The sequence below is a fragment of the Sinohyriopsis cumingii genome, chromosome 18, assembly GCF_028554795.1.
Source record: "Sinohyriopsis cumingii isolate HCF-2022 chromosome 18, ASM2855479v2, whole genome shotgun sequence".
Taxonomy (NCBI): Eukaryota; Metazoa; Mollusca; class Bivalvia; order Unionida; family Unionidae; genus Sinohyriopsis; species Sinohyriopsis cumingii.
Window position 1 is genome coordinate 12,589,532 of NC_142978.1, and position 72,089 is coordinate 12,661,620.

Genomic DNA, 72,089 nt, shown 5'->3' on the forward strand with positions numbered 1-72,089 from the left:
GGAACAAAAGACCCAAGAACATGAATATTTCATGCAATAATCGAAAATAAAGAGATGTTTTCGGAGTAGATATAGAGCTATTTAGCAACGTAAATGATGCTATTAGTGAGAAGGAATGAAATAGTGTGGTACTACTCACTGTAATAAAGTATATAATGTCACCTGCCCGAAAAGATGCAACCTGTGGTACATCTCTTTCATTCGTTTCCCTAAGTGATATAACCAGTCCTATGACGCACGAGAAGAACAATGAAAAGGTAAAGACTGTGTAAACAATATCATTTATCCACTCTACTACGATGTTTGTCGTGTAGAAGGTTGTAAGCATAATAACACCAAAAGGAATACTAACAACAAGTCCAACAAAAAATGAACACCTGCATTTACACATTCGTCTGCTAATAGTGTCCTGTGTACAAGGACTTGTTTTTAATCCGACATTCTCAATCAGCGGAGTCATCTCGTAGCACCGACGCTTTGGTAATGTATCCTGTTCAGACAATTCCATGCGTTTGTCTGAGGATAAAGCTAGAATTGAAAACAGGTTTTGTATCGCCATTACAGAGTATTCAATGACTACTGGATATAGATTCGGTGAAGAACTTCCGATGACTTTAGCTACTAGATTGTCTGATGAACTTCGACTGAAACACGAGCTGTTGGGTGGATTGAGACCATGTTCAGTTTGGTTGGATTTGATTCCATTTTCGTTAGTTCCAGTTGTTGCTTCCTTCCATGTATCGAATGTCTCACGTACTAAAACACTGAGACACATATTGATATTAACTTCGAGCATAAATGTAACGGAGCAACGGGATAAAAAGCTATTACATTCCAGTCCCTTGAATTTCATGAAGAAATACTGTTGTAAAATAAAAAACAAAATAACTACAAAATATGAGAAAAGATCAGTAGAAGAATCGCTCGTACTACAGTAGTAACCATGAATTAGATTTAGAATTTGATAACACAGAGTTCCGATCATAAAGACTAGGGATACGACGTTTTTGAAATGTATTGTCGTGGTTCGTTTCGTTAATGGCCTTCTGTAGCAACGATCTGGTTTTGATGTAAAATGGTCCATTCTGTTTTTAAGACAAAACATACCCACTATTGATATCAGACCGAATAAAGTTACAAGTAGAACCACCACATTACTGGCTGTATCCGAAAGAGGATATGACCTTCCCTCCGTCAAAGACTCGGAAATGAAAAAAGACAGCATGACTGAAGTAATAACTATCAGCTTAAGAACTATTACGTCTTTCCATTGTGTAGACAGCTGGATCCGTCCCTGAAACATGGGAGGGTCATCTATAATGTAATCGATCTCCTTATTAGATAATAGATTCATCGTTAGATCAATGTTTGTTATAGACTGAAATTCACGGGAATCAAAGGAAAAGTACAAGGGCAATCACACACAGCGCCAAATCTCTGCACTGCTTCGAATACAATGTCTTTTAATACTGTCTTTACATCTGATGGAAGAGAGAACTTGTACATACAGTATAATCTTCACATCCTACACAAGCTTTGTAGCAACTCCACAAATACTATTTAACGGGTTTCCTCTTCTTTTATCCCGTTAGTAACTGGAATAAATTCTCCTATAAATAGCAACCGGTACTGAAACTTTAGTAGACAAGCTACTAAGGATTCAAGCTAATGACAGAATTGATATATTGTGCTCTGTTTATAGAAGCTTTTCCGATACTATTTTTAGTTGGTTATATCTATCCCACTGCTACATTCGGTACCATGATGCGTATTTGACATAGGGCAACTCGATTGACCTGCACGTTTTACAATAATAGAGAATTTGTCTCTATAGATCGCCGCTGATAGTAGTATACAGTAATATGCAAGCCCATTGTTACTTTGTAGATTGAAATAGCAGACAACAAAAAAGACAAAATTCGTCAGAATTCCAAAAGAGGAATTGTTCAAGAATAAGATAATGGCTGCCATCCGCAGAAAAAACTAGACGCCCACCGATCACAACATAATTTTCAGAAAAGATTTCATTTTGTAGTAACTCGCTATGAAATATTTTTTTCTTCAGAATTATAGAACAGATGAAATGAAATGTTTTCTACATAATTAAATCATCTTCGTGATATTTTTACAAATCTTTTACAGGAAGCATTCTAACACCATTTTAATATTGATCATTTGTCACTTTTTCCAAAATATTGACATAATATTTATTTGAAGCAGACATTTGCATATTTCTTACATATGGTTATATAGCAACGTTTCATGAATATTACTCTTTAAGAATAAATACACTTTTTCATTGTTATGGATACTTCTGCAGCCTTTTGTATCTCTTCTTAAGCACCCCTTCCCAACATTTTTGCATGCAATACGATAATGCTGAGTGATACAAAGTTGAAATTATATTTTGCTCTTAAGGCTATTAGTGCAAAGTCATTACAGTGCTCTGATACATATATACATTGATTCGAAATCACAATTTAGTAATCAATAGCTACCATTATCGAATTTAATATAAATATATAGTTATTGTCAGTTTTTATGTTTTTTTAATAATAAAACAAACAATAACAAACAAAATAAACTTGAAAATAAATGACTTTCAATACTTCATCAGAGGATGTCATATCAATAATAATTCCTGACAAATTTCTGAATCACTTTTCCACAGTGTACAAGATCTCCACTAATTGTTTATTTGTTACATCAAATCTGCATTTACATTATGTAAATTGTGTACAGAACAACATTGAATTTCGATGTCATTTATTATATATTCACTCATGATTAGCCATTGTCAGAAACCTTCTTCAAAGAAACGATACTTTTAGTAACATACATTCTATTATTATATTGTATTATATTATATTGTCTACAAATACGTGCAATAGCATGAAACAAGCCCCATCTGGGAAATGAGAACAAAAGGCGATCATTGCTGGTAATAATTATGTTTTAAGAACCAGGGGACTTTACATTTAGTGGGTGGTCTTAGAAAAGAATTTAGGGGCTATTAGGAGACGACTTTGTACAGATTTCATTTCATTACAAAAATGTGTACTACTTTTTTCTCAGTAATGCAAGGGCAAGTTGTTTGATATTAGGTTATACATTTTATTGCGAAATGCAAAATAAAGGTATACTAGTTGCCGTAACCAATGTCTCTGTCTGTCTGTGTTTATTAGAAAATGTTAATTGTGACCTGAGGTAAAGTGCAGGATTGTATTATCTTGTTTTTCTAGAAATTATCCATACGCGTAGTAAGATCTGAGACAAATCAGTTGTATTATTGGTGGGTCCAGTACTTCATACGGACTAGAATTTATTTATTTAAATTATATAATTCTTTCCTTCTCTGGATATTCAAATTACTCAGAAATAACATTCTTCAAAAACGAAACTTAGATTTATAGGGAAATTCAAATAAGGATAAACACACACAAACATGTATATATGTCAGGTGCATTGTCTCAGGAAATAATCACTCAAATTTTCTAAATTAAATATGTAATTGGATATGATCTGCATGTGTACCTCTCTCTCTCTCTCCTTTTATATATATATATATATATGTATATATATATATATATATATATATATATATATATATATATATATATATATATATATATATATATATATATATATATATATATATATATATATATGTGTGTGTGTGTGTGTGTGTGTGTGTGTGTGTGTGTGTGTGTGTACTGTATGTTACCCGTTTGTTTTGGGTTTCTTTTTGTTGTATGAACTGGCTCTATAATCACATTTAGAGTTGTCTTTAGTTATGAGGATTCCTATGAAAGAAAAAAAGTCATTCCAGCTAGGGAGGTCCGGTATTAGCATGTGGCGGTGGCACGTGACTCAGTTCTTTTGTTCACACGCTTCCGTGACAGAGGCCTATACCTTCGTTCCCATGCTTCGAGTCCTTTTCTAAAATGAAAGTGATGTGCGTATAATAGAAGAGGAAAGTATAAGTCTAAGAATAAAATAAAGAAGAGAAAGAAAATAGAAAATACTTTTATTCCTGAGTGCTTGTATGTTGTGCATTTTATACCTCGTAGATTTAGTAGATTGTATACGTAACCCCGTTTTTGTGTTTTCCTAATGTTATATAATTTGACCTTACCTTTTGGGAGATTCTATACGATTCGTGCTACCTCGCGTGAGCCACGTAGCTTAGGCATCGTACCATCATATGCTCCTTAATCAGTAAGACCAATCCCTTTCCCACTGTTTTTGTTATTTTTGTACCTATCGATGTTTTTGCTTGTATTAGTTTGTAGGAGGTAGTCAGTGTTTTTATTAATATGTTATTTTATTAGTATTAAATTCAGTATTTACCTTGATATCAAAATTACAATTGCAAAAACGATGCAGATAATCTCGATTAGGATAGACCTCTCGCAACGTGTCTGTTTTTGTTTGTTTATCATATTGTGTAGATTTGGTCTTACGGTGAGGCATTTATACACATATGATGTAGACATACATTGTGTGTGCGCTTGAAGTATTCAGTTCTTTCTATCGAAAGCACTTCGCACGTGAGGCATAGATTGAACCAAACTTACTGTTTCGAAATATTGTAAAATATACATAAATCACCCTTGGGTATCGCTCTACACAAAAAAGAAACCCGAGTACATGTATTTAATAAATAAAATTATTTACACAGTTCCCTGACAGTAACCATGACCGGCCAGAGACCAGAAACTCGAGTCAGCAAAGGCAACCGGTCGCGTCAATTAAAACGTTTCCGTTATCACACCAATATGTTAAAGGTTTTTTGAAGGATCAAAATGAAAATCCGCGGGGTGAATGGGGCGTGTTTTGTCCGTCCCCATGTTGACAGACAGCGAGAGGGACATTGTCCGCTAAGTTTGATTGGATGGGTCCACAACGATATCGATTTGAAAATTGAGAGAGGGCATTATTACAATTCGGACTCAAATGATACCTTCCGAAGTCGTGAGAGCAATGTAATATTCGACTGGAAGAATTGCAGATCAATAAGGTTTACTCCAATAAAGAAGCTACTCGTAATCTGAACTTAGAGATATATACTACGGAAAGACAACGCTTCGAAAAGGTCAGTAAGCTATTTGCTCGACTTTTGCAGAATATTACGGTATCATAATTGTAATTATTTGTAGTATATACACTTAATTAATGTGATCGTTTAGTATGTAGAACTACCGATGTAGTGTTTCATTTACATGAGTATCTGAGAAATTGGTTTGAGCCATTCATACAAAATTATGTAGATTGTTAGCTTGTGCTCAGAATTAATTTTTTAATTCGCTATTAGGTTACTTTGTAGTAAAACGGTGCATTTATTAATGCGTTATATTAGAATTATACATGCTTGATTTGTGAATTTGGAATATTGGTTGCAGAATGTAAGATTAGTCAATATGGACGAATGCATACATCAGAGCATGGATATATAAATATTTGTGTATTTTGTATGGGTTGTAAGGTGTAAAATATGTCTGATTATTGTGATCGTGTTTAGTATGACGGGATTAGGAATATGTACTGATGCGACGGAATGTATTGATGTATGTATAAGAAGTAATTGATACAATGCTGTAGTATGACGTTTGTTTTATCAAAAAAGAACAAATGGGAATTTCGATGTGAATGAATGTGTGACCGAAGAAATTTAATAGCCGTTGTCTGATGATAGGCTGTGTGTAGTGTGAGATGAGAGGGCTAAGGGAAAAGATTGTACTGTCCTCGTGTTTTCACAGGAGGCTTTTTAGAGAAAAGAGAACTTCCGGCTCCGCTGGGTCCCAAGTTTTCAAGTGTTGGAGAAGGAATTGAAACTGTAGCCGAGACAGTCGAAGTCGACAAAAGTGTAGTCGAGGGAGAAAGTGGAGGAGGAGGAGAAGAAGACTAGACAAAGTCGGGGGTGGGGGGAGGAGAAGGAATTAGGAGGTAGATCGAGGAGGAATAGGAGAAGGAATAGGGAGAAATAAGAGAAAGAATAGACACAACAGATGAGTAGAAATACAAGGATAGGTGGAAATCAATCTAACACTGCTAATCAAATGATGCAATAAGTTATCAGAGAGTCAAGCAGACAGAGTGTAATTGGAAATTTTAGTCATTTGATTATTGAATTGTTATTATATTGTTATTAATTGAATGTCAACCTTTTTGTATTTTTGACCATGTAACCATCGGCATTGCTGACTAGGGGCTAGGAGCTTTACATCTACCTTTTACTAAATAGAAGCCTCTGTAGGACTTATATAATAGTTTAAACCAAATGTTGGGAGCACCCTACCTAAACCATATAGTTCGTCACAGGTTGATACACCCTTCTTGAAGTATGCAACAACAACAAACATGATAATGATAAAGACATCATAATACTTAAAATTACGATTTATTTGTGATGAAGACAGCAAACACGTTTTTAAACACGACACATATAAACGTAATTATATGGGACACTGGGAAGATAGAACAAGGTAGAAATGGCGATATAAAGAGATATAAATAAAGTTTATAGATTGCTTAAAATAAAAGTAAGTAATATAAATGAGTGAAAATAATAAGACTAACACATTGTAGTAGTCTGAAGCATTTGAATATGGTGTTTCCTTTACTAAGTGAATTTTACTTTGTGTATATTAAAGAAAACAATGTATATCCAATCTCTCAGAAAGGTCTGCTGGACTGGTCAGCAAGAGATTGATAAAATATTAAAACAATGGTCATGTCGAAGTGCAATAACAAAACTTCTAGACCAGTAGCTACTGGCGATCGAATCAGGCGAACTTATTTGGCGCATTCTTGATTGATCTCAGAAGAGTATTACATATTGATCACCATTCGGTGCTTGGTCGACGTCGTATGACACTAACAGACACGTGGATGTTTGCACGAGTAAATATACTTCGAAATAAAGTCATATTTTAAGTTGTTCTTAAGTTATGCGTTTAGGCTCAAATAAACAGTAAAACATAAGAAAGAGACAAAACAACAAGCTTTGAAAAATTAAACAATGTTTGATGTTTACCTGGAAAAATACTGTAAAAAAGGAAAAATAAGAACATACGGTTTCAAGAATCAAATCCAAATATAATCCAAGAATAATCCACAAATAAAATTGTAGAAGTCCTTATAATAAAATGTTCTACTGAACTCAAGTTAGAGTCCCGACAAAGAATCAAAGATGGAAGGCGATGATGCATGCCGTACCCTGTTCAATGTTGTTGTCTACAGTTCTTTGTAAAAGTACAAGAAATAATCCTCCAGTTTTGGAAATAAAAATATTTTTTTTTAAGAAATGTCTTTGTTCAAGAATTATGTATGAGCACAAAAATATTCCCAGAGAAACGAAAAACTCTTTAGAATCCAAATAATCTGAAGAAAAAATTAACATAGAACTGTAGCACTGACTACAACAGAAGGAAACGACTTCACGTCAAGCGTTTTTAAACCCAGACTGTGACATCTCTTCCTAAGCATCACTATAAATACTACGTAATGAACAATTTTGGAACTGGCTAATTGTGAAATAGAGGATCATGTGATCATGTTTACATATATAAAAATTCACGTAACCCTTTTATGTCCTTGATAAGAACCAATAATTTTATTCCGAGAATAAAACCTGTTTACTTCTCTAAAACCTATTACAAGTCGAGGGTGACATATCTAAGAAAGCCTCGATCTCATCCTTATTATTCCCACAATAAAACTAAAATTTTTAAACAATTGTTGACGTGACTGCTAGTAAATTTGAATTAAGATCAGGAACCAGGTCAGCTTTACGTGTTTACAGAAATGAACAGTCAAGGTCAAAATAAATGCAATGGTAGTCAAAACAATAGCTCTTAAAATTGCTGTTGAAATCGATATGTACATTCCAGTTGAGATGTTGATCAATGTAGATATCAAGAAGTTTTTGAAACATGACATGTACAAGCCATTTTGAGTTTGAAGTAAATCGATGTTAGTCGAGAGGCGCTGCCTTTTTACGGTTGTCATACATTTTATTATATAGCCATTATTATGCATTCTCTTTGGTTGACACCAGACTGAAGTTTATTCACAATGGAGTTAAGAGATTTACTTGATGAATGAAATGTAGAGTCGTCAGCGATAAGATCTGTTTTAGAATCCACTGGATACAAACTAAGTCATTAATAAATAGTAGAAAGAAAAATGACTCTAATATAGATAATTGATTACCACCACTGTTATGTATATTTGATTTAATTTATAACTGATTTAATTGTTTCTAAGTTTTAAAATCTTTTTATAAAAAATATCATTATATGTCAAAATAATGTAGTTCTTTTACCTCCCTAGGTACTTGAATTTTTTGTTGTTCGGGATATATACTACCACTGCTAGATTACAGCTGTACCACATGGGGAAACACATCCAACATTGATTTATTTAGAATTGATATACTCCAGAATAAAAACACCCGAATAATTCTGAAATTTCCTATCATGACCCTTGCATAGCTCCGGTGGCCTAATGTTAGCCTCGGATGCGGGAGGTCGCGGGTTCAAATCCCGGCCGAGTCATACCAAAGACTTAGAAAAATGGTACAAGCAGCTGCCTCGCTCGGCGCTCTGCATTATGAGGTTAGTGTTAGGACTGGTCGGCCTGGTGTCAGGATAATGTGACTGGGTTGGACATCCTGCTATGTGTCAACGGCAGATGCCCCAGTGCTAGAATGCCACACTGCAGACGTCGTAGAGATATAATTGAAAATGTGTTACAGCCACGTTAAAAATCCAAAACACAAACACTCCTATTATGACCCCCTCGAATGTTTCGTTTTGTTTTCAGGTTACCCATACGAAGACGTACCCTTGATTTTAAAGGCTTCATGATATATAAGTCTTTAAACGATCTTTTTCCAGAAGAAATCTTTAGCCTAAATGAATTAAGGTCATCAAGTACTAACCACAATCTCCGATGAGCGACTAACAACGATCTCTAGATTTTGTCGTCAAAAACAAAGCATTAAAAAACATTACTGCATTAGCACCTGCCTTTTGGAATTCATTACCCTGATGATGGGTAATTCAAAGTTCATTGTTTCGTTTAAAACAGATTTTTTTAAAAAGATCTTTTTTGACAGCCTAGAATGACATATTAAACCCTCCCATTACAAATCTTTTATTATTTTATCAAGAAATTATATCTGCATCTCATATTCGATGCATGCATATGCAACTCCAGATATTCTGAAATGTGACAGTTGCCGAAACACACAACATCTAACGCCCGAATGGCCTTATGCAAGCTGAGTGAATCGACAACTGAAAGATTGTTCCACGATAAACTCAGATAAAGCAACAATAAACTCTTTTAAATCCGATTCTTTATAACTGTATTAACCCTCTCATTTTTTCAAGATATTTCCTATCAGTTTTAGAGTCTAGTTTAAGCATAATAATTCTTGTTGAGGCGTCTGCTATGTAGCTATTGCCCGAACAGGGAATCTCCATGAAAAAATAATAGATATGTCATGATCAAACATGTAATTCCACCAACAGTAGGCAATGTAATGTTCTGAATCATTCCACAGCATGGTCGCCAATTTCTTTTCGACATTAGCACGTGCTCTGAGTAGAATCTTAATAATCAAAGCAAAGGATGTGTTATTTTATTGGGCATATAAATGAATCCTAGATTGGACGCTGCCTTGTGACTTAATTATTTGCGGATTCATTATTGTCTACACTCGTGAGTAAGCAACATTCAATTCTTTAAGTGTGAATTTCGTGTTCATTAACATCTAGGCTATATATTGGGGTTACTTATAAATAAAATTAAGACTATCTGTAAATGGTTATAGTGATGGGGCTCAACAGTGAATCAAACAAAGTAAGACATCGAACCTAACACCAATGGTGGGGGAAGGGCGGAATCTATCTCGCACCCACCCCCACACTAACAACACAACTATCAGGGTCCGCGTCTTACAGTGTATTACTATAGGTCCAATTGTTATAATATTAGTCTTTGAATCCCAATCCTCCCAGTCGCTATATACATTTACCTGTTTATTTAATTTCATTTGTAACCTTCCCCTGTGACTGCAATGTTGTCGCAATTTTTTTCTTGATTGATTTTGAGTTTGCCTGTTTTGAGATATGGGTATGTTGCGTGTTTAGGCTTTCATAAACAGTAATAAAAGAAAGAGTGAAAACAACACGCTTTTTAAAATTTAACAAATAATTTATGTAAACAAAATGAAAAAAATAAGAAATTGCGGTTTTAAGAAATCAAATCCAGTTTTAATCAAAGAATAATCCACGAATTAAATTTTCGAAATCCTAGTAATGAAATGTTCTAATGAATTTAAGTTCGAGTCCCAACGAAAAATCCTAAATGGAAGACGATAACATAAGCTATAGCCTTTATAGGACAAATGTGTCTACAGTTCTTTGCTGATTCACAAACAATATTCCGGTGTTTTAATTTCCGAATAAAATATAAAGAAATATCTTTGTCCAAGAATTCTGTATGAGCACTCAAATATTTCCAGAAAAAAATTAATCTTTCAAAATCCAAAAATTTGGAATAAAAATTAAACTGTAACTCGAAAATGGTCACAGCGAAACACTTTCAGTGTCCAAGATAAAACCCCAAACTGAGAAATATCTCTTGAAACATCACTAGTACATCTAACTACTGTGCCATTTCGGAAAACCCAGAATTGCGAAATAGAGGCTGTTTACAATCTAAAGTCACATGCTCTAGGTATGACCTTAATAAAAAAAAACAATCATTTTACTCCGAGAATAAAATAAAAGTAGAAAGTTGTTTACTTGTCTCAGTGATTTCTGATCAAGGTTGGGAACTAAGACAAACATAGAAACAGTGTTTCTATTATTAGGTGTTTATGAAAAGACTCAGATCAAACTGAATTTTCTGAAATAAAAAAGCCAAATCAAGTAAACTAGATTTCGTCATGTAATGAGACTAAGATAAAATGTTTTTTAAACTTGCAAACAATTAAATTAAATCAAATATAAATTAAATAAAATATACGTAACGGGGTAAGAAATCTTTCTCTTTTGGAGATTAAATCGTTTTGGTTTCTGGTCATCTTTCATCTTTGATAGATTTAATTCCTTTCAGTTTGTGATCGTCATGCCGTTCAACTTAAGAAGTAAAGTTTGGCTAGTTCGTTCGGAATGCTTGATAGTTCAACTCGTGAAATATTGTCCATTTAAAAAGGCACGTCGGATACTGATGGGTCAGGGAGTTTAATGTCTCCATGTATGCAGTTTATCTGATATGGCAAATTTGGCATCAAGTTTTTGCCATTTTGAGCCTAACAGTTGCTTGCAGGATACTGGCGGCACTAAACACCAAGAGCTAGCTTACATGTAACTGTTTTCCAGATTTAGATTAAACCTAGTCAAATAAACAATGACTTTTTTCAGAACAAAATACATGTTATTAGATTCTTTTAAAATCAATTTATTGAAATTTCATAATAAAATATGAAGCCACCAACATTTTGTTTTCATTATAAAGGGATGCATTGCGAATGCCGTTGGTTTTAGTGTTGACATTTGTTACATTGCACGTGACTGCTTTTGGTTGGTACAAAGTAGTTCTCCGCCCGGTTTATACAGAAATAAACACACCTCTGCCAGATCACATGGTAAGGTTCTAACCAATGAAAATTTTGACTATGTTTAATACCTAATGCAATTGCAATTATATATTTGTTGACCGGTATAGTGACATATATTTATTCATTTTAAATCTGTGTGCGTACGTACTAGAGGATACTTAAGCAGTTATCACTGTTATTTTTATCGTCTATTATAGCATAGTTGATTACGAAAACTGAAGACAAAAAGGCAGATGGGTCTTTCGTGGCCAAGTGTGTTATCCTTGTTAAATAAAAATTATTATTATTATTATTATTATTATTATTATTATTATTGTTGTTGTTGTTGTTGTTGTTACTATTATCATTATACCCATCAAAGCCAAAATGGGTCCGCAGTTTGAGTGTCTATTTGTGAGACAGTTGTCTCGACTTTCTCTGTCTCATATAGTCAACAACGTATTGACTGAAATGAATCAAATTCCACATTTAGCACTTTCATGGCCAAATGTGTTATCCTCGTTAATTAAAGTTGTTTATTATTATTATTATTATTATTATTATTATTATACCCATTCAGGCCAGATTGAGTCTGTAGTCTGTGTGTCTCAATGACAAAGACAGTTATCTCAATTTTCTCTGTCGGTTATAGTCAACAATGTATTGTCTCCAATGAATAAAATTGCACATAATCAGCAATTTTCATATAATTTTGTGAATGCCCTATCGCATTCATATCAACGTTAGTTGGTTGTGTTTTCATTCCGACAAATCCAGCAACCTAGTTTCATTTTACAAATGTAATACATGATGCAATTTGTACAAGTCCAGCTACAATATTTCCCATTTCAAACTGCCACTCTCTCGCAGAAGACAGTCCGAAACACAACGGTGATTTCAAACTATATCAGCATATCCCGATATTGGGTTAATTTTAAGAATTTTTTTCTAATAAATTTTTGTGTCACCTGTAATAACAATTACCAAACGAACAAAAGTCGCTCAGTCTCACCTGGAAAATCTTTGCATAAAAACCATAATGATGAGACCGTTTTAACTCACACCCGACAGAAAAATTTCAAAACACAAAAGGACAAGCAAGCTCGATTTTGTTTGCCAGCCTATACGGGTATGTTGACTAATTATGAAGCAAAATGTCATTATGTTTCCTGTTTCAAGTTTGACATAGTGGAGACCACAAATTGATACAAAATAACACTAATCTATAGTCTCATTAACTTCATTTCAGCTTCGTGTCTCATGTAATGTAATGAAACAAGCATTTTGTATCTCATGTAATGTAATGAAACAAGCATTTTGTATCTCATGTAATGTAATGAAACAAGCATTTTGTGTCTCATGTAATGTAATGAAACAAGCATTTTGTATCTCATGTAGTGTAATGAAACAATCATTTTGTATCTCATGTAATGTAATGAAACAAGCATTTTGTGTATTTATACATATCCTAAACTTTTTTGCATACAACGTTTCTACGCTGATAATCTTAACAGAAACTGAAGCTCATTTTTGTCATTAACTACGATATCTTTTCCTTGTAGTGATTGTCCAAGCCAATAAATAAAAACTATACTTGTGTATATATCGCTTTTTTTATTTACATCGAACAAATATAGATGGGAGAGGGGTTTACCATCGCCTACTTTCCTGTCAATTGATTGCCTAATTTAGTTAAGTAGCGTCTACGACAATAATTGGTTGATATCGCACCAAGCGAGGAGTGACTTATTATGTTGTTAATAAACTTCCCTATCGCTTTGTTCATTTACTCAAAATATCGAAAGGAAGGTGGAAATAAAATCGTGTATTTTAGTTTCTCTTTCCATTGCAATAGAAGGACGTGTTTTAAGTATTCGTTTTATGCTATTTCCAGAAGTAATTGATTGTTTGTGGCCTTAGATGGGGAAGTTTTTAATCGCTTAAGGGAAAGCAGCACTCCCTGCAGCTTAAATCAGAAACACGTAAAAGAGTTAAATGACGTTTTAAGTTGGTAAATAAAACCTTCAATGTAGCTATGAATTTAATGAATTTAATTATGTGCCATCACGTTTTCCTAATTTCAAGTTGCACACGATGTGCTATGTGCAGCAATATGTCGTTCAGACAAAAGAAAAAGAACGACAACAATGAAAAAAATCGAACAAGATAAAGTTTATACACAATTCAAATCAACATGCATATCGAAGACATAAGACAATGTGATTGTCATTGATTTTTACCTTTGGTTAATGTTACGTATCTAACATGTTTCTTATTAATATGATATTAAAACTGAACGTCATATCTGCGGTGTAAAATAATTACATAAAACACTCGGTATGAGTACGATGTATTAATACCTGGATTGAATCGCAATGAAGGGCCTAGCCATAAAGACTCTAACATGAATCATGGCTGCATAGAAGATTTGTTACATAAAATTAGTGTCCTTACTAGATCAAAGGTAACATGACAGTATCGGCAATGATGCTTTCAGGAGCAAAACCATACCATCTAGAATTTGGAAGTCACCTTCTGTTATAGTTTCATCCAAATAGATATAAAAAAATGAATATTATAAATGTGCAGAAGAATTACATACAGAAGCTTGAGAGTTTATCGAAAAGAGAGCCAATATACAGCATCAATTCCAAAAATTGATTGGGATCAAAAGGTTTGCTGACAGTATTCGGAATCCCTTTGCTCTATATGCATATACCGTAGGTACCAATGCTTTGAATTATCCAGATAATCTAATAAACAGAAAATTAATAATAAACAATAAACAATTTTTTTTTAAGTCTACCGTCTGACAAGCAGGTGAAACATGGCTGCTGTTACGCACGTTTATAATGTGTGTGTACTTTTTGTCCGCGATTCGACCGCTCCGTGGTTAGAGCATCTGCCTCGGATGTTAGAGATTACAGATTCGAGCCCCGGCCGAATCATACCAAAGAGTTAAAATTGGTACTATCAGCTGTCACCCTTGTCGTGCAGCATTAAGAGTTTAGCGTTTGGACTAGTCGGCCTGGAGTCAGAGTAATGTGACTGGGTGGGACATCATGCTACATGTATGCGGCATGATGCCCAAGTGCTAGACATCACTGCAAACTGTCACACTGCCGACATTCCAGCAATACGACTGAAAATGTTGCAGACCTTCGTTAAAAATTCAAATCACACACACACACACACTCACGCACACACACACACACACTTTCCGCGATTCGGGGTATTGGTTGCATACTTGTTGTCATGACTCTAAAGAGTAAACAATAAGTTTACTTCTACTGAGCTCAATACCTGGGTTTGTTGCAGGAGATTCATTCCTGCTGTATGATTAGTCTGTGGAATTACTGAATCTTGTGTTCCAATTTGAAAGAAATTGTTCATTTAAATTATTCATTTGAATTACAAAGTCTTTATTGAGTTATGGACTCAAACACTACTTTTTGATTGTTGATAACTCATTCAAAGGTATTATTGATTATATCCTTTTGGTACACCATGAGATTCAATACTCTTGGTACATCATGACTTTCAAGACTCTTGGTAAATCATGACTTTCAATACTCTTGGTACATCATGATATTAAAGATCATTCAAATTCGTTCCGAGCATTCCATGCCCTTTTGCTTGTACATATAGGATTATTAGGGACTTAAATCCTAATACTGTAAGTTTCTTTTGAAATTTCACTCTAAGGAAATAAATTATTTGTTCATTTTACGAATCGTGTTGGTTTTGCTTCTTTCTGTTTCATAGTTTAAGACCATAGGTTCATGCCACTGTATGTTCATTACAAGTGTGGTGGGTGTTGAATGCAAAAAGCCATCCTTCCTCTGACAACGTCTACTAGTACAATAAATGAGAGTGTACGGTAACACGTAACTCATCAAAACAAGAAAACATATAGATACCCACATAATGTATATACCCTTTCCTCTGAGGCTAAGGTAACTATTCAATCGAAACAATGATTTAATTAAATAGTATAGAAGTTGTTACGTATAAATGTATTTCAGAGAGTCTCAAAAAACGATAATGTGAGGAGTGACTAATTGTGGAAAGACATATTCTGAATACAAAATAGATTTAGATACTATCTATATCATCGACCCATCTTTCTCGTTGCACAATAATTATGATAGACAGCATCTGGTTATTCTAGGATGAAATGACTATTTTATAGCTCTTGATGATAATTGTATGCAAGTGACCGCGCTCTTGACGATAATTGTATTCAAGTGACCTCTAGGGCCAAAGGCTATTGAAGAGAAGATCTAACTTTGGTAAACTGTTATCGGTTACTGCGTGTTATGTTGATTATAGTTTGGACCGCCTATTATGTAAACTGCAGTTCTTTTGATCACGCATTCAGTTTTCCTGCACAAAGTGTTTGGGTTTTTTACAGAAAAATACTGTTTCCCCACTATAGTACCAATAATGATACAACTAATCTCTACCACCACTAAAGTGCATGTAACCACGTTTCAACACTTAACAGTTCTATAGTACTAATATATTTACTCCTACCTCTAATACAACTGAGGTACTAATAACCCAATATTACTGCTGCAATTAGTACATGATTACAGCAATGCCCTACCTTTACAGCCAGCACTAGATATAGTGATATTACCGTATTACCGCTTTTATCAAAACAACTGGTCTACTGTTGAATTCGTTTTTAGTTGATGTTGTCGCTGTAGAGTTTAACGCAATTTTAGCAGAAGATAGGCGATACATGACGGCCAGTATATATGGTGGAGGAAGAACCCGGGAAATCATCGGTTAAGAACCACCAACCCACGAGAAGCTACTGGGAAGCTTTAGCAAGTGCCCACATCTGCCGGGCCCGAGACTAGAACACACGCGCACATATGTGAGACGGCCGTGATCCGTAGCGGTGGGCGGTTTAGACCACTCGGCCATCCGGGGCCCCTCGTTTTAGTACATTAGTAATGGTACAGGCGGTGCTATGGTATTTATTATTTACAGTGGTATTGGTGTTAATAATAGGGTTACCAATACTGGGGTAGCTGTATTTGTTGAGAGAGAGAGAGAGACAGACAGACAGACAGATAGACAGATAGTTTATATTTCACACACAACACTAAAAACAAGGAAGTTTTGATTTCATGTACCTAACGATTAAGTTCAAACAATCAGTCTGGTTTTAAAAAAGACATTTACATAACTACGGGGCGTTCGTTTTTCCGGTTTGATGGTTTATTGTTCATGTCAAATTTTACGTGTACAAAGTAAACTTTATATAATTTCCTTGTGGGAAGTAATGGGATTTTTCTAGAGTTTCGTTCTTACGTCAATCTTTAGCTTCTTTTATTTAGTCTGTATCAAATATCGTACAACTGAAACAGATCTTCTATAAATAAGTTTCGCATGAGAAGATAATGTCGGAAGATTAAATTAACAGCCATCTAACAATAATTTTAAGCTCTAAGGATAGCGTAGCCTAATAATAGTGGTAACTATAATATAATGTAACAAACACGCTTCCAAAAATTGGTACTAACAAAAATGTTCTGAAGTCAGCTAAATTAGGCAACATTGTTTCGAATCGGGACGTGTCGGGACTTTCAACCATATGCTAATGATAAAAGACCAAAAATCATATTGAATGTAAAAGGTTGGATTGATTTATTCAGATCTTATCCATTTGTCAAAGTTAGGCTGTTTACACGCCTAACTACGTTTCTGACATTTCCAACTTTCATACCAATAAATATGAACTTTATGATGCCTGTGCATGGGGTGTATTAATTGACCCAAGCAATTCCCATTTGGCGATCAATGAATTTCGTGGAAAGGCCAGAGTGTTGCGAGTGACCTGATCGGAGTAAGTTCTTATGTCCATTAAAATATGTACATAAAATGTACCAACTATTTAACACGTACCAATTATTCGTGTTATGAGCAAGACGTTACGGTCTACGCAGGGAAAAAGATCATGGTTTGCTTTTTCCTCCTAATATATCTTTAACATATTTACAGCTACGATGCAAAACACGTGTTTAGTACCTCCTAGTAAAACTTATGTGTAGTACCTCCTAGTAAAACACGTGTTTAGTACCTCCTAGTAAAACTCATGTTTAGTACCTCCTAGTAAAACTCATGTTTAGTACCTCCTAGTAAATATTTTTGTTTAGTACCGCCTAGTAAATCATATATTTAGTACCTCCTAGAAAAACTCATGTATAGTACCTCCTAGTAAAACTCATGTTTAGTGCCTCCTAGTAAAACTCATGTTTAACGAATGTGATTCATTTACAGATGAATTAACCAATGGGGCTTCAGTTCCTTGTAAAGTCGCCATCATTCTGACAAACTACGGTCGGAAGTAAATATTATGTAGAAAATAAAGAGTGGAACTGTGTATGGATATGTTCCGTGAGTACTTTGATCTAACATATCATGCCGTTAAGATCTGTATGTCTGAAAAAAGTTTCTGAAACAGTTAAAATAGGAGATATATCAAAATGAGGCAAAGCCATTATGTAATTGTACGATTAAGCGAGAAAATGTATATATATATATATATATATATATATATATATATATATATATATATATATATATATATATATATATATATATATATATATATATATATAATACAAATCATATGGCGAATAACAGTCCTTATAAGGGCAATGGATCCAGTAAGGTAACCCGTGTGTCCAGAATTGATTAAGATAAATGCAATATATATATATATATATATATATATATATATATATATATATATATATATATATATATATATATATATATATATATATATATATATATATATATATTCTGACCAATTTGCTACTCAAGTGCAAATCCGTTTCGCTAACAACAAAGTATATGAAACTGTTGACAGGAGCTACACTGGGAACTTCCGCTAGATTATTGTTTTTTCTGTCAAAACTTTGACATTCAGGTCCAAGTGGCTGCTGTTGTGTTAGATATTATCGTCCGTGGAAACCGGTTGAAAACTTATGGACAATATTTTGCCGTCGAAAAGTTACATTTTAAGATGGTGAGCTATTTTATAAATTCCAGGGCTTTGACAAACTGATTGCTGAATATGGCTCAAATCGTTTCGACAAGACGTTGGGCGTTAAAATAAAATTATGCAAGAATTCTCATGGTGTAGATACTCAATTCGAATGTGATGGTGCTTTTATTTCCTAATTCAGAGGATCATTTTTGAAGAAGAGTACACGTATTAGGACAGAATTTTTTAGTACAAGTAACAAGATTGAAAATTCCTCTAAATTGTGTTAAGAGTAAGTTTTGATTAAATTGTATTAGAAGTAAATTGATAAATCATACTGAAAGTAATCCTCTACTAAAATATATTGAGATTTAATCCATTTATTGGTGTTACAATTATATACTACTATTCAACAATGATTACGCTATTATGATCAAGTACGAACCGTCTTATACAAAACATTACTTGTGTCTCAGACTCAGCACAAAAAGAGTACATTCATCAGGTTGCAAAAATAGCGAACTAGACAGATTCCAAAGATTCCTATGGAGGGCAAATGTGCTGATCTTGCAGAAGTACTTACGTAACAATGTACAAAGACCTAGACAATAATCTGTAAGAGACTACGAAGCCTCACTTTGAGATTCTGGCCAACGCATGAGCTAGGAACGCGCCATATTTGGCGTTGTCTTAAGAAAGCGGGTATATTAAGCCCCAGCCACGGGCTGACATCAGTTTTGCTGGCCAGAAGCTCAAACAGGCTTTGTCTTTGCAGGTAAGATAACCGTCTATGTACAATTTTCCATAGTATAAGACTCTTTAGTGCTATAAGAATTTTTAGTGTTAAGATGTTAACCTAACATCAGTATGTTTAAACATTAGATTATTTTAATGTTTCTTTGCTACTCTTTAATATAATGTAACGGAAAGTTTAATTGTTTGAATAACTTATATTTACTTATAACTATATTATTGATTATAGTAAAAGCAACGTTCGCTACCAACTTAATACTAGTAATAGTTAATTTAGAAATAAAATACTCTTTCAATAATAGAGTTTAATATGTTGACATTTTAGAATAAATTCAGTAAAATATATTTTAATTACGGTATTAGTCTGAAATATTGAATTTTAGATTCCTTTACTATCGTGAATTTATTCGATATTCAATTATCTGTATTACATTCTAAACGGCAGTTATTATACAAGTATGATGTTGGTAAGTGAAAGAATATCGTAGTTTTATATGTATTTCTTATATCCGAAAATTGAGCTTGTTGTAGTTTGATATTGAAATGTAAGTTTATATGTTGAGTATTTCAATAAAGTTTTGCTGGCCAGAAGCTCAAACAGGCTTTGTCTTTGCAGATCGATCCCGAGTACCTTCAATTCCCCAAGAATGTAGTCACGTCTTCATCATCGAGTGACACTTACATCAAATGACTTGAACTTCCCTCCTTCCTTTTTCCTCTTCTCTCTCTCCGCCCTTCGTAAAACATGAACTCGATCTTTGAATTTTTCGAAGAGAAATACCAGCACATTCTTGAGCGAAATAAATGATTTCTACCAAGGTCACTTCCGCAAAAGATTACTGATCCAATTCTATGGCTTGACGTAATTTGGCTGTGAAACATGTCTAGCTGGGAAACACATCCATATTATTCGCACTGGGTAACGTTAAATAACATTAATTGGTTATAGTTCGAAGGTTATGGTCTCCAAATGAGCCTGAGATTCCATAAAGGGTTCCAGAAGATGACTGCTACCATGACTGGAACAGTTGTTCATAGTGGCGTAGGCGAAAACCGGTGTCCTTATTAGCGTACAGGATAAAGTTTCAAACCATCAATGTAAGTTTTGAATACCCGTAAACAATATTATCATAGTTTTTTAATTAAAACCCGCGTTTGCGTAGTAAAGCACCCATCATCTTACCTGAACACACCCACCCTTATATCATCTCAACCTAGTACAATTAAAACAGTGATGAGACAGTATTGCTCGCATAGTCATTCGTGGTCAATCGCTCTCTCCCTCTCTCTCTCTCTCTCTCTCTCTTACGATATATATATATATATATATATATATATATATATATATATATATATATATATATATATATATATATATATATGAGTGTGTGTGTGTCTTTCTGTTGCAAAATAGGTTTTTAGATCCCTAAGCTTTTCACCATTTCACACAGTTACAGATAGATAGATAGATAGATCGATAGATAGATAAAGGTTTGGCTAAACGTTTGCTGCGTTTTTTTTTTAATATAACGTAAAAATCTTATTTAAGTTGAGAACTAGTAGGTGCAACATGATTGAAATAGTGTAAGCATGTGAAATGGAAGGGAGTGGCAAGAAATAGATTATCGAGAGCTGTAGGGATTTTATGAAGACGAAATAAATCCAGACATGATGACAACATGGTTATATGTATAACAATGAAATGTACATACATTTGCTAAATATTCATGCTATTTTGCTCAATTGTCCTCTTATAAATCATCTCGTCTTAATAGATTTTTGAAAGTCACGATGAACAAATTACACAAATATGGATCGTGTCCTATCAGACTGCTACACCGTGTTGGTCATAATACGAGATTATTTATAACTTCTGGAAACAAATTAGTAACATCTACTATCAAGATAAAAATAATCATGCTTTATTTTGATGATTGAGACTTATTTAAAGCGTCTTCAATACTGGGATTTGAAAAACTTTACAATATACGTTATATTCATACATTTTGCAATTTCTATACAATACAAGTTTTTGCTTCTATAAGGGAACGACATACAGGAGTGCCCCAAAATCTGCTTAATAAATATACTTGTCTGTAGCTATCTCTGAATATTATGCCAAACAATCAATGGAAGTCTTGCGAAGCATACATGTGAACTGGTAACATTGAAAATGGAAAGTTGTCAAACTTCCAACGTAGCTTATGATTGTATGATTTGTGAATATAAACCGGTGCATTTTCGGGATGCAGTTGTAGTCCGTCCAGCAATCATCAAGTTTCTTTTCTGCATATGATCTATTGAATTCCGTGTCTCTGGATAGATTAGTTCGTTTTGCATTGCGTATTCGGTTGCTCCCTCACCGGAATCAAATCTTCGTATGGCGCCATATTCCTCAAACTATCTCTAACCTGAAGAAATATTAGAAGCCGTCTGCAATGTGTCATTTAATTATATATTATTTTTGTTGAGTTAGTTTCTTTGGTATAGAATAAGCATAGATGTGTATTTATTGGTTCCAAAGAAGTTTATAAAGCAACCAAAAGTTGTTTATCCTAAATGACAACACTTGCTGTCTACATTTGGGCTGTGGCTACGCTTTAGAGTTCTGATGTCGCAATGCTGGAGGCTGGATTATATACAACCTTACCGAAACTACTACAACTTTCTCCTGAGGGGGCCAGGAAATCTTACTAGCGTGTACGACACTAAATTGAGGTATCTCTCCCCAGGTATATCACCCGAGTGGTCTGCACTGAATCGATGCGATTCTTCCCAGAGAATGTTATTTGAGTGTTCCGTCCTAAATCAGAGCAACACTCCCATAGAATGTTACTAGAGTGTATTGTACTAAATCACGTCCACCCTCCCAGAAAATATTAGCTCAGTGTACAAAAGAATTAAAGCCCCGCCCCTGCAATCAAGATAATTTTATTTGAGTGTACTAGACTAAATCAAGGCAGCTCTCCCCTGAGTATGTTACTTGAGAGTACCTCACTAAATCCAGGGCATTCCTTATATAATGTTACTTTAGAGTACCTCACTAAATCCAAGTCATTCCTTATATATATATTGTTACTTTAGAGTACCTCACTAAATCCAAGTCATTCCTTATATATATTGTTCCTTTAGAGTACCTCACTAAATCCAAGTCATTCCTTATATATAATGTTACTTTAGAGTACCTCACTAAATCAAGACCTCTCTTTCCATTGAATGTTACTTGAATAAATTGCACTAAATAGAGGTCTCACTCCCGGAGAATGTTCATTGTGCGTATAGCGTTAAATCGAGTCCACTCTTCCTAAATAATGCTACTAGAATGTAGTACACTGAATTGATGCCACTCTCTCCAGAGTAGTATACTGAATTGATGACACTCTCTCCAGAGTAGTACACTGAATTGATGCCACTCTCTCCAGAGTAGTACACTGAATTGATGACACTCTCTCCAGAGTAGTACACTGAATTGATGACACTCTCTCTAGAGTAGTACACTGAATTGATGACACTCTCCCCAGAGAATCTTACTTGGGTGTAGTACACTGAATTGATGACACTCTCCCCAGAGAATCTTACTTGGGTGTAGTACACTGAATTGATGACACTCTCCCCAGAGAATGTTACTTGGGTGTAGTACACTGAATTTGTGACACTCTCTCCAGATTAGTACACTTAATTGATGCCACTCTCCCCAGAGAATGTTACTTGGGTGCATAGCACTAAACTGAGGTCACATTCCCCATGAAACATTTTTGAGTGTACTGCACAGAACCGAGATTAATTTCTAGAATAAATTTTACTTGAATGTACCGAAATGATTCGATGGAATCGTACTCAGGTGAGCTTTACATGTGTAACTCGAGTGAGCTTTCGCAAAACTGTCTTGACTTTAAAAGAAATCCAGCTTTCGCAAAATGTATCAACTTTGAGTAAAATGTCAGCTCATATTGTACAGAAAATTTCTACACTACAATACAACTGCCTTATGCATACATTTCACAACAAATTGATTATTTTATGGTTTAAAATTGAGATACTGATCTAAATTCAAAGGTATATAACTCTTTCAACTCTTTCAAAGGGTTACAAGTTTCAGTTGTTTGTTTTAAGAATATGGGCCACTGCTAACAAGATACGCAATAAAGTTAACCGTCTTGGAAACGTATTGCATGGCCTCCACATTGCAATTAGCTCTAGGTGTAATGACTGCATGCCAAATGCAGAAACGCAAAGCGCATAAGTTCTTAACATATCATGAACCCACTCCTCGTTTATTCCACTTTTGTCAAGAATGTGACAAGCACTGAATTTATTTCACGGGCATCAAGCGCAAGCACCAGGGCAAACAAACCCCTGAATTTTTCTATCTCTCACTCTGAATAATAAAATTACCTCCTGCAAAAATCTCATTCTCCCATTAAAGGTTTGGATTCCTCTAATCATTTTACAAAAGAGGGTATAATTGTCCTCATATATCTTAGTTTTAGAACCTTAAACATTTTCCCGTGTGCACTCTAACAACTGTCCTTCTCATACTTTCACACATACCCATTGTTGGGCTCACCTGCTCTGCCTTTGTAAAGACCCGAATGAGATTCTTTCCTGCTAACATCCGAAGCTCCTCGTCAGTCCAGCCTCTCTTGAGTAGTTCCTCAAACAGATCCGGGTAGGTGGAAACGTCTTCAAGTCCGACTGGCAGACTACCAAATAAAACAGATTTTTACCTTAAACAAGGTCTGGTTTAAAATGTATTGACACATGTATATTTTGAAAAGTCAAAAGAAGATAAACAAAATGATTAAAAAGGAAATTATACTACGTGATTGATAATAATAATAATAATAATAATAATAATAATAATAATAATAATAATAATGATAATAATAACAACAACAGCAACAATAATAATAATAATAATAATAATAATGATAATAATAATAATAATAATAATAATAATAATAACAACAACAATAATAATAATAATAATAATAATAATAATAATGATAATAATAACAACAACAATAATAATAATAATAATAATAATAATAATAATAATAACAATAATAATAATAATAATAATAATGATAACAATAATAATAATAATAATAATATTGATAATAATAATAACAACAACAACAATAATAATAATAATAATAATAATAATAATAATAATAATAATAATGATAATAATAATAATAATAATAATAATAATAACAATAATAATAATAATAATGGCGGTGACCTCAACTCAGTGAATATAAATTGTAAAATACACAAGAGCCAGCACACAAACTGTCTGGAATAAGCCAGTGAGGAACAATAATATTATATTGCAGAGAACATATACAATTTATTGGATTTCAAGCATTAAATGGAAATTTCACTGGCTCATTATCTTACATTTTGTCTGATGATATCGGTTTCAGAATAGAAGAGAGGGTGGTAATTAACAGAGTCGATTGGTCTTATATGTTATTTGACCTTGGTTCGTCTCATTACCTTTGATCTCTAATTTTGGATGACTAAGTTGAGTCATACTGTGAATATGTGAGTCTGGAATTGTTTTCATATCCAAGACTGTTATACACGAAATATATAGTTATTACGAAATATAATGAAGATAATAGATTTGGTTATTTCCTTTCCTAAAAATTGTACGTTTTCTTATTTGATCTATGTGTACCGTGTAAGTAACAGACGCAGAAATTAGCAACACTTACACAAAATATGTGTTTGTGTCGTTTAAATATTGCAGTTAGATATTAAGGCAAACAGAATGCAGAAAAAAGCACATGAACATGTATTTGAATTGGGATATGAAGGTGCGTCCCTCTCTGTTGTCTTGCTTCTAGTACTCTGAGTGCTATCTTGCATAGTGTGGTATGTTAATAATTGATTTGTGCACATAAATGGGGACATATTTGAACTTCTAGTACTCTGAGTGCTATCTTGCATAGTGTAGCATGTTCATAATTGATTTGTGCTAGAGTGTCCCGGGGGGAGGGGTCTGTAAAGCTAATTCCAATTGAGGCTAGGGTATCCCATTACACTACTCATAGTGTAGTATGTTAATAATTGATTTGTGCACATATGTGGGGACATAACGGAACTCCGTTTAGAAGGGACTCGCTAGTATCAATATCGTGAAATCAAAAAGTGTTTAAATATTGAAATACAACATCAGTTTTATAAAGTTTACATACAATTAAAATATTCTATGAAGTAGATCGTTTTCTAATAAGGAGCTGCGGATTCTCAACGGTTAATGTGCTGGAGTCGCAAAAAATGTTCGTTGTTAATTCCCATCATCGCATCAGTCGGCATCGGCTCCCATGGTGCGTCCTACGGCAAGGCATTACACTCTACTGCCTCTGCAACATATAGCCTTCAAAGTGTTGCTGTGCCGTAAAATAGCAGATCAACTCTACTCAACCCAATCAAACCCAATACATTTACCCACTTCCGGCAGGAGACAAACTTTTTATAAGTGTCACCTCTCTTCAAGAGGATTAAAAGAAAACATTCGAGCTCGGACATTTCCAACATCTAATTTCGAGAAACAATTGGCATTGGCGTAAAACTGTCTGAATATTATTCAGATAGTGCGCTTTCAGAGGAATGTAAATTCTTGCATTAATACATAAGGAAAGAAATTATACTGAATGGAACAGGTCTCTCAAAACAAAATCTTTACTAGAACCGTCATTCTCGTCACTGGTAAAATATATATGCTCATAATTCATGAGGTGGGTAATAATGTAACTTTCATTAGCAATAAATATCACAACCTTTATAATGCAAAAGCTTTTTTATTTATATCCAGCTAGTATGAACACATTTTTTCTCAAACAATCATCTTTCGTGGTTTTGCGAAATGTTCATTTCCCATTGCAACTTAAATTAGTTAGAGCGTCCGCCTCGGATGCGGGAAGTCGTGGGTTCGATTCCCGGCCGAGTTATACCAAAGACTTATAAAAATGGTACTAACAGCTGCCTCTCTTGGCGCTTAGAATTAAGAGGTTACTGTTAGGACTGGTCGGTCTGGTGTCAGGATAATGTGACTGAGTGGGACATCATGCTACATGTATGCTGCATGATGCCCCAGTGCTAGACATCACTAGAAATTGCCACACTGCAGACATCGTAGTGATATGACTGATTTTTTTTTTAAAGCTACGTTAAAAATCCAAATCACACACACACACACACACACACACACACACACACACACACATAAATTCGTGTGTCAGACAACGGCATTTATATCAGATATCTTGAGCCAAGTATTTCGACAGCTGGTACTTATATGATGACGGAATCCACGAAAATTGAAAACTTACCTGGCAACTCCGTCGTAATCAGCTCCTATGCCGACGTACTCAACACCTATTACGTGTTTGATATAGTCGATGTGATCTGAAAGAAATCAAAATACATGTTTAAGGACATTCGAAACTGAAGATATAAATAATCGATGGCATTAAACAATATTGTTTTAATCAAATCCTGACCTTAAATTCCAAACCGGATTCTTCATCCTCGTTCAAGGAAAGCATAATACAGTATGTATTACAGAGAGACGACCTGTTCCCTGTTCTTACAGACTACATAGGTTCTATACAAGCATGATCCTTGTGATATTGTAACCGTCTTATTAGTCTAATATTATAGTATACAAAAAATGGCTGCAAATGGTTCTAAAGCTATATACATATATTCAAACATCAAAATTTATGGAAGCTCAATGTTTCTTTCAATTTAAACGATTCTCTCTCGGTTAAATAATTAAACTTGATGTACTTATGCTGAGCTATTTTAGGATAGCGTTAGCCTTTTATTTGCTGGCAAATGCGTTCACATCAAACGTACATAACACTGGTCAACCAACATCAAGGACAAGTAGAATGATTGGCAAATTTGAAAATAATATATTACTAGCCATATCGAAAGTCAGAATACGCCTTAATGTATTAGGTGACATTAACTGTTTATGTCTTGAAATAAGATAAAAGAGCATATATATTTTTGTAAGTCTTTGGTTTGACCTCGACCGGGAATCGAACCTACGACCTTCCGCATCCGAGGCGGACGCTAACCACAAGGCCATATATATATATATATATAAGTTGCTCTGGATGAAAACCTTGAAATTGAACTTACACCAAGTAACCTACAAGAATATGGTTCATCATGACGGTATTTGTTCACTTTCCCTGGGATTTATCCACAGTGTTTATATAATGAATGATATAAAGTTACAACACCTGTCGACATTATTTGGTATATTTCTCAGTTACGTGGTACACATATTGGGATGTACTTAATGTTTTGCTGTTCTAGTTGTTGTTTCTTAAAACTATTATACTGTTATAAAAATCAATTATTATTAATTAAATATGAAAGTGTCCAATCGCCGCCCACTCTCACTCTCTCTTTCTGGACGATCGTAGCAAGTTACGGGCGAAACGAAAATCTATGAGAAGACGAGCGCAGAAGATTCTCGCTGGTGTCATCCCACCATGTCTCTGGACTTATGAATGATGGTTAAAGTTAAGTCAATGCGACCAAAGGATGAGAGAGAGAGAGAGAGAGAGAGAGAGAGAGAGAGAGAGAGAGTTAGAGTTTTAAAGTCAAGCGAACCAAAGGGAGAGAGAGAGAGATAGTTTTATGGTCGTTAGTACTGTTTTTATAGCAAAATAATGACTTAGATCAACTATAAATGTATTAAAATATTTTGATTACCTCTTGTTGGTTCGTCTTTTTGCTTAGATTTTATTCGACATTACCTTCAATGCGCCGGTATGTGATGGCTGAGCGTTAATGTTAATGTCGTAGTTAACCATGTGTTGTTAGTGCTCTACTTTCTTCTATAAAACCATCTTTGTGTTTAAATAATTGGTGTGTATTATATTCATTTAATCAATGAGAAGAAAAAGAGAAACACAAAATGGCAACAATCAACTTATAAATGTGCACAGGTGATTGTGAATAGCCACAAAAATGGCATAGAACTACATTTTGTAGCGGACACACTCGGCAGGGATGTAAGGATTTCATTCACTCGATCAATACACAGTTGCCTTTAGTAAATCTTAACTCCGTTCAAATAGCAAATATTTGCAATTTTATTAATGTATAGTATGTACGCATATATATATATATATATATATATATATATATATATATATATATATATATATATATATATATATATATATATATATATATTACGACTTTATGTTCTAAAATCAGTAATGAAAAAGGACGATAAGCAACATGCTTCGTAAAATTCAAGAAATAATTTATGTCCCTAGAATAACATGTAAAAATGAAAAAAAAAATGGTTCTTACGGTATTGCTAATTAAATCCCAGATAATCATTGAATTTCAGACACGTGTCCTAATAATTACAGTTCTGAATACGCTTTACTGGAAATCCAGATTAAATCCTACGCTGAAGGTGTGACTGTGGTGCACCGTATAATGGTGAAGTGCCATCAGTCTTTTGTTGGAACAAAATAATGCAATCCAAGAATTAATGCCTATTATCAATTTCACTATAAATTCAAGTCTCTTTTTCCAAGAATATTATTTTTAAGAGCATTTTTCTAGGGGAGAAGCACTTGAGTAAAATAATTTCAATAACTTAAATTCCAACCCAAATGAGCATCTGGAAACAACAATATAACAATTGATGTTGCTAATGTCTTAAAGAACGAATAAAAAAGGTTCCAGTAACAAGATTATGTTGTTCTCTACTAAGCCACCGGTCACAATTAGCATTTTCTAAATAAAAACATTACCTAATGGAAAAAAAAACATTCTGGAGGGTTGATCATGTTTACAATATTAAACCTTAGTTATTATTAGCAGTCAACTAATACAACTATAGTATAAAATGTGTAGTAATTGACAGGCAGACCCGGCATTTCATGGGAAATTTCCAAAATTCAAGACTCAGGTTGAGATAAACATGTTTACTACAAAACCAAAATCAATAATTCTGGTCATGTAGAAAATGAACTTGATTCTGCACAAGGTGAAGAAAACATGCAATATCACATTATCAATAGCATATACTGAAATGATTAAAAAATAATGCAAATTAAATATGCATAATGCATAATTAGTTAGTTCGTTAGTTGGTTAGTTGGTTTGTTAGTTAGTTAGTTAGTTAGTTAGTTAGTTAAGACTTTCACTGAATTGTATTTATGTACCTGCAACATGGGACAAAGTTGTAACACTAGTCTTATTGGGACCACAATTGATGTATTTATCGTAAAAGTTCACCATCACAACACCACCGTTCTCCCTCTGGAAGAAAGATGAAAACATTGATTGTTAGGTTCAATGAATGGTTAGCTGTATGTGTCGGAGGAAGTAAACTTAAGACTGGGATTAATAAGTTCAACTTCTGTCATGATCTCACACGTTTGCGTGAGCACGAGGAAAAACCGAGCAATATTAGTCTTCATGAATGCTCGGGCGAACGTTTGCATAAAGCAAAATGAATTATCTTATTACTGTCTGATATATTGCTAAGAGCAAATATTATGTACAAAATACAAAATGAGACTTTACCATGGAAAATCAAATGTAATTTTAAGTGCTTAAGTACAGCTGACGCCATCAAGACGATGCCGGAAACATATTCGCTTTCAATTCGATTGGAATCTTCCATTAGAATGAAGTACGTCTAGGTAAAATGCAAATGTAAATAAATAGGGACATGATAAAAAATTATTCATTCTTGTTTAAAGACCGGTCTTTGCGAATTTGGTAGGAACTATTTATTTATATTATTCCTTGGAATTACTAATTCACTTGGATTAAAACATTATTTTGAAATTATTGTGTACAAATTCAAATAGATTATATATTGAATCATTGTGGTACATCAGGACATACAAGACTATAGGAATTCATTCGGAACAATCTATGTTTAGGATATGAACATTTTGGATTATTTTGGCTTTGATTCACAATAAGGTATGTATAAATTATTCATTCTGAAACTTAGAGAAATACAGGAAACCAAAATAGTTATTAACACGGGTCTTGAAATTGGAAAATTACATGTACCTAAACATGGTTGAGTACAGATGACGTCATCGAATCGGAGTCCTAAAGCCATTTTCTAGAAATTACAGATTCATTACAAAGATTCACGTCATTTGTTATGACGCAGAAAAATTTTGAATAAAAAAAATGAGGTTGCAGAAGCAATGAAAATAGTGTCTCCTATATTGATAAGCCTAAACAGAATAACCAGAAAATTTGGCTGCCCTTCTTTTTCTAAATAACATTTCTCCTAAAAGTCATATTTGGGTCATTTATGAATTTTATCAACCCTACATTCATTTGCTTGCTGATGAAAGCAGAGACAATTACAATTTTAAATCAATTTATGAAGCTTTTTTATATCATTAAAAATACTTTAATATTCAACAAATGGATAAAGAACTCACAAGGGCTAAATATAGATTGGATACTTTCCTACGTTGTACAAAAACAATCCCTACTTTAGGTAACATTGACCAAGCAATTCTCCATCATAACGTAGGAATCAATAGAAGGAGATGTGATTAAAACCAATAAAGATCAGCACGTGAAATAAACGAGACTTAAACAATATGTGAAGCGAAATAAAGCGATTGCAAAGAGTGCATCCAGTTACACAGAAAGTGTATTTGTGTATATGTGCGTGTATGCTGAGGAATATGGGTTCTCAAGATCTCAAAAGCAAAATTAAACTTTTTGGACAATTATATACAAAAATCAAAGTAGACCCCCTCAAGTACACAATTCAGAGGAAAACGGCCGACCAATTTAATACACTTAACAAACAAATCTCAGTCAGTCTTGACAACTGTACTAACAGACTTTGCACAGAACAATTAGTGGGCAATAGTTTTAATAAAATTAAGGGTATAGCTAAACAGCTTTGAAAATCAAAACAAAGACAAAACAGTATGTAATCACAATGTAACAAATCGCAATCTGAGAAACAGTGTAATGCAAATAACATAATCGTTTGGGACATATTTACTTCTACTTCATAACTGAAAAAGTCCCAAATACTACAAAAATGCGACTGTTGCTCGGGTATATCATTAAACTGCTCGAAATCCTAACCAGGTATATCATCAAACTACTCGAAATCCAAACCAGGTATATCATCAAACTGCTCAAAATCCAAACCAGGTATATCATCAAACTGTTCGAAATCCAAACCAGGTATATCATCCAACTATTCGAAATCCAAACCAGGTATATCATCAAACTGCTCGAAATCCAAACCAGGTATATCATGAAACTGCTCGAAATCCAAACCAGGTATATCATCAAACTACTCGAAATCCAAACCAGGTATATCATCAAACTGCTCGAAATCCAAACCAGGTATATCATCAAACTGCTCGAAATCCAAACCAGGTATATCATCAAACTACTCGAAATCCAAACCAGAAAAATGCAGGAAAATTTAAAATCTTGTATATCCTGTACAAGACATGGGACACATGAACTACCTTGACAAACATAGTCATTTTAAGAAAACTAGAATGGGTTTAGAAAATGGTTTGCTTGTAATGTATTTCAGCAAAGCGTTTGAGAAAATAGAACACCAGAGATTACGGTTGAAACTACTTCGAACGGGTATCAATACTTAGGTCATCAACTAGTTCAAGGCCTTTCTCACAGGACTAAATTGAAAAGCCTTCCTTGATGACGACTTTTCTATCGAATGCGATGCCCGCTCCCCTCAGTAGCAGTATTCGACTATTTGCTGATTTTACGAATTTATAACTAACTGCTATTACTTCCATATTAGGTAAAAGCTTGTTTAGATCAAAGCCTAGCAATGAAAACAAATGTATCCCTCATTAGTAAAACTCTACAAAATTGATAAATGTTGCACAAAAGAAATTAAAATGAGAAGGTGACAAGTTGCAAACTTTAAAATTTTAACATGATATTATCTTACTGATATATCACATCTACCGCGTACAAATGTTATGCAGAAATAATATCAGGATTGAATATTATAATTATTGTACATGTTTAACCTTTCTTAAAGGATGAAACATTACTTGTTTGTTTTGTTTCCTGTTCTTAACTGTCCCATAAAACTCTACCGGAATAGGATAAATGTTTCTATATGATTATATATAATCGTTTGGTTTGTATAAATCATTGTTTTAAAGGATTGCTCTCCTTTAAATGCGTAACATTATGATACCCTAGTGATACATTCTTGAAGGCCTTGACAGTATGAACTGGAATTCTGATATATAATCCTTATTGTTCGTACAATCCTTAACTGTCATCTGAGAGTGCTGAGAGGAAATGTTGATGATAGTAAAATACTTTCAACGAATTAATTCATCTGGGCTGTTAATGTTTCTAAGTGTCATTGCCTCTAAATGTTATTGTCTCTAATTGGCATTGTCTCTAACTAGCATTGTCTCTAAGTGGCATTGTCTCTAAGTGTTATTGTCTCTAACTGGCATTGTCTCTAAGTGGCATTGTCTCTAAGTGTCATTGTCTCTAAGTGTTATTGTCAATAACTGGCATTGTCTCTAAATGGCATTGTCTCTAAGTGGCATTGTCTCTAAGTGGCATTGCCTCTAAGTGTTATTGTCTCTAACTGGCATTGTCTCTAAGTGACATTGTCTCTAATTGGCATTGTCTCTAACTGGCATTGTCTCTAATTGGCATTGTCTCTAACTGGCATTGTCTCTAAGTGGCATTGTCTCTAAGTAGCATTGTCACTAATTAGCATTATCTCTAATTGGCATTATCTCCAAGTGCCATTGTCTCCAAGTGGCATTGTCTCTAAGTGTCATTGTCTCTAAGTGGCATTATCTATAACTGGCATTGTCTCTAATTAGCATTGTCTCTAATTAACATTGTTGCTTCATAAAAGGCAATTGAAAGAGATCTATCTACTTAGTAAAGCAGTAGATAAAACGTATTTTGTCTTTCTTTCATATTTACTTATCTTCATATCTATAGATATATTAGCAAATGAAGTGTAGACGGAAAGATCCATGGATAAAAGCGCTTAGATACGACATGGATTGGCTGATGATTGGTGTCGATTATTTAGATAGATAGATAGATAGATTGGTAGAAAAGATCATACATACATACATACATACATACATACATACATACCATCATTCGAAGAGCGTCATCCTGCACGTTACGGTTATGGGGACAGATAGTGAATGCTGAAGAATGACTGCAGATGACGGGGGCCTTGGTGATGTTCAAAACGTCTATCATTGTCTTCTTAGCTACGTGAGACAGATCTACCAGCATCCCGAGTCGGTTCATCTCTAGGATTATTTTCTGCACATATAGTACGATTAAGGAATATTAGCTTTGCCTCCAATTCATCTCAAACGATATTATCATCACCGAATTCACACTCACATCGACCTTATCAGAACATCTTTATTTGTTTCTTTGGATCATAAATACTCAGTGTAAAACTGTTGTATCGTCAGTATTAAAATGTCTGTATGAACATCATAGAGAGTGATAACAATAATGCCCTACCCTCTAAGTATCTGTCGGTATTTATAAAACCAAATATTCATTAAAAATACATGATGTTTCTATGAGTTGTACTTGATTCTGCTCTAGAGAGATTATGGGTAAACATGCATGACCTTTTCTTCAAATATGAGAATGAAAATCTTGACGCCTACCTTTCCAAAGTCTGTAATACCGTTCAGCACCGTTTCATTATAACTCGGCTCATCTACACGCCAGTTGTCGGCCCTTGAGGAAGAAATTGGATGGTTTAGTTGCCTCTCAGTACAAACTGTATCACTGGTACAGGGTGACCGATTGTAGCGTCTAAAGCACTCGCCTTTACCGATCACTGCCATCTTACCTATTCCGCGTGGGTCGATGTTCGGGACTGGCCAATGTGTTTTTGTGAGAAAGCTTACCAATAAATTACTGCGGTTCTTATCGCTGTTTTATTGCTCTGTCTGTCTCTGTCTCTCTCTCTCTCTCTCTCTCTCTCTCTCTCTATATATATATATATATATATATATATATATATATATATATATATATATATAAAACGCACGCACACATGTGGCCGAGTAGCCTAAGGTACTAACCTTAACAGATCATTTACACATCACATCTTTCCGCGTAAGTTCGATTCTCGGTGACCATGTATAGCTTATTATGTGCTTAAAACACAGATCAAAACAAAGTTTCAAACGCACGCACACATACATAGACACGTACGAAATCTGGCATGTTCGCTCACATCCGTGCTTCCTTCAGTGATCAAACTTATTTATGTAATAATATAGTCAGTTCAGTCCCTATGTGTTATGTATTTTGACAGTAACTGGTCTTCGAGTGGATTCGTGACTACACATAGCTCTAGAAAAGGTTCTTGGCATTATAATTATATTATGTGTGTGTGTGTGTGTGTGTGATTTGGATTTTTAACGTAGCTTTGACAATTTTTCAGTCATATCGCTACGATGTCTGCAGTGTGACAGTCGTTGTTGTTGTTGAGTTTAATTATAGTGGCGTGCGCACAATTGTGCATGTGCCACTTTTTTCTGACTGCACCGCAGTCTGCTAGTTGTTCCTGGGGAAGGGGATGGTGCCACCTCCCCCAGGCTTTTATGGATTCAAGGAACGCTGATAGTTTGGCCTCAGTCTGTAGGTCCATAAAGGTCCCTACAGTTGAATGGTTGGCTGTCATTAGTGGGAAGGAGAGCTCGGGAACGGTCTTGCTTGCTTTACATCGCTAGTTTCTTGTTGCATTTGCCTGGTGTTTCTTGCGATTTTTTTTGATTTTTTTATTTTTTTTCGATTTTTTTTTTTCTTCTTCTTCAAAATATTCTAAAAGGAGGGGGATGTTCTATACTGTTTATAGAGGTTCTTAGTAGAAATCATGTATGAAGAGAGATTTTCAAGGTTATTATGGTATTACTAGTCGAGGTGTTTAGGGTGTGCTTCCTACGTTATGTTATTTATAAGTTTTTAGATATTACCTCTTTAAGTTATTTATTAATTAATGTTTTTAGAGACTGAATGTTATTTATACTTTATTTAGCAAGAGACCGGAGTCCTAGCCGATTACACGGTTCGTTAAGGACATCTAGGACCGGAATCCTAGCTGATTACTCGGTTCGTTAAGGACATCTAGGACATCCGATTTTGCGGTTTCCATAGTTTTTTATAGGTGCTTCGTAAGTGAATAATTTATTAATACTTTTATAAATTGAATGATATGTTATGGGTTTTTATGTGGTGGCTTCTAAATGTATTTAGCTAGTTACTGGGTCTTTTGGTTTTGTGGGGATAGTAATTATATTTTGTTCCTAAGTCCTGCTGAGTCTATGAATTGATTTATATTTATATATGCTGATTGTTTATTTTTATTAAATTCCATAAGTAACTCTGGGTATGTGTGTGGTGATCCAATCTCTTTTTGGTTTTTGATAAATATTTTCGGAGCGGGTTGATATTTTGGGCATATATTGAATACGTGGTGTAGATCTTCGGTGGTGTGGCAGGTAAAGCAGTTAATGGTTGCTGGTTAGGGTCCTATAAACCTTCCAAAACTGCTTGCTAGTTTAGTTTTTCCAGTTATTATCCTGTTTATGGTTTTCTGTTCTAAATAGGTACCCTTAGGTAGCTGTATGTTCCTATCTACGTTTTTTGGGTTTCATGGTGATTTTTACCTTTTGTGGAGGAGTTCCAAAAATCTTGCCATGTTTGGTCTATATAAGTGTGACAGTTTACAGTGATTTCAAGCATTGGGGCATCATGCCACAGACATGTAGCATGATGTCCCACCCAGTCACATTATCCTGACACCAGGCCGACCAGTCATAACACAAACCTCTTAATGCTGGGCGCCAAGCGAGGCAGCTATTAGTACCAGGTTGTAAGTCTTTGGTATGGCTCGACCGGGGATCGAACCCACGACCTCCCGCATCCGAGGCGGACGCTCTAACCACTAGGCCACCGGAGCGGTCATTATATTATGTCTAAAGCGTAGAAAGACTGCGAGACATGAAGATTACATTAGAATAACAACATGAGAAGCAAATCCTTAATTGACAAGGAAAGAAGGCGACAGAGCACGCTTTGTATTGGGAGTAAGAGAAAATGACCCAATAAAGAGAAGGTTTGAGAGAGAGTAGAAGTATGCGAGGTTTACCATGGTGTATTACAGCTATGGGTTACAGTCATGTATCGGACACCAAGGTCATAGAACATCCTGAGATTGGCCAGGCTGCTGTCGATGGAGTGACCACCTTCCAAACCAACTAGACTGCCAATCTTACCGCCTTTGAATGCATCCAGAATTCCTGTTGAAATTAAAAAGAATGAAATTGCAAACCATTAAGAATTAATGTTGACTAAAGAAAGACAAACTGACGTGTGCAAGGAAAATAGTATCACGCAGCAAAAGACTTTGACTCAAGCTGCAATTTGGCTGTTTTTAGATTGGCTGATTTTAGATTGTCTGTTTTTAGATTGGCTGATTTTAGATTGTCTGTTTTTTGATTGACTGATTTTAGATTGTCTGTTTTTAGATTGGCTGATTTTAGATTGGCTGATTTTAGATTGGCTGTTTTTTATTGGTTGTTTTTAGATTGGCTATTATATAAGATTCATCTATTGAGATGCATTGAAAACATAACAAAATACAGCACTGATATATTGCTAAGAATATACTAATTATTTAGGAAGAAGAACTAAATTCGTGAACACTATATAAAGGCGTTCGTAAAAGCGATTTGGGCGCTTCAGCTTCTCCATCTCGTAATATTTTCAAATTAATATAGCTCCCTTAATGACCATCGCAATGAACACATTTTGTTTAATAATAAATGGAAATGATTAACATGATTTCCTGGCATGAAACGTTCCTACCAGCACAACGTTCAAAACCCAAAGAAAACAAAGAAATGGCACAACTATCATGATTTGGAAAATCAAATAATTTCAAAAGAAACTCATAATATTTTATGTCGGAATTTGAGCGTGTACACATATTTTAACAAACGCATGACTAGTCCACACTGGACTAGAACTGATACTCACCAACAGCTGGTTTATGTTATACGTTCACTAGGGTTTAAGTTCCATGGGAAATATACGCTCAGGCCCTTTCCAAGCTGTATTGATGTCTTGTATTTAATAAATGCTATATAAAGCCTTCTGCAATAATTCTTCAATAACACAATAACAAATAATATTACATGGTGGCAGCGGTGGGATACGAACCCACGCCTCCGAAGAGACTGGTGGAGAACAAATAACATTACATGGAGGCAGCGGTAAAAACACAGGATTGAAATTATCAGAGTTGAAAATGGCTTCATTTCAATTTACAAATCCGGACAAATTTGACTTTTCGAGACCTGAAACATGGGAAAAAGTGGTTTCAGCGCTTTGAACGCTTTCGTCAAGCGTCTGGACTAAGTGAAAAAAAGGAAGAAATTCAAGTGAATACCTTGATTTATTCCATGGGAAGTGAGGCTGATGACATTTTGTCTTCGTTCAGCCTGACAGTGGAAGATCAAAAGAAGTGGAAGCCCGTGACAGGTAGATTCATGCGATATTTCATTCCAAAGAGGAATGTAATTTTTGAAAGGGCAAAATTTAATCAAAGAAAACAGGAAGAGGGAGAAACAGTGAACAGTTTTGTTACAGCTATCTATGTGTTAGCAGATAATTGTAATTTCGGGCCACTACATGATGAAATGATCAGAGACCGACTTGTAGTTGGACTGCGAGATTCAAAACTGTCAGAAAAATTGCAGTTAAATGCAAATCTAACTCTAGAGTCAGCCATTAGTCAAGCTCGACAAAATGAGGCTGTGAAAAAGCAACAAACAACGATACGAGCAAGTGGAGAACGAATGTCTGAAATGGATGCAGTAAAATCATCTTCACTGAAATATGGGAAACAGAAACATAAAATCCCAAATGTTCAACAAAATAATGTCAGCAGAAAAGGATGCATGAGATGTGGAAAAAAAGGTAATCATTCTCGAGGCAAATGTCCAGCAAAAGAAGCAGAATGCCATAAGTGTAAGAAAAGAGGACACTATGCAAAATGCTGTCTGTCAAAGTCAACAGTTACCACAACATAATCTAGAGCGGAATCTGGATTTCTAGGGACTATTAGCACAAAGAAGGTCATCCGTGGATAACGCGTGTGAGATTGAACAACACTTCACTTGTATTCAAGATTGATACTGGAGCTGATGTGACTGTAATTCCTGAGATGGATTTACGAAAAATCGGAGACCAAAAACTATCAAAGTCTGATCGAAAACTGTATGGACCTGGAAACTCTGAACTTAAAGTGCTGGGAAAATTTCCATGTGGACTGGAATTGAACAAAGCATTCAGTTTACAAGACATATTTATTGTAAAGGGACTGAATCAGACACTCTTGGGCTGGCCCGCAATTCAGGCTCTCAAGATTATTGAACAGGTAAATATATCCTCAGTAAATGCCTCAGATAAAAACTCACAAAATGGAAGCAAAATTCACGATAAATCCATAAACTTAGATAGGGATTATCGCGAGAAATTTCCAAATTTGTTTAAAGGTCTAGGGAAAACAAAATGGTTCTACAACATAACTCTGGACAAAAATGCCAAACCTTATGCCTTATCTACCCCAAGAAAGGTTCCTATCCCTTTATTGAATAAAGTTCAAGAGGAGTTGGATAGAATGGAAAAAAATGGTGTTATTTCAAAAGTAGATGAGCCCACTGAGTGGTGTGCGGCAATGGTTGTTGTTCCGAAACCAAATGGTACGGTAAGAATTTGCGTGGATCTAACAAAACTGAATGAATCGGTTAAAAGAGAAAACCACCCACTACCATCAGTTGAAGAATCCCTTGCAAAACTAGCAGGTGCAAAGTTTTCACCAAACTTGATGCAAACTCAGGCTTTTGGCAGATAAACCTGTCAGAAGATTCACTTTCATTACTCCTTTGGTAGGTTTTATTTTAATCGCCTTCCATTCGGAATCAGTTCTGCGACTGAATTTTTTCAGAAAAGGATGTCAGAAACTCTGGAGCGACTTGACGGAACACTCTGTCACAAGGACGATGTTCTTGTTTTGGGGGAAACGCAGAAACAGCATGACGAAAGACTAGAAATGGTCATGAAATCAGTACAAAGGGCCGGCGTCACTTTGAACGCTGAAAAGTGTGAATTTTCGAGACCATCCATAAGGTTCCTTGAGCATGTTGTTGACGAAAATGGTTGCCGACCTGATCCAGAAAAAGTCAAAGCTATAACTGAAATGGAAACACCGAAATGCGTAACAGATATGCGACGATTTCTCGGTATGACAAATCAGCTTGGCAAATTTAGTCCAAATTTGGCAGAAAAATCAAAACCATTACGTGAGCTTTTGAAAGGTAAAAACTCGTGGACTTTGGGTCCAGATCAAGAACAAGCTTTTAGAGACATCAAGCAAGAAATGACATCTTTACCAACTTTAGCACATTATGATCCAAACAGATAAATAGTTGTATCTGCAGATGCATCTTCATTTGGACTAGGTGCTGTGCCACGGCAGAAGCACGGTAGCACTCTGAGACCGATGGCGTTCGCATCACGAGGTATGTCAGAAACTGAGCAACGCTATGCTCAAATAGAAAAAGAGGCCCTTGCAATCGCTTGGGCTTGTGAACGCTTCAGCAGCTATTTAATTGGGTCACAATTCAAACTTGAAACTGACCATAAGCCATTAGTACCACTAATGAGCACAAAAATCTTGGGAGATTTACCCCCTAGAATTCAACGCTTTAGAATGCGTTTGATGAGATTCAACTTTTGTATAGTTCATGTTGCTGGCAAAAATCTATTAACTGCTGATGCTCTATCCAGAGCACCTTTAACTTATTACTCTGAGAGTGACATAGAATTTCAGGCTCAAACTAACGCCTACATTGATTTCGTAGTTAGCAATTTGCCTGCATTAAATACTCGACTTGAACAAATAAAGTCTGAATATCGAAATGATTCGATTTGCAAACAACTTGTACAATTCTGTGAAAAAGGGTGGCCAGAGAAATCCGCTATTGACGGAAAACTTCAATCGTACTGGGAAGATAGAGGTGAATTTACAATTCAAAATGATCTTTTAATGAAAGGTACACGCCTGGTCGTACCAGAATGACTTCAAAGAGAAATCCTTGAGAGAATTCACGATGGTCACCAAGGCATAGTTAAATGCCGCGAACGCGCCTAAACGTCAGTTTGGTGGAAAGGACTAAGTACTCAGCTAGAACACTTGGTAAAGTCTTGCCAAAACTGCATCGAAAACTCAAGAGATCAAGCTGAACCAATGATACCAAATGAATTTCCAAGTCGACCCTGGTAAAGAGTCGCTTCAGACTTGTTTGAACTGAATGGTCAAACATGTCTCTTGGTGATTGATTATTTCTCACGATATATCGAAATAGCAAAATTGCAAGGCAAAGGTTCAAAAGCAATTGTCAATCATCTCAAATCAATCTTTGCGCGACACTGTATACCAGAAGTATTAGTTTCAGATAACGGTCCGCAATACACATCCGCAATGCTCAAAGATTTTGCGATAAGTTATGGATTCAGACATATTACAAGTAGTCCAAAATATCCACAGAGCAATGGTCTCGCCGAAAGAGCTGTTCAAACAATTAAAAGAATACTTAAAAAAGCAAACGACCCTTACATAGCTCTTTTGACATATCGCGCAACACCATTACCAAATGGATACAGCCCTGCTGAACTACTGATGGGAAGAAAATTACAAACTACTTTGCCAATGGCACCAAACAACTTAGAGCCGAAATGGCCAGATTTACTGAAACTGAAGAAATCGGAAAACTATCAAAAGCAAACTCAAAAAAGAAATTATTATCGTCGACATCGCGCCCGAAATATGAAAAACCTTCAGGTAGGGAATAAAGTATGGATTAAAGATCAATTTTCTTCAGGGATAATTAAATCTGAGGCATATACACCTCGTTCATATGTGGGTATGTGAGAAAGCTTACCAGTAGCTTCTCGAGGGTCGGTGGTTCTTTCCGGGGTTTTCCCGGGTTCTTCCTCCACCATTAATACTGGCCGCCATGAATAGCCTATCGTGTGCTGAAAAATGGCGTTAAACCCTACAACAACAACAATAACCTCGTTCATACATGGTAGCAACTGACGAGGGAGAGATACGGCGTAATAGGAGAAATTTAATTCCCAAGCCTACCACATTATCGGAGCCTCTCAAAGTGACTGCTTCAGACCCTGATACTTTGACTGACTAAGATGAAAGCAAAGCAGTGCCAACCAGTCAAAACGGATATTTTACACGTTCGGGAAGATTGTCAAAACCCCTGAGAGACTGAACTTGTAAAAAATGAAGCTGATGTAGCTTGTTTAGAAATGCGGTCATCAGATCACGTTTCGTTTTAATGTAAACTTCTCAGGAAGGGAGATGTAGTGTAACCCTTAATCTAAATAGCTTTGAAATATCACATGACGATAAAAGTAATCAGATATTCCACACTGGATTAGAACTGATACACACCAACAGCTGGTTTATGTTATACATTCACTAGGGTTTATGTTCCATGGGAAATATACGCTCAGAGCAGACTTTACTCCCCTTCCAAGCTGTATTGATGTCTTGTATTTAATAAATACTATAGAACGCCTTCTGCAGTTATTCTTCAATAACAAATAACATTACAATGACTAATAAAAATTAAATTTAATCTGAATAAGAAAAATAAATAATTAAATAAGAAATATCAAAGATGAATGATCTGCATCAAAATGGAATATTGACACACACATACATCATCTAGTTTTTTCTCGTAAAATTTACAAATCATTCAAGTCTTTCGTTTCAACCATCTTACTCTCTCCGTGCTGCTTCGCATTAGTTTTCTTATAAACCCCATGATGCTATTATACCTTGAGCCGATGTGACAAACTGGAATACATCCGGGTATCTGTGTACAAACTTCTTGATAGTGTCGAGCTGATTCAGTGACTTGTGCACTGCGTCCTTGTACTGTGAAGAACATTCCACATAGCATGACCAGAACTGAAAATTATCATTAACATGAAAAACAAATGCAACAACTCGGTTCAGCGGGTTACACTTTGAGCATCTGCTATCTTTCCTAAAGTATATATAAGAAATATACGCCATTAGCTTTAGTTAGTAAATCTTATGAAAGTATATTGCAAAAAAAGAAATCTGTGATGTTTCGTCTTACTTATTACTGAATAATAATAATAATAATGTATTAAATGTATTAAGTCTTCTATGGTCTACATTGCGGTCCTAAATTCTTTACATATGTCTTTTCAACAATCAAGACAAAATGTATCAAACTGGGCGTAGAAAAAATTGATGGATGAAGGTGTAAGGACAGTCAAGAAAGTACTTCAACGGATTGAAAAGGTGTATATTTAATATTAAAAAAGGAATGATTTTACATCTTGAATGTTTACAAAGATTTCTGGTTTACATTGTTTTACCTGTGCACCAAGTTTCCCTTTTCTCAGCCTCGGAATATCGGTGTGTGAAACGTTCCAAATCTTTGTGAGGTCAGTGTTAAGGTCGACGGAATACACCTTGTTATCAGCATGATTTTCGTATCTCCAGGAGAGATCGTTATGGCTGGATAAAATAACATGAATAATGAAGAAAGCAGATCAAATAGTTGATGAAAATGGAATGCATATTCAATACTGTACAGATATCTATATGGTTAAATAGAACTTAGAAATGTGAATTGCGTCATTGGACACAATAAAATCCTTTGAGTTCTTAGTCCTAGGAGTCGTTTGTTATATTTCGTTTTATAATCGGTCAAGAGATTTTTACTGGACTTTCTTGTGGTCAGTACCATTGTGTCATATGCACATGATAATATGTTCAATTTTTAATCTTCGGACAGCTCGTTAGGTTTTTATTTAAGGTCCGAAATGTATCTGATCACCGTAACACGATTTTTTGTGCTTATGTATCTTCAAAATATAGCTACGTAGACTTATTTCCGTGAAGTAAGGGGACTATTGAAACACCACAATATGCAGACGTCTGCCGGAATTTGCATACTATGTTATTTAACAGGCTAAAAGAGAACTTGCACAATTAAAGTTAACATCATTCAAGTATGCAGCAACTCTTATCAAAGTTATTGGACGGAAGCGTTCATCTAAATATTTATAAATGCTATATTGATGGTACATTTTACGGGTTAGGGTTAGGGGGCATTTAGCAATTATTTGTTGACCAAATGTAAGATTTTGTAATGGACCATTTCTTGCCTTATTGCAACCGTAGCGTTTTTAAAGGGTTCAGGGATGTCATTTTGCCAACCTTACCCTTCTTCGGAAGCGAAGTTTGTCTTATTCAAAATCTCTGCACATAGACATGAAATGGTACAGTTCCATTAGACACTTAATCTGGTCCTGGAAGTTTTCCTAACCAATCAGTATTCGTTTTACTGTCAGCAGATAGTATACTGCACCGTGCCTTTTTACTACCTTATGTGGTTCCGCAATGGCGCAAAGCCACTTCATAACAGAGCATGTTCACTCTTGTTTTACATGGTTCTCATGTTGGGATTTATTTTTCATTCCACGAAAAATCGAAAGTATATTATAAAGCTTGCAATAAGTGGCTTTAATAAACAGATAATTATATGTCTCCAGTAACATTTCCATCGTCAAGCTCAGACCTTAAACAAAATTGTAAAGAATTATATGATATATTATATTCAAGTAGTTTTCAACTTTCATGACAAAGAATGCATGGTCCGCAAATTGTTGTCCATTTTCTTTGAGATAGACAATTCGGGTTTAATTCCCGTCCATGACAGCCATATTTTAAATTATCTCTAGGCATATTTATAAGTGACTGAGTTGAGTCTTGAACACTTTATTTCTCCATTGATTTCTTTTGTTGATATTTGTTGTAAAACCTTTTTCTATGTCAAGTTTCAATATTGACCTTCCTGTAAAGGTCACGATCATGAAGACGGCTTTTTTCAGGAATTCTAAGGATGTGAGAACACGAAGATACAAAAATAGTTTTAAAACAATCGGTGGACGCACTGAAAAAAGGATAAGAAATGGTCCTGAAAATATAAATTGACGCAGCGTCAGATAGACATAAGAATATAGGATAAAAAATGACACAAATATCTCACATAATTATGTTGCACGATTGAAAATGATTTCATTTGTCTACGAGGTGACGTAAGTACTAAGTCTTCACTTTCACACTTTGTCTACGAGGTGACGTAAGTACTAAGTCTTCACTACTGGGATATACTCGTAATCCAAACTGCGTGAGATTTTGCGCGCACGCGTGCTAGTATGCGTTATTGCAGGCTATTACATTTTCGAATTTATTTTAGCTGATATATAAGTGTGTACAATTGTTTATAAATTTCTCTCAACCTACTTAAGCGCGACTGGAGAGGGTAGATGAAAATTAAAATAAACGTAAAGGTCGCTAAGACGGATGCTGCACCTAAGGATTAAGGGAGTTCTGCATTTGTTCATATTTTCTCAGCATTCTATAAATATGTTTGTTCTGTCATATACATATGAACCTAGAGATTCAAACCAATTGTATGTATTATAATGATAGAAAGCATTGGCAGCCTTTCGTCATTGCATTAAAGTTAGTTTAAAACTTTGGTCGAATCAGATTGACGCAATATATTGCTTCCTTTCGATCAGCTTTTTGTCTCACCAAATTCGATTAGTTTTTCGTCTCCCAAATTCTACCAAAATTCTGTACTAAATATTCAAATATTGAAAGAAGTTTTGAATAAATTAGACTTATATTATCATTATTATCTTATATCATTCGAGTGTTTTAGTTTGCACTTTGTTGGATATTTCAGCATTCTTCTGGGTCTCAACAAAAACAAGAACCTCTAGTTGCTCCGCAGCGCCAGTTACATGAAAATGGAAGATGACTGCAAGAAATTTGTGTTGTTGCAGTCTACGTCATCTGAATTTAAGTTCCCTTGTGATTCCATCAAATTTTCGAATTCCTTTAGGAATCAGAGTATTAAATGTTCTCAGAAACATTTATAATTTAGGCTCATAAGAAAATATAATTTTTAAAATTACACTCATAAAAATTTACCAGCTTAAAACTGCTCTGAGGCGTCAGATTCATCACCCTTGTATAATCTAGTTTTGCAAATTTCATGTGACATTTAAACTAAGTTGTTTTGTTTTTAAAAATCTGCATTCGTTTGGAGCCAAACAGTAGCAGTCAAATCGAGGTGCCGTTGAATACAAGATTAAGTTCAACTGAACGTTTTTTTGAAAATATTTAGCTTTAAACAGTGTATTTTATTTCAGTAAATGATGTATTTAATCATCAATATTATTTAAAAGCATGTTTAAGGAAGTATTTGCATTAGAGAGTTACGACTTATTTTGTAATAATGCTGATAATATATTGTTTGCAAATGTCAAAATATTGTCTGGACACTGGGTGAAAGGCTTTGGTCTTTAATATTTCATAATGATTTTGCCAATATTAAAACATGCCATGCCGTGTATGGGTCTCATATTACACCAAAAACCAACAACCCTGTAAAACGGGTTTTGTGATTTGCTGTGTTCATGTTCGTACTTTTGAAGTGTCATGTGTAATGTATAACTTGGCGCACATTGTTTGTCTTGACAATTTGCCAATATTGCTTTTCGTGAACTTGTCTCTAGATAGTAAATGTACTGATAAATATTCTGTTATACATTTAGTGTCTTATAAATCCAATGTATAAATTATACCTGTTATTGAAATGTATGTTATCGTGAACATCGTAATTGTCTGTCTGTCTGAGGTAGTCGAATATAATAGCATGCACTCAATATCTATAATTTAGTAGACCTAATGAAATAGAGCATGAGTGAAGGGAAAATATTTTTCTAACAACAGAGACAAAACAAAATATTTCCACTTCCTAAGTGAAATATTTCCTTAAAGCAAACTCCAAGAAGCAAAGAATATCTATTTATTATGTACGTATAACAGCAAAATCGTCGAATACACTTAACGTGTTCTATATTCTTTGCCAGTTCGATTTAACACCTGCATTACTAGGTACATCGATACAAAGCATATCGAAATGTATACGATTATGTTAGGACAGCGACATTTTATAAATTTAATTTCCACATGAAATCTTTGAAATTGTGCATTTTATCAAATGTAATGAGTTATTTTCATTCTAAATGAAAATATGCTTATTTTAGTAAACACATTTCTTGTTCGGATTGACACAGTGAAACTTGTTAGTGTGTAGGTACTGAGCAAACATCACAGAGCAAATGCATCCGACAGACTTCAGAGCGTAACATCTTTAAAAACTACTTTATTGATTTTTAATTTACTTGTAACAATTTTTATATTGATGTCACCATTCAATTCTGAAATACATTGTATATAGCCCTGTCAAGCTTGCGGTCTTCTTCGGTGACAGACGCTGCATACAAACTTCGATTATTAAGTAATGTCGGTTCGCAGTCAACACTCATGAAAGCCCAATTTCTTTATCGTTTTCAAACATGATTATAACTGCTTAGAGTTAAGATCGCCACGTAAGCAATTTTAAGACTTTTTCTTAAAGGTGTGTACCGTTTGCTGTAGTGTCTACCGAGCACGTGTATGTGACACAGAATATTGAATAGCAACAAGCCATGTAAGTTGTCACTGACAATTTGCATTATTAATGTGGAAAAACTAATCATAAATATGTTAATGTTTAAACCTACTTTTAGTTAATAGTTTGTGTTTAGTCTTTACTTCTTGGCACCTCATCATTTAATAAATTTATACTTGAACATATGCAGTCTTCACACATTGTAAGCTTATCCTAGCGGAGAGAAACAAATGAAGAGAGTGAAAGAAAGAATAAGCAGATAAAGAAGAAATACTAAATAAACCTAAAAAATGGAAATACAGCATTGAACAGCATACGTGAGAAAGATAAATATCATAACTGGAAAGGCAGATAAAATCCTAAATGGTAAAAGATGTAGTAAAATAGTTTCAAATACGGTATGGCCTCAGTGGCGACTAAAGTCACATCGCCACTGTGACGATATATCATTTTTCGCCCACTGAAATATATCTACGCTTTTTGATTAGACATCGAAACTGGAAGCGTCACGTTTCTTAACGAGCTGGATTTTCTAAATGCTGACAACTCTGCGTAACCTAAAATATTTACGATTCTAGCTCTAAAACTATGGAACGGAAAAAAGCGAAAAAACAAAAACAAGTTATAATCAATAGATAATGTATTTCCTTATAATGCAAAGTGGAAATTTAAAATACACAGAATTACAATCCAGATAATTTTAAATATCATATCACAAGTCCAAAAGTATATAATGTTCCGAATGAATTCCAGAAGTCTTCAATCTCCTGATGTGCCACAATGATATAGCCAATAACGTCTATGAATGAGTTCTCAATAATCCAAATGAAGGTTTTAGTATTAAAAAAAAATCAATGAGCAGTTTGTAATACATATGTAACATTTAAATAAATAATTCCTCCCCAAACATAACTGAACACAAACCCTGATCATAGACTACAAAAGACTACTATGAAATAAAAATGTATTATTGTGTTCCAAATCCTTATTTACAGATTTTCCTCGACCTATTTCGTAAATCCAACCTTTGATGGCAAGTGCCATCAAATTGTAAACAGGCTTGCTTCCAGAAACAATACGATTCAAAGCCTTGAACTAAAATTTTAGTCTTCGAATGTATGACAAAAGAAAGATAGGTAAAATTTATACTCACAAAAGTTTAGCTCAAAATATAAAACAAATACACACACTTATATATATATATATATATATATATATATATATATATATATATATATATATATATATATATATATCCTTTTCATTATAGTTTTAAGGCATATCCCTTCGATTTGTATGGATTTCCTTCTCCATTATGTGATAATGGGATTAACGACTGTATTGCTACATAGAAAAAAGAAGTTCAAAAATTTTATAATATTTTTTGACAGCACCATTCACACACACACACACATAGCCTATATATATATAGAGACAGACAGGCAGACAGACAGACAGACACAGAGAGAGAGACAGAGACAGAGAGTTTGCTCCACGTTGTTTATTGTGACAAAAAATAACTGTTTTTATACGAAAATGAACGGATCGCTTGTATATGTCTTGCGCGGATTTAAACTGTATACACTGATTAGGTTGTATGGCTGTCGGAAGAGGACATAATGATTCATCGGACCTCGCCAAGCAACATAAATAGACGAGAAAATGTTGGCATGTTTGCACTCTGTTCTGGTAACTGCAATCGACACTAACCAGTGACTGAGTTTTCCATCGTTTTGAGACATGATTATGATTATGGTAGCATACAAATTCGGTGCTTGAACAGTTTTATTTCTGTCTGTAATAATGAGTTTCTCTTGAAAATGTATACCCTTCGCCATTGATTGAAACACGGAGGATTTTAGAAATTAAATAGCAAAGACAGTCGTTACTAATGCACTGAATATATGAGAGATCGTTTCCTTCCAAGATAAGTTATAAAGGATACAAGCACGATAAACGCCGGTGCAACAAGTCCGCAAAACTAGTCAAGCCTTTTGGAGATATATGAATCCCGTGTTTGAAAGGAATAACCCAATCTTCAAACACAAAAACGTAAACAAACTATATATCAACATGCTGCTTTGATAAAGACACCAATATCAAAGATTCTAAAAGTAACACAGCAACATATCTAATATAGAAGAAACCTCTATGTGTATGTGTTTCTCTCTCTCTCTCTCTCTCTCTCTCTCTCTCTCTCTCTATATATATATATATATATATATATATATATATATATATATATATATATATATATATATATATAGTATGTACGCTGTATCAATGATATACCACGAAATGTATACATTTTTCATTAAAAGGAAACGACGGCACTGAGTTTCCTCTTAATGAAACATTTATACAACGAGTGGTGTATCATTGATACAGCGTACATGCTGTACAGAGATTTTATTTATATCACATACAAATACATATACTTGCCCTTTGAACGGAGTTGTTAAGGTTTACTACAAGCAGATGTGTATTGACCGAGTGAATGGACTCCTCACATCCACTATCGTTTCCGCTACGAAATGTAGTTCTATGCATTTTGTGGCTATTCACAATCACCTTTGCATATGGATAAGTTCATTGTTTTCTTCTTTTTTTTAGTTTCAGTTTTTCTTCACATTGATTAAATCAACATAATACACATTTATGATTTAAACACGAAAAATGGTTTTAATGATAAAAGTAGAGCACTACAAAACATGGTTAAATACGCCATTCGCATGAATGCTAAACAATTCAAGTACCAGCGCATGGAAATTAATGTGGAATAGAAATGACGATCCAGCAAGGAGTAATTTATATATTTTAATATATTTGCAGTTGATCTAAGTAATTATTCTGCTTTCGCAACAGTACCACCGACCATAAACTCTCTCTCTCTCTCTCTCTCTCTCTCTCTCTCTCTCTCTCTCTCTCTCCCATCCTTTGGTCTGTTTGACTTAACTTTTACAATTATTGATACGTCCAGAGACTTTGTGGAATGACACGAACGAAAATCCTCTACTCTCATCATTTCATAGCTTTTAGAGGGGGGGGGACTTTTTGACATTTTCATATCTAATCAATATTAATCGATTTTTAGAACAGTATAGTATACTTAAGATACAACAACAACAACAAAACATTAAATACATCACGGTGTGTGTACCACGTAACCGAGAAATGTACCGTATAATGTCGACATAGTTTGCAACTTTGTATCACTGTAGATAGATCCCAAATAAAGTGCACGCATATCGTTACGAGGAACCATATTCTTGTAGGTTACTTGGTATAACTTCTATTTCAAGGTTTTAATCCAGCACAGATTCCTTTTCTCTCTCACTCCACATTTCTGCATAGTTTGTCCGTTATGCATAGGGAGGGGAAAGGGAACAGCTAAAACAGAAACGACTGTGCTGAAAATGTGTACCATAAAACATTAATTTGGAAAACGTGGATTATTAATACTTTGTATCGTTATTTTCATATGTCACTAACTACTAATGTGTGGAATATGATCATTGATCTAGAATCAACTGCAGACGTTCGCGAGAATGGTTATATTCACGTATTATTCCACCATGGGCGGATCACAATTTGAGATACCAATAGTATTGGTATCACTGCTTTATACGAACACTTTAAATACCATGTTATTTTTAATTAATATATATATATATATACACACACACACACACACACACACACACACTTATCGGTCAAGTAAAGAAGTACATGTATCTTGCACGATTTTATGTTGTGTTTATTGGTTGTCGTGTTTTTCCCTTGACAAAGACTGAATGAGAGTCGAAAGTGCTAGATTAGTTATAAATTTAATTTGGTTTTCTGTCAGTATTAACAATTATCTTGGTCGATCTCTACCACACTCACGAACTCTAATCGGACCCGTGCACTTACATGAACTGTAATTCACCATAGCATTTGTATATTTAGTCATAATAAATAATGCTTACTTGCTGCTGATGTCAAGAGAAATATTAACAGTCGGGGGGGGGGGGATTTTTATGACCAGAATGGTTAGGGTGAACATTACATAAATTTCGTTTGCGTCGGGATTTTAGATTTCTTGTCATTAGATCTAAAGCAGACCGTCCCAAACTGCACAGTGGTATGTGTCGTTGATTGGACCTATACATTTCTCCAGCATCTTTTTTGCGAACTTGATCAATTGCCCATCAATAGTCCATCATTATTTCCCCCCGCTCTCTCTCTATGTATGCATGTATGTATGTATGTATGTATGTATGTATGTATGTATGTATGTATGTATGTATGTAATTAAGATTGATGGTCATTGTGTTGTTTTCTCAACAGGTGAATCATCTTTGCATATGATGGGATATAGTAATTTTTTGTTACACTTCTATTATAAACGGCATAAAAGTATTCGTTTAACCCTTATATAAGCATAAACGTATGTCATAATTGACTTACCCATCAATCAAAGGGTACGAATCCAGAATGCAGTTAGCTCTATCCAACAGAGGGGTTGGTGATCCTTCGTGTGTTATGCACTCGGGAATATCCAAGGACTTTTGGGTGGCAGTGTTTTTCTCAACTCTTTTTAAATCGGTGTCAGAAGTCATTTTGTTTTGAACAACGACTATAAGGGCGATACTTAATCCAATAACTGCTATCAACAGAAAGGTAATAGCTCCATACAAGATTTTCTTATTCTTCAGGAAACTTGTATTGTTGAATAGCCCTTCCTTGGATGTACTTACATTCATTTCCATTGCACAAGTATATCCTTGCTTTAGTTTTATTTATAAGAAGAGTTTTATTTAAATGCCAAGAATGATTTTGGGTAAAAAGCAATTAAGCTCATTTGTTATGTATGTAATACAATACATCAGAATGTGCGAAACGTGTATGATCATAAAATTACGGCGATACCGTATTTATGTACTCTTAAGGGATGCGTTTACATTGGAATATCGGATCAGCATGAAGAAACTAATACGGAATAACAATTTAAACAATCGACACTTGTCGCATTTTTTGGCGGTGAGATGTCTTGCACGCAAACAAGAAACTACTGATACATGAAAAGTCCAAACCATTGCAGTAACAATGAAAATAGCCCACTAAATCATCTCCCAAAAGTCCAAACCATTGCAGTAACAATGAAAATAGCCCACTAAATCATCTCCCAAAAGTCCAAACCATTGCAGTAACAATGAAAATAGCCCACTAAATCATCTCCCAAACATGTAGTGATGGACGGTTAGAGTTACGGTATCACCTCGTCAAGCTCTTCATAAAATCATGCAAGTGACACAGTCATCTGTAAGCAATAAATAAGTGTACACATTAGACACTTACTGATATTTTTCCTTGCACTTTAGTTATGTTTGGTTGTAGGGGTCTATCGGCGATACGCACATAATATTTCCAGATCACATCCTATGTACTTCAACTTGACAATTCAAGTGGAATAACACAACACTACCTCTAGGCACCATTTCATATTCTATGGCTACATCGGGCTGTTCCATCACATTCAACAACCAATCAGATGCGACTTTCGTTCATAGGCTCAATTGAAAGTTTCGGTTGCTTTGGTTATGCGAATCCGCTCTAGCGTCCGTGGATTTGTCGTACGAAGTGCACTTTGAAAACAAGCATCTATACATAATAGCTGAAACTATTTTAAATTACCATTATATTAGATTTCCCATTAACTTCATGTAACAGGTGATCCGGAAGAAGAGATGCGGAAAATAAAAAGCGAGTCAAACCGGACGTAGCCATGAAATTCAAAATGTTAACATGAGTTATGTTGTGTTATTACATTCACAAGTTGTCAACCGAAATTCAAAAGCCGTGTCTAAAACACTCAACAGCCATGTCTAAAACACTCAACAGCCGTGTCTAAAACATTCAAAAACGTGCAGCAGACAGATCTATCTGCGTAAATTGCCTGATTGTATGAAGCGGTGAGATCAGACTTGAACGGTCCGCAAGTATCAGTAGAAGTTTAGGAACTGACAATGTTAACTGCAAAGACCATCAATCATCGTTAAACAATCTTGCCAGGACATAATCGTTAGCATGGATAAGAACATTCGGGCACAAAAGATGCAGATATATAGAGGTACTTGTTTTCTGTGCTACGCTGCAGACTTGAAATGTTCATGACGTATACCTACTGATATCTTGGACATGCGGTATTCTCCGAAATGTTGATTTAACTAATTTCTGTTTAATTATCGTCATTTGTCTGCCTGTTTAAATATAAGCATGGTGTACAAAACAAGTATGGCACAATGTCTGATAGAGGCTAAGTTAGAAAAGGTTTTTCCCGAATCAAGAATGGAAACGTCAGTTACGCTTCTTTCTCTCAAATTCTGTGAAGCGTTTTCTAATTTTGAAATGTCTGTCCTTATTGGTCAGTACCGTGTTGGCCAAACATTTTAAGTGTAATATTATATCTTGCTGAAATGTTCTTATTTAATTTAAATTTAGAATTCAGTGCATATAATGTAATTATTGTTTCCAAACAATTATAGTCAATAATTATACAATACAAGTTACCCTTCAATAATTTAGTGATCATACATAACTTTCCGAATCTTGCTGAAATAATAACTCTTTAGGCGGTGCTTTGAAAGAGTCAAATTTATAATTTTTGAAGGATCTATGATCGAAATGGGTTTTCACAGACAAATGGAAAACATCACACAGTCAGCCATTGTGATGGTAACAGGTCCATGGGCAACCGATCCCTGGTAACCACATATCCTATGGATGGGTTACAAGTGGATCCGTCTGCACATCCATCCGTGGTTACCACATATCCTATGGATGGGTTACAAGTGGATCCGTCTGCACATCCATCCGTCAGGTTTAGATTCCAAGAAGTGCCCCTCCCTCCGCTTAATCTTTGAAGCTCGCTGGTTCCCATTAACTACTAGTAGTGGGGAAGTGTCTGTCTTGAGCATGCTTTAAATAAGTAGTGTACACTTCCATTCCATTCTTCGGCACTTGCCTTTCTGCACCAATTATCATGCTCCGATGGACGAAGGGAAAGGGGTAGAGCGTATACAGCATCATCTTTAAAACCGAAAACCCTTGGGCGCCACGATTTCGTTTTTCAGATGTTTTGTTTTCGGTCTACTGAGGTCTGAGTTGATGTGAAAAATGTCTTTCATACGCATGCAGGTGATGCGAGAGAGAGAGAGAGAGAGAGAGAGAGAGAGAGAGAGAGAGAGAGATTATATATTATAGGGCCTGAGAATGGAATGTCTTGGTCCATGGCTAAACTATTGCTACAGTTCGGTTTATTAAATTTGCATCATTATTGTTTCCAAATTTATCCTCGCAGAATTCCATTTTCCTTTAGAATACATGGAACCGTGGAAGTTCCTATGCAGAATTTGTCCCCTCGATTCATCAGTATTTGTTTCAGCACAGATTCAAACTCACTGATCGAACAAACTGGTTCTCTTAGTATAGTTTCAATCCTACAATGCTTCCCTGGTTGTTCTGACATCTTGACGAATGAGTGACAACAAATGACATTCTTGGTTTCTGAAGTACATGTATGTGGCGGTTTTTCTTCATTGAAAATCAACTGAGTGAAAAAAGCTTTTAGAAAACTGTTTTGTCGGTCTCCGTCTGCAAATATCAAAACTTGTGATAAATAAAGTAATGCTTTTTGAGACAAGCAACATATGTTCTATTGATTATGTATAGAAATAAATAACAGCAATCACAATTAGATAATAAGCACCTGTACGTAGTCTCTCTAAAATGACTTACTTACCAGCTTTTAGTTACTAATAATTAACCTAAAGAGCTGAAATATGTATGCTACAAAGACTTCAAATTAGCTACTGTTGGTTTTAATCTGTGTCGCCACCAGTTGCCATTGTTGTTTTAACTTACCGTGCCCTTAGGGCGTTTTCTTGGTCTCTTGCTTACAGAAAAGCTGACTTCAGTACTTGCTAACTGTATTTAGTTAGTTCCTGTGTGTGTCAGGACCATAACAGCTAAAATAAATTTCCATGTTAGAGCTCGATCTTATGTGGGTTCTTTTAAACACAAAATCGAAACTTGGTATCGAAATGTTTTCAGAGTTACTAAGTTTAAGGCTTCAGTTTACTGGGTAAAATCTAATGAAAATAAGAAGGAAGATTCGGTCTTGAGTATACTCTGGTACAATAAGGTTTCGGTTGGCATGACTTTCACTCTATAACTTGTTACACATGTATCTGCCTTAAATCGTATTAAAAGTAGGTCAAACCCATTTATTTGATGCTCCCGTTGACACGACATAAATTTACGCTGAGGCAGAGACGGAGGGGTGCAGGTTTGGAATGTAACTACTATTCAAGTTCAAATGTGCGGTGGGGGTTGGGGGTACGTCAAGTTTATCAGATTTTGTTATCTTCTATCCAAATGAAGTGCATAATTTTAGTCACAGCAGTAGTAGTAATTTTAGCGATAGCAGTTTGTCACGTGAACTGAAATAGCTTTCCCTCAATCCTGGCCCTCCTTTTCTCTCTGTATTATGAATATCAAGCACGAAGAGTTTGAATCAATGTTATAATTGGCTGTGACTTGACAATTTATTGTAACTTGTATTTAAAAATGCAACGATTGTTCAAGCCAGCAACAATGCTATAAATGGAAACAACTCTGTTGAGTATTTTACCTGTCTTATATAAATTTTCCGTAAAGACGTTCCTTACTATGTTATTGTTCTATGGGTGAAATGTAAAATGGAAGTATAAATTAAATCACATGACAATGTGCAAGAAATAGGTGTGCAAAGTTTAAGCAACTCAGTTAAATGTAAAGAAACAGTAATACAACAAAACTAAATTAATTCGCATCACAAATTTAAAAATGAGCATGTATTAAGTACAATAATGTTATAAAAGTTATATTTAATCTTCCGAAATGAGTATATATTTCATACAGGCTAACTGCTAATAAACTACATTGTCGTCTATTTCGATGAGATGAGATTGTAAGTTACAGTAGATATATGCAAATTATGTCAGGTCAGTCTTCGACGGTATACTCCACCTATCAAATCAATGATTATGCATACAAATTTAATCCTAGTATATACATAACATGTCTGCTGAATTACGCTGTATAATTAACTAAAGGAAGGTTATATACAGGAGATGAAGTATACATAAGATCATATTTTGTGTTGTTCCACTAATATGAAACTTATGTGACACTCTAAGTCTAATATTTATACTGCCATATACGCAAAACATGTATTTGCATGAAACAACGAAAACCTTCACTGACATCCAGGACCACGGACAATGTAAGACATCTAGGACAAAATTCCGGGGGCCCACAACGTGCAGGTAGTAAACCGCCGTTACAGTTTGCAATTCATAGGGACCTACTAAAAAATGTTTGTTGGGGCCCACAAATCCTTTCTGATGCCACTTTACCGCGCTTCGGAAACACTGCTAGCGTAAAGTATATTTGGATTCACACATTACCAAAATGTATAAATGCTATTTATAAAAGTGTTTACTTGATTATGAAATTGCATACTGGTTTTGCCCCACTTTCTTTTCATGATGTATGTTCTAATATAACTGTATAATGCTACGTGTTTAGGCTCATATAAAACCCAACAGGAAAAGAGTGAAGACAACAAGCTTTGTAAAATTTAACAAATAATTTACATCCATCGAAAAACAAGGTTAAAATGAGAAAAAGAACTTACGGTTCCACGAATCGAATCCAAAAATAACCCACGAATACCCCAAGAATTAAAAAATAGAAGTCCTCATTATAAAAAAGTCCTAATGAAACTAAGTTCGAATCCCGATGAAATCCAAAATGGAAAGGTGATGACGTATGCTGTGGTCAGCGTCCTTCTTTTGTGTCAACAGTTCTTTGTTGAATCACAGAAAATAATATTCCAGTGTTTAAATTCTGTGTAAATTTTCATAACTGTCCTTGTCCAAGAATTAATTTAGAGCACTAGTATTTCCATGCAAAACAAACTTAAACTCCAAATAAATTGAAGAAAACAAAATAATTAGCTCCAAAACTGGTCACAAGATTGAAACACTTTAACTTCTCAAGTGTTAAGGCACTAATGTCTATTCCTTTTCAAAACATTGATGATAAATCTAGCTAAAACGCATAACCGATGCTGGATGTGGATAAATCCTCTGGAAAAACCTAATTGATACATGTTATGTGTCATGTACTACATATATGGCCTCGATTCTGCTTTGTGAATCTTACTCTAATAAAGATTTTTTTTTAAAGTTGCTTACCACAACTCTTATTGATTCTGAATCAAGGTCAGGAACTAGGTCAGCATTATATACAAATTTCTATTATCAGTTGTTTACTACTAAATTAAATTTCTGGACATTGTCAATTCTAGTAAATAAAATTACATTACAATAACATGTAACGGGATAAATAAATTAAAACAAAGAAACAAACTATTAAATTAAATCAAATATAAATTAAATCAAATATACATAACACTTCCCCCATAAAGACAAAGACATATTTATATAATAAAGCTTTCGTTTTACCATAGATTATTATTTATGAGGTTTATACAAAAAATATAAGAATATTTACGAATTATACAAAGGTACATGAAATAATACAATATACACGGGAAAGTGCATCTGATATTAAAGTATCGTTTCCCTTGATGAGCCTGGTATCAATATTATATTCATGTAACAACAAACTCCACCTTAGTAGTCTTTGATTTTTATTTTTCATCCTGCTGATGAAAGTAAGGGGCTTGCGATCACTAAACGCAATAATCGAAGAAGGAGCTGGACTAACGTAAACATCAAAATGTTCTAATTCAATACAAAAGCAAAACATTCCTTCTCGATTATTGGATAATTTCTTTAATGCTTTTTTAATTTCTTTAGCACAATGGATGATCAAAACCATTTTTGTCTTCTTGAATCATTACTCCTTCAACCCAAGCATCACTTGCATCAACAGAAAGTTTAAATGATTGGCTGAAAATTGGAGCTGTAATATGACACAGATTGTTGAAAATACGTTACAAATCCAAATCAAATAGACTCATACAACGACTATGTGATACACATTTTATGAAATATTTAAACTAATTACAAGGGTACCGTAATACCTAATGAATACTGAAGGCAGAGAATGCTTTTTAAGAATCAGGAAAACATAATTATAAGGGACGTAAGAAAGAATGTAGAAACAGTGATAAAAAAAGATACGCATAAAAATATGCAGCTCGAGGCTGCAACTGAAAAATAAAACATATAAATATCCTCTCCAATACGTCTGGTTTTAAATTAAGTCTCTTAAGACAGCTAATACTTTAGGCTAATAACAGAAGTTGTTGCAAATGTCGTTTACATTGTGGTCCTTAAAACTAAATATCCCAAGGTTGCTAGCATATCGAGCAATGTTAGCATGTGATTATATTATATATATATATATATATATATATATATATATATATATATATATATATATATATATATATATATATATATATATATATATATATATATATATACATTGTCGTGTAATAAGTAACAATGAAGTGCGATATCATACCTGTTGATGCTCAGTAAATGACCATATTTATTGATAACTTTCTCATTGATCATAAATATTGAGTACATTTATCATATCGGCTGTTAAATATATGTATTGATCATACCCACGTATACTTTTTGATTTAATTGTATCCTTAACATAACTAAGCCTTTTCGTTACAGCTGTTTTGAACTCGAGAAGGGTAGAGGTTATAATAGTTTTGTTTATGAGAGATGGAAGTAAGAGTGTGAGCTTAGGTTTCAGAAATCGAGTTATCATTAAGTTGCATATAAGAAACATCTCATTCACGTGCTTGTGCTAAGTGAGTTAGCTAGAAAAAATCCAATCCGGTTTCATCCTTTTACGCAAATGTTGACAAGGAAAAAACAAGGAAATACACATTAGCAGCAGAGGGGACGAACAGACCGAAACTATTTTCACAATAAACCCCTCCAGGAAACTATTCCTCGATAGAAGGCTTATTTCGACGAAATAACCCTTCTATTCAGAATACAGGACAAAAAAAAATGTCCTTGAAAATGCTTTGTATTTCCGCTGATATAACGCGAGTTACTTCAATAAATCCGACTCCGCCGACATAATTTCCACGGTGAGGTATCATTGAAAATCAGGTGTAGTTTGCGCCCCCTCTGCTGCTCTACGAAATGAGTTTCCGAGCGCGTTAACGCGCCAAGAAAACATTTTTATGTTAACGGAATTAAATCATTGATAAATAAATAATGGCAAATATCGGAGAAGCATTCACAACTAGATTGGCACGACAACGACTAGCCGCGATTAAAAAATTTATTCCTGTCCGTGATTCCGTTAAAGAAAAATTAAAAGCAAGACAAGAAGCGCAAGTTGAGTTTGCAACATCCGCGGAGGAATTATTTAAGCCTATTACAGCAGCTACTGGTGAAGTTAAAACTGCAATTGTAGGAAAACCTGATCCTGCTGACCCTACCAAAACAAAACGAGGGTTACTTCAAGCAATAGAAGAACTTAAACAGCAACAGGCAGATGAAGGTGCTGTAGTTGATCCAGGTGCCGCCGGAGTAGTGACAGTTGCTAAGGAAACATTTATTAATAAATTTACCGAAGATGGTATTACTGATATAAAAAATATTCCACTTACTAGCGTGGATGAGCTTAGGGAGTTTTCTGCTTGGATTGTCTTAAATTATCCTAACCGGCAAGATTTTCTAAAACCAGAAGCTGCTTCAGGTATGACCCTGAATGATTGGAGGGATTATGTTTACAAAATAAACCGAGGTATTTCTCGAATATCTAAAATTGATGATACCTATAATTTCATAAAAACTGGCGTAATTGGGGTTAGTAAGGAACTAAGAGACCAACAAATGAGGGCAAAGGAAAGGGAAAGGCAGGCAAAAATACAGGAAATGGAAATGAAAAGGCAGGAAAGGGAGGAAGAAAAGAAGAAAAAAATACAGGAAAAGGAAATGAAAAAACAGTCGAGACTACAGGAGAAGAAACCACCAGCTCTAAAAATAGACCCCGTAATGATACCGCCTGATCCAGTGCCTGAATTTTTATCGCGTGAACAAATGGGGGCTCCCGATGATGATGATACCACTCCTGTTTCGTCGCCCACCCCTCCCGATATATCAGAAAAAAGAAAAAAATTAGAGGGGGAACTAGCCAATTTAAATATTATATTAAACGAATTAAACAAGGAAATAAGAGAACAAAAAAAAATAAAAACTGCTTCTGGTAAAATGGTTTTATCACATAAAATAGATCAGAAAAATGATGTAATTTCTGATATTGAAAGGGTACAAAAGGAAATAGGGAAACTGGGAAAAGGATACACCGGTCGCGGATATAACAACCACATTTGTCCTGATAATATCATCAATGACGTATCACGGTTGGAAGTTCTCATCGGAGGAAGACGCGCCGGAAACAACTCTCCGGAAATCATAAATGAGGCCGCAAATATTTGTCAGCGACTATTTCAGAGCGGAATTATGGATATCGGCGTTTACCGGGGACTTATTGATGAACTCGCAGACGGTTACTACAGCGACTAAGTTAGAGAAACAATAATTAAATAAAATGATACTACACGATTCTTTTCGCAGACCAAGAAGTGTCAGAGTAGTAAACTCACGATTACCAGTATACGAGGTTGTTTACGGAGATGGAGTCGGTGATGTTGTTAGGGATTTAGTCACAAGAATCGCTCCGAAAGCTGGACCGTTAGTAAAACAATTCGCGATGAAAGCCGCTGATGTTGTCAAGGATAAAGCCATTGGCACTGTTGGTAGTCTTGCCGGAAAAGCATTTCAATCAATTAAGGATCGACTAGCACAGCTGATACAAAAAAAAACCCCAATTAAGAGGCCCGCGCCAGTAAAACTACCATCCACTGAAGTTATGCCGGCAAATGTTAGTAGCGTAGTAAATAAGGCCGTAAATCAGAAATTAGCTGAGATCGCAACAGCGGGAATTACCTCCAAAGCGTTGCAAGATAGTGTAACTGCTAATTTGATAGCTGGTAGTGGTTTCCGGTGACGATAACATTTTAATTAGATCATCACGAATAATAATAATGTTTGTGCGAAAATCCAATGATGCATTTGATATGTCTAAACCAATACTTAAAGATGATTCTGTACGTGATTTTCAATATTATTCTTATGAAGCACGTAATCCTAACCAACGGGGAAGAATTGAACTACAGGTCCAGGATACAAGTAGATACTTCTTGCCCGCTGAGGCCTTCATCGAAGTTGAAGGTAGGTTTTTAAAGAATGATAACACCGCCTACGGAATCGGCGACCGAGTTGGATTTGTTAACAACGGCATCATGGCGTTATTTAAATCCGCTATTTATATGATAGATGGAAAAGAAATTGAAACAATTCATGATAACGTTGATGTTGCCACAACAATTCTCGGGTTGGCGAGATACTCGGATGATTACACTAGATCAGCCGGACCATCAATGATGTTTGCAAAGGATATAACCGACCACCCCGAGAACAGGAATGTAACAATGAATGCTGGTGGTACCGAAGTTGCATCGATGAACGAAAATTTTAATTTGGGTTTTGCAACACGCAGATCGATGTTAAGTGGAGATGAAGAGTTCTCAGGTGTGATTCCATTATCTCACATTTTTGGATTCTGCAGAGATGTTCAAAAGGTTATATTCGGTGCCAAACACACAGTTATACTTGTGCGAAAACCTGATGATAATGACGCTATCTGGCGAGATGCTGCTGTTGCCGCTGGTCAGGTAATACTAACTAAACTGTGGTTGTGGATGCCAGTGTTGTCTCCGTCAATCACCGAAGAACAACGACTGTTGTCTTTTATGGACACGGGTGGTAAATCACTGCTATCCTGGAAAACAACAACCACAGACGTTATTCAAAGTGATCACGGCGGGTTGTTTACATGGCATATATCATCGCAACAAGGAGTATCAGCACCACGACATATTTTCATTGCATTTCAACTCCGTGCTAGAATAGATAATCAGGAAAGAAATCCAATGGTATTTGATACACTTGGAGTTTCTGAAGTTTCGTTGAGAATAAATGGGCATCAGGAGCCATCTGAGGATATATTAATAGATTTCGCACATCATCGTGTCGCACGCGCGTATCATCGTCTGATGTCATTTATGGGGCGCGACCTTAATGTAGACACTGGCCTGCAAATATCACAGCGAGACTTTATGAGTTTATATCCGATTTATTACTTTTCGCTGGAACATCTTGATCTGGTTAAACAATCTGTTGTCGACCTACATTTCCGAGCTCGTGTAGGTGCTCCTGCTGGTGGTTACAGAGCGATTGCTGTCATACTCTCCGATAAAGCAATGCTGCTTGAAGGTGTTGGCGGACGAATGAGAGTTATTGACGCTCCAGTAGAAAATATGTAACAATTAGATTAGTTTCTGAAATATAATGTCATACAGTCATGTTAATGTCACCTTGACTTCCGGTCAAACGAAGAAATTGCAATCGAAGAACGCAAGCACATGCGGGACATCAATAACACTAAAACGAGATCAACTTGTTGGTGGTCCAAACAAATTGTCATTGACGGCCACTCAGCTTAAACATTTTAATAAGGCACTAACAGCAAAAACCGGTGTCCGACTTGATTTCTCTGCTGCAGCTATCAAGGACATGACTAAAACCGGTGGAATATTTCCTCTTCTCGCAGCAATACCGGCGTTGATTGCCGCGGCAGCACCAGCCGTAGCAAAAGCCGCAGCACTTGGTGCAGTTGGAACTGCAGCTGGAATGGCACTAAAGAAAGCAACCGGACACGGGTATAAGAAAAAAAAGGGGAGATCCACTCGCGGATCAGGGCTAAGACTACCAGGAACTCCACCATCATGGTATCCAAAAAAATTCTAACGCCGTTGAGCAATTTTGATTTACTCGATGCTGTTAAAAAATTGCGTATAAAACATTTCAGAGGAGTATTTATGCGAGATCAATTACCGACGCGGCCGAATAATCCAGAAACTGGCATTATCAATCTCGACAACAAAGATGGTCCGGGAACTCACTGGGTTGCTTACGCGATCGATCCACGTGGAATTATCTATTTCGATTCGTACGGTTTAGCACCGCCAACTGAGTTTCTCAGGTATGTCCGCGGAGTGCCTCGCACTCTCAACAGCAGATTTTCTAATGTTCCAGTGTGGCAGTCGACGCTACCAACACAAACATTAATTGATCCGCCCATTTGTGGAAACGAGGTTTTAAATGTTCTTGATGCAATCTCAAGAAATCCAGCAACTCCTCCGCATCGAGTAGTGTATGAATATACCGCATCGAGAAATGCTTAGCATTTTCATGCTCGCATTTGAAAAACAGCAATAAGAATAATGGTGGATATTTACGGAAGACCTTTCACAAGAAAAGTCAAACCAAGCACAGATGCTGATCTCTCAAAATATGCGACCCGAGATGAAGTCGATAATCTTTTGAATATAGCTGGAGTTGACCCAGATGAAGTTGCTATTTTTCAGGACAAGCAGGGAAAACTAAGAACGAGCAACATTAAGTGGAATGATATAATTCGCAAAGTTCTTGGAGCTACCAAGGATAACTTCGTTGCATTTAGTGATGGCGGCGGGATCAAGGACTCGAACATATCAATCGCAAGCATCAAAGACAGTATTGATAGCGGCGTTGATAAATGTGTGAAAAAAGCCGGTGACACGATGACAGGCGAACTCAGCATGAATGGAAACAAAATAACCGTTCTAAAAAATCCGGAAGGTCTCGAAGATGCCGCAAACAAACAGTATGTGGACACAGCCCACAGCGTCATAGATACCAAATTATCCACGTTACGAGCTGAGTATGATGTTCATGTGACCCAGTTTGGAAGACTTCGCAGAAACGTTCTTAACACCGTAGATGAGTTCTTCGGGAAACCTAATGCCGTCAGTATGAAACTCACCGAAATTAAGGAAACATTAGATAACGTAGTAAATGGAATTCCGCAGATAATGGAAAAATTTAATTTAATTAAAATTCCTGCCGGAGTAACCCCAAAAAACCTTGTGTGTACGATAAAATCAGAAAGGAAAACATGGTCACAACAAAACAAGACTATTCCATATACTGCAGATGTTACTGGAATATACAGACTGACAGTACTCTCTGCTGTAGAATTTAAGATATCTGCCAGACATTATTTAACTAGCAAGTTTTCCCGAGTTGCGTCTGTGGTGATAAACAAAGGAACCGAAGAAATTTTTACGCTGGAAGCCGAAAATCCGGAAGGATTAGCCACAGTTAATTACTTGTATTGTTTGGAATTTCTCGCCGAAACACCTTAATTGGTCACCGGGTAAAGTAATAATGGAAGCATCCGCGTATAGATACAATCAAGTCCGTGAGTGGCAATCTGAGTTAAAAACTGTCATCGAAGTAACCAGTCAAAAAGTAAAAAAATACCGCAGACGCATAACAGTGTTAGACGTTATGGTTTATTCAGTATCCGCCGTTGTTGCATCCGCGGGAGTAATACTATCAGCGGTCACTCCAGTGACTGCAGTAGTCGCTGCCACGATCTCTGTTTCCGCTGCTACAGCAACAGCAGGAGTTTTCGGCATCATAGCAAAAAAAATATCCTCGTGTGCTAACACAAAATTACACGATTACACGACAAAATTAAATACAGCCACGACCGCATACCAGAAATTATCATCGCTGATATCATCATCGTTAGACGCGCAATCCAGCGACGCTGCGTTGATATCAGATTCTGAATTCAAACTAATGTCAGATGTGTACAATGACTATTTGAAAACTAAACAAATAAATAATGTCAACGGCAACGCCACAGGAACTGCTTCAGCAAATAGTCACAAACACAACACCGGTAAAAACAACGATGATCTCAGTGTCCTCGACGACACCAGAATTCAGCATTAATTTTCCAACTCCAATTGCCGTGAATGAAATCGCATTAGCAAAGCTCAGTGTGTATCACAGCTGGCCTAATGTCAGAGCGGCATCATTTTCCGGTTTGCAGCCAAATAATTCGTTCGTGTTCGGAAAACCAAGTACAGACCCACAACGTGAATTTGAATGGGATACAATTACGCTACCCACTGGGAGTTATCAAATCGAAGAAATCAACAATGAGATACAACGCCAAATAAAACGAACCACCGGCAGGGAATCCAAAATATCTATATCCGCACACGAACCAACACTGTCTACGGTCATTGAAATCTCAACACCGGGATACGCTGTGGATATTTATAACAGCTCAATCAGAACCGTATTAGGATGGCCACAAGACCCTCCCGTCGAGGTTAAAACGCGTCCACCACCACCATCAAAGTCGGATTTTGAGACCAACAAAGAAGCACTACACGACCTCGTCGGGGATCATTTATTATTTACAGATAAATTACAATCCGGCGAGGCCTGGCTTGCAACCCCCCCTCGCCCCTTTGATATAAAGATAGATTTCAAAACCGGGAGATCCCATTATTACATTATAGAAGATGATATTGAAGCTCAGTTTTTTAATCCGATCAAACAAGCACATAAACAACAGCTAGAACTGTTGCGAGTGTATTTTCAAAGTTATATCTTTGATATAACAAGTGGAACTACAAGCAGTTCTCGGAGTGAAAAGCATTCTCGTGATAAAATTATCACCATCATAGAAAAACTAAACAAACTTGCATCCGCGATGGAAATTATAAATCAAAAAATAATCCAGTATCAACTGAATTTCGAGGGCGATCACGGAAACAAAAGAGAATTGGAGTTTTTTGCAACCCGATTTGGTATTTCCGTGAAGGATATTCCAGATTTTAAATTTCCTGGATATAACGCACCTGCGCTACGAAAATCAGTCCAAGTTCTCATCGATGAATCCTACAGAGATATTTCCGCCGCGTACGCGCGAACAAAACCACAACCTGTTATTTTAAAATACGACAACAGTACAGCATCCGATGGCAGACACATATCTCCCGGGATCGTAAATATCACAGATGTTATTGCGGTCAATCTTGTATGTGACGTCATCGACGGTAGCTACAGCGCATCAGATAATACTACGGCGACGCAGGGGTTTATCCTGTATACGTTCACACCAAAAGACCCCCCTGGTTTTCTGATTGTGCAAGAACCAATCAATGTGGTCTATCTGCGGTGTAATAATCCGTGGTTGTCAACGATAAATTTTAAACTCACCGACCAACGGGGGGGGTTGTTGGACCTGCGTGGCGAGACTGTCTCCGTGAACTTACTGGTGAAGTCCTGAAACTCTTCGAGGACAAGGACAAGTCAACGGATCCATAATAATAGTTTTTTTTCTGCAGTGGTCCACTTTCGTCATCGCGTGCAAATACCCCATCAAAACCGGCATCGTTGGAAATGCAAAGCATTTCTGGAAGAGTTTCTCTGGAAGTCCAAAGGACTTCTCATGCGAGTGCTTAGCACGCAGGCGCGCATTTAAAAAAAACGGTTGTGTATAATGTGTGAATACATTCACGCACGAGTTCATATTCATGATAAGCAAATTCTTCACACGGCAATAAAAACCGCATTTGGAAACTCAAAGAGTCAGCCCCCAGAACAGTATTTCCCCGTTAAAATAATCGTTGACGTGTACGGCGACGAAGACTTCTTGTTAACGTCGTCACAATTAACAGAGCTACAGCAAAATAATACAATCACAGTTTGGTGTCAACGAGAACAGATTATGAACTATTCTCATTGTTGTATTGATGTTGAAACGCTTAAGCAAATCCTGAAAATCTGAAATGGAAATGCTTTGCATTTCTGGCTTTGGACTTCCGCTTGAGTTTCTGGCGATGCTAGCATCGCTAGGGCAAAAAAAATAATACACTTTTTTTTTACCCGTGAAATGTGCTTGTGAAATGCTCTGCATTTTCGCTTCCGCTTTGAGTTTCCACGCTAGCTCAGGTTCTACTTTCACTTTGTGCTGTGAGTCACACGCGGCTGTATTTATACTTCCTTGTCGGCCTCGTAGTCACAAATACTAGTATTTTCAGGCATTTCCGTGTCCTTTATATAACCTTTTAACTGCCTCACCCTGGTGCTAATTAATTTTCGAGTCTCATACTCTTGTGACAATCCAAGACGAATCTTCTCAACTGCACGGCACAGTGGAATAAATTCAGATACCTGATTTTCAGTTATCGTGGCAAGTGATCTGTAAATGCGATCTTGCAAACCCTTAATGAACCTATATCTCGCAGAGAGATTGTTCTTTCCCTGCCGTGATAGCTCATTCAAGGATTCAAAATCTGACATAATTGTTTCAGTGTCTAGTAAAATATTAAAACCTCGCTGTTGTAATTCTTTAATTTCAACAAGTATGGTATTTATATTTTCGTGATTCATATTATTATATATTTTCATATTTTTAAATGCATGAAAAATACTAGCATCGCCAAAAAACAAAACGAGACATCCTGGCTTCTAGGATCGAGTTTTCTAGCAAGCCCGGCAAACATTTATTTGACAACACAAACAACCTTTACCTCTGATTCGAGTGTCATAGCAGGCAAAGGCACAATGAACATGTAATCTTATCCTAACTTATCCTAACTTATCCTAAGACGACACAAACATGCAGGGGGGTCATTTTCTACGGTCAGCAGCAGAGCAAAACCATCCATTGAATCGACCATTGGATGGTGCACAAAAGACACCCGCCATTGGCGGATTAAATTTATGGTTTTGCTTGCGCGTGCTGACTTTCGATCGACCCAAAGGTCTTAGGGAGCGATTTCGTATATAACCCAACTGTTACTTGCGAGTTCCAAATTCGCTCTAGTAGTGGGCGGGACTTGTTTAAAATATTTTAATTGTATGTTTTCTTGAGCGCGGTCATATAACAAGCACAGAAGAGCAAAACAGTCGGATATATTCAGTAAAACGAGGATATTGTTTGTAAAAAAATATATATTCTACGGTAAATAAATGATTACATGTTATGAACTCGATAAAATATTTTATCAAGGTGGCTTTCTCAAGGGAGCAAATCCTCTGACGACGACAACTCTGCAGAGCGTTACACACTCGTGGAGGAGTTATCGTCGTTTGTGTCAGCGATAAGAGTTATATAGCAGAATGAAATCTTCTGTTTGAGCTTCTTTGAAAATGCTGTTTTGCGGATCCCATCTGCGACATACTGTACAGCAGGTGGACAAATATCGAAATACCTACTGGCGGCGTTTATTGACTGGAATACAATTTCTTCACCGGTTGCGTTTATGGATTTGATAGCTCTTCTTGCAACTGTTTTACAACGCCCTGTGTTACCCAGTAGGCAGTTCTTGCTCTGAGTGACCACGCGAAGATTGTTTATAGAGTTATCAAGTATGTTACCGTTAATGTGATCAATGACAAAACCCTTAGGGATCACTCCGTTAAAAACCTCATAGACGAAACGATGACATAAATACCTCCCTTTGGTAACAGTAAATCTTAAATAACCAGCATTATCAACTGTACCAACTGGTCGTCTTCGCGTGCAGTGTCGTACTATGCCATCTCGGTTTGCCTCATAATTTGGAATAGTTGGATGTGCAACAAATTCTTGTTCGGGAACAAATTCTTGTTCGGGGACGAATTCTTGATTCATTATACTATAAGCAAATCATTTGTCTAATTCATAATTTGTCTGAAAACTTATTTATGTAATCACGCTCCGAGAACGTGTTCGAGGCTGGATTTTTTTTATCGTAATAACGTTTTAGTTCTCGATAGCGTTTTCCCCCACACGCTGAACATAATTGCGTTTTTCCTCGTACTCCAATGCCGCATCTGATACACGGTATCGGTCCTAGACTCCCACCGCGGACCTGTTGAGCATGTTGTCCACAGTATTCGTGTCTGCATGGTTTGCTACACGGCGCTGATGAATTTAGTTTAATCCACTTGCATTGGTGCATATAATATATTTGTCTATTTAAATACTTGTCTTAATTATAATAATGAGTTTTGAAAGACTATCCAGAATAAAACCTGGAAATCTCCAATTTCCCCGAGGTCGATTCGATCTTGACCGGTTAACTTTTGATCGACGACGACGAGAACTCACACTCGTAATTGGTGTTATCAAGAACGCCAAAGAAGAGTTTCGTCGTGATGGTGCCGCACATGTGTGGTCTTCGTATAAAATCATTTCTGAAAATGCCATCATTGATGGTACCATCAACGATACAATCGCGTCGAACATAATTGGGTATCTCGATGATAAAAAATATTTCATTCAGATAAAATTTATCGTTGGCGTCGACGACACGGAAACAGGTGAAACAACATGGATTATCAGAGACAAACTAGACCCTATTCTTGATGCCCGACGGGGAAAAACCGTCGTCGTAACCAAAGACTCAAACCCGGGAGTACTTGTTGGGATTGATACACCGTATTATGCCAGAGCGTATCCTGTGACCGCAGTCATTTATGGAATTTATCCGATGAAGAAACCACGCGTTGATAAACTCGCCCCGATGAAGATGTCAGAGTCATTGATAAAATCCCCAGGGTTGAATTGTGTAGCCGAGCGAGTAATGGAACATTTTAAAAATGCCGCGCGAGGAAACGGCCTAACACCGCTAAGACAGACTAAAATAGCAGCGTGGGCGGCAAAAGTAGTGGATGAAGGAGCGTCAATAAATGATGTTGCCGAGCTCGAACGATTACTAAAATTTCCTATAACGGTTTCATCGTTGACCGGTGAGGTATTGTACAAGAGTAAATATGATTCCCGTGGAGCACCAATAACTATTATCGATCATAACAGTCACGCCTGGACTGACTCGGTTAGGATATTTCCTCGAGACCGTGTTGTAAAGTATTATCCGGAATTGGAAAATGCTAGTGGTTCCACGAGCGGAAATGCCAGCATTGAAACTCGAAGAGTTTCCATGTTTGATTTTATTTATCAGATAAGTAAAACCGATCCAGTGTCGGTGTGGTTATTCCGAAGTGACCTCGAGGGAGAGTTTGATCAGTTTGTGAAACCCAACGGGGAGGTATACAGAACGGCGGCATTACATCACGAAATGAAAAAACTCGCAGAAAAATATCATGCGACGAACACTGATACGTTACTGACGCAGTGTTTTACTGTCCCGGGTGTTGTCACGCATATAGCCCGAGAACGAAATTCATGGAGACCAACCCCGAAGAGCTTTCTCGAGGATATTCAACAGAGCTGTATCGAATACGGGCACGGTGGTTTGTGGAATACCCAGTATGATCACCGCGATATGATATCCGTGGATATGACGGCGTGTTATCCAGGAAGTTTTCTTGGGCGGGGGGAATGTAGTGAGTATTTTAAACGGTTTGGTCATATTACAAGCTCGATGACAAGAGTTGCCATAAACGGACCATTGCCTGATTTTGACCTGACCGGGGTTGCTTGTGTGTCGTCGTTTAAACTCGCTACGGGTTTACATCCTGTGTGTTATGCTTGGTTTGGTAAACATTTCGTTGAGAAGCGATGGGCACCAATAGTGTTATTGCGATACATGCTTGACAGTCGAATACTGCTGTCGCTGACGGTCAGTGAAGCGATTATATGTTATTGTCGTCAAACCGAAGTTTGGTTGCCAACTCCGCAAGTCATCGAAGAAACTAATAATTTCCAGGAGTATCCAGAATCTTTTATCGACACTATCATCGAAAGAACTCCTAAAATTTCCCAAACTGATGAAAGCGCCGCAAAAGATCTAGGACGAAGAATAATAGGAAAATTTACTCAAGGTGGAGCGTATGATCATAAACTACATCATAGTCGATTAATCATGGACGAGGCCGAATTGGATCTTATTGTCGCTGATGCCGCCACGAATAATACGTTTTGTACCCGCGAAGATGTGTTTCTGTCAAACGGGGAAAAATTAGGAACTGTTTTTAGTTATATCGACGGAGAATCATCTCAGTACACACATTTGAGATCTTCGATGCTAGCTTATGTATCAATAAACCTATTGTCGATGATTAATAGGTTTCCCGTTGACGCAGTGAGAGTTGCAACGGATTCATTCTATATCGATAAAAAACACTTAGCGGCGTTGAATAAGGTTATACCGAATGATCCATCGTGGGGTTCATGGAGAATAAAAAATGAAATGTTGCATGGATATTGTGAATCGGCTGATGTTGAAATCGAGGATGAATATCGCGGCGCAGAAATATCTGGGAAATTTTCAATTTCTACGACAACTTCGCTGCCGCCGGTGCACGATCCTGTTGTGAGACATAGAACAGTTTATCTCAACGGGGCTGGTGGTTCCGGTAAGACAACTCGGGCGATTGAATTATTTCGCGGTTCTGACATGATTGTGCTGACTCCCACACACAGACTTGCCAGGGAGATGAGACAACGGAAAGTTAACGCGTGCACGTATCACAGTTTTTTCAAATACAGCGGCGGCACGTGGACACCTGAACGAATGGGTACGAAATATATCCCTGGAATAATAATCTGGGATGAGATAGACACTGTGCCGTTGGATACATTAAAACAGTTTCTGGATTGGTTGCTAAAGAAAAATACCGCAGTGGTGATGTGCGGCGATCATGGTCAACCACCACCATTTACAGGTGAATCTCCACACACGTGGTTGAAAACTTTTGTAGATTATTATGAGGAAATAACTAATGATGTTAGATCACTCGATGAAACGCTGAAAGAGTTTAAGGCGTTGATCAGGCTACAAACCAATAAAGTCCAATGTGAGATAATGCGTGAAATAATTCCAGAGACTTCGCTGAGCGACTTTTGGGAAACGTGGAAACCAGGTGATTTAATTGTGGCAAGTAGAAAGATAGTCAGGGACACACTTCAGCAGCGGTTATTTCAGTTACATCAGAAGAAATTTCCCATGTTGCCAGTGCCGTTGTGTTATAGA

General features: G+C 35.9%; 1 protein-coding gene across 1 annotated transcript; it reads right to left on the reverse strand.

The window, feature by feature from the left end:
- Positions 1 to 20,995: 20,995 nt before the first annotated feature.
- LOC149776079 (dipeptidase 1-like) lies at positions 20,996 to 52,542 on the reverse strand. The gene is made up of 10 exons (XM_089942342.1): positions 51,545 to 52,542; positions 42,936 to 43,077; positions 42,363 to 42,495; positions 36,589 to 36,739; positions 34,094 to 34,166; positions 33,555 to 33,731; positions 29,594 to 29,690; positions 26,717 to 26,792; positions 23,941 to 24,076; positions 20,996 to 21,784 (listed from the first exon to the last, which is right to left on the reverse strand). The coding sequence occupies exons 1-10, from the start codon at positions 51,844 to 51,846 to the stop codon at positions 21,698 to 21,700; spliced, it is 1,374 nt and encodes a 457-aa protein (XP_089798468.1). The 5' UTR covers positions 51,847 to 52,542; the 3' UTR covers positions 20,996 to 21,697.
- Between the last annotated feature and the right edge of the window lie 19,547 nt (positions 52,543 to 72,089).

What these genes read in the sequence shown, in the direction of transcription:
- LOC149776079 (XM_089942342.1), bottom strand. Translation starts at nt 51,846, where the DNA reads ATGGAAATGAATGTAAGTACATCCAAGGAAGGGCTATTCAACAATACA. An exon ending in GTATTACAGACTTTGGAAAG is followed by an intron (nt 33,732 to 34,093) that starts GTAGGCGTCAAG and finishes CTATATGTGCAG; the next exon opens with AAAATAATCCTAGAGATGAA. An exon ending in AACTTTGTCCCATGTTGCAG is followed by an intron (nt 26,793 to 29,593) that starts GTACATAAATAC and finishes GATTTCTTTCAG; the next exon opens with ATCACATCGACTATATCAAA.